Raw genomic sequence first — 70,250 nt, 5'->3', positions numbered from 1 at the left:
CGACTTCATCGTCGGCTATTTCTTGTACTAACACGGCACGCATGGGTCCCACGCTTTAAGAGGCGGCAGAAATGATTAATAGATAGAAAAGGAAATTTAAAGGATGTGAATGGGAAGGAAGCGAAGGGTTTTCCCTGGAAATATACTTTCCTCATCTTCCGATTTCAACCATCTTTGTTCCAGGAGCATACACTCTGTTCCCTACAAGGGCTCCAACGGCTACTCAAATGGCTATTCGAATGGCTACTCTAGGTATTAGAAGCCATCCGGCCAACTACTATCCTAAACTCCCGTAGATATGCGTTTTTCTTTCTCTATTGAATGCTCTAGCTACCGATCAGTTCTTCCTGATGTCCCTCCTCTATTAGAGCAATCCTTCGCGTCGATCCGACGACATGCCAAACTTGCAAGTAATGTCATGTTCGCATATGGCAAGGGAATCGCGATACTTCGTCGATTTTGGTCATCACCCTCGCCTATCACCCTCGCATCTAGTTCGTCCTGCTTCTTTGAATTTTTTCGCTTCTGCTCACCCTCCTGTATTCCGAGCCTACACCCAGACGTCAGCCACATCAGAGGAATCTTCGATTCAACCTGACACGAAGCACCGTTGCAGAATCGAGAACGATGGAAGCTATTTGGGATACAGCGATTCGACAGACAATTATAATTTCATTGAATTTCCTTTGTAATTCGACTCATTCGAACGAATAATAATATTCTTGCTAGATGTGCCAAGCGATTGACGATGTTTGAAATGTTTATGGAATTCGCTGTTTAAGATATTATTGGATACATGATATCAAATATGCAATTCGAGAACCCGCACCTCTAATGAATACAATAGTCTATATATATTAAGATACACGAATATGAAAGAAGATAGACTATGGAATATAACAAAATTATTTATTTCAGTTTAGAAAAATTATCTAAAATCTTTTTTCTCGACGTGCTCTGCTTTAAATATTTATTATCTTCAATTAGACACGTTTTAATTATCTCGATAAGAATTTTTCCACGAGCGTTTCACGAGCGTTATACAATAAAATTGCTGACAGAACAGAGTTAAGGCTTCTTATTATGCGCAACATCGATGTTTCGATTGATGGACAGATGATGAAGCTTCAAGAATAAGAAGAAGAGAAAACGATGTTTGCATATTAAATCGGTCATGCAGTTATGAAGAACCGAATCGGCAATTCATCCAGGAATCAAAACGAGCGATCTACATTCTTCCGCATTTTCACAACGCTGGATTCCACTCAGGGCTCCTCGGGCTAACGTCCTAAATTGGACTACGTAATAACCCACTAGCTCTACAAGAGCGCTGGTCGGAGGATACACTGTTCGCTTCTTCGCGTGCTACCGTGGACCACGCCCAGGCCCGAAGCGACGTCTTCCTGACCTACCACCTGGCAATCAAACCGCGGAGCTACTCGGCTTCCCCTTCAGAAAATCCATATAATTTCGCGATGGCGATACGACAGGTCACATCGCCAGGATCGCTGACACAAAATCATATCTTACGAACGTGTACGATTGTTACATATGAAGACACGATCGAACAATCTTGGGACCACGTGGGGCTATAAGGTGGGTTCGCGGTGATATCGTTGACGCAAATACCAGTCAGCTGAGATCGGTTTCCAGCGGATGAACTCTTGGCAAGATGTCTCTTCGATTCCGGCTGAGACGCGACTCATTGAAGTAGAAGAGGATCAACCGTTATTATTTCTGAGCATCGATCGTATCTTTTCTTTTCTTCCTTTTTTCTGTATCATTTAATTTTTTTTTTTTTTCTTTTATTCATATTCGTACGGATTGCGTGATAGGTAGATATGTCACTGAGAAAAATGTCTGACTAAATTAATTGGAATTTTGGTTGAAAATGGAGTCAGAATTTTCTGGTTAAATCTATTAAAATTCTATTTGAGGTAATCGGAATTCAGAATCTTGTGATTTGTTCATTTTCCTCAGTGTAGTATATTTTTCGAAACGTGGATGGAAGGGGGACATTGTACGTAATGTAGCAATTGGCACGATAATGCTCGAAGTAGGCAAATATGAAGCATTACGATATAAATGGTAATGCTGATTTCCACTTGATTCTCAAGATGCTAAATACGAGAACCAAATGGGAAATCACGTGTGGCGAGCATAAATATAACCGTTTGAAATCGGTCAACTCAGATGCAAACTGCAGGAACTTTCAGTTCTCGTAGAGCCGGTAGGAATATACACATGTAATCAAAGAAGTTTTCAAGATATGAAGTTAATTAAGATAATAATTTGATTTACGGTTTACATTTTTGATTATAATTAATGTTTTAAATTTTAAGTACATTTTTCAGTGATGTAAATCACAAATTGTATAAAACCATCACATAAATTTTTATGTATTTCTAAGGAAAGTAAAAAAATTAAATTCCTTGCATATACTTCTATCTTATATGCTATATTCCTACTTTCTCTTCTAATATCTATGTTATACTTGATGCTATTGATATATCTAGAGACATATTGTGCGCAAAGAGATGTCACCTAAATTATCATAATCAGAATAAGTTCTTACTTTTCCCATTCTAATCACCCTACGACTCGAGTATCACTCGAGTCCATCGTGATAATTGTAAAGAATGTATTTTTTTGTATTAAATTTAATATATTTTGTGGCATGCTTTTCAAACTATGTACATTAAAAAGAGAGAAAGCGTTTGAATTTGTACGTTAATGAGAGTTAAGGATTTTGCGTGACTGATTCTAATGCATCCTTGCAACGACGTTAAATATCTTTTTGCTTTGATTCGAAAATAAAATCATACAAATATTTTTAAATGGATTATGGAATGGTGTTAGTATAATATGCATATTTTTGCTACGGCATCTCGAGAATATCGAGAGCTGCCATTTAGCATAATTCGCACAAATTAATATTAGAAAAATCATATTAAAAAAAAAAACCACGATGGCTTTGGGAGCAAATAGGACTTTTTTCTAACTTTTGATTTTTTTTTTTTAGTGGAATGAAACCACAGTCGTACTTTGTACATAGCTTAAATACGTATCAATGCGCGTTTAATATTATTATATTAATTATTATTATTGATTATTATTATTAATTATTATTTTATGGATGTTATTGAAATAGCGCTTAGTCATTCTGTATTGTAGCCGCCGATAGGCCTCACGAGTGTAGAGCTGCATTTCGTTGTATGGTATCATAGGAGTGATAATAATGTTATTTTATTATTATTAAAATTATTATTATATTATATTATTATCATGATGTATCAATATTCATGCATGTATCGCTAGCTTTACACCACCGAGGCACACGGTCAGCCCGGTAGGAAGGTACATATTCTTTGTCTCTCCAAGAGAGATGAGATAACATGCGCGTGATGATTCCATGTATGCTTTCCGCAAATCGTATTGTATTAGTGTGTGTGGGAAAGTTCCACTCCAACGAACCACAAATAAATTCGCCAAGTTGTAAAATGCTACTTCGCCCTTCTTTTTTTTTATAAATCCCCTTTAGCGTATTAAACAATTGAACTATTAAAAAATCTGAGTGTTTCATGATATTAAAAATCTTTTCACTTTTGAATTTTTTTTTATCACGGAATGATTAGAGAAGCTTTTCTGGTACTTAAACTATTTTCGAATTTTGCAGCATAAAACAGTAAGTACAGTAAGTAAATTAATTAATTATAATGGATTATTTCTGATTTTATTTCATTGCAGTATTTTTTGCGTAATACATATAGAGTAATGCAATGAAAATCGTAATATAAGACAACCATTTTACAAATCGCGACTGACTTACAATTAATCTGCATCTAGTTGAGGCGAGTTGTGAGATGACTCAATCGTAGAAATTATCGGGGTAATTCATTCCTGAGGATCATTCGGATTCGTCGTCACGCAAATCATAGCCAGTTAAGCGACGGCCAGCAGCTAGGCGAAAGAGAAGAGTAGCAGTACCTGATCAAGACAGATCTCCCGCAGGCGTGAAATAGCAAGCCGCATGAAACCATCCTTCTTGTCACAATAAGTCAACCGATGATTAGTGATATGTTGTGTTCTAGTTGTTACGCGATAAATATTTTATTTAAAAAGATTTAAAATATATGGATATATATATATATATATATATATACTTCAATAAATTAAAGAACTTTATTTTTTCTTTTTTCAATAAAATTTATCATTTTTTTACTTTGCATCAATCATCAATATGCAATATGTTGCATTAGTAAGCAATGTTAAACAAGCTATTGTCTAACGTATTTTGACGTCTCGTGCACAATTCTTCCATCGTGCACTTTGTGCATTGTGCAACATACTTAAAGAGTTCGAAGTTGTATTCCATGAGCGAATAAGATTGCACGCGGTGCATCCTGTTCACTTTATGTTGTGGCTGGAAGCTGCTCTCACCTCCTGGGGCAAAAGTCGTGAGCTGAATGTCATGGTGATTGAATACAACCCACTGATGTGCTTCCCATAGATGTACAGACTATACGTGCTATTGATTTTCCGCAATTTTCTCAGTATTCCGTCTAATTGCTTTAACGATCAATGTTATAACAATATTTAATAATTAATAAATAAATGTTTGTTTATATATGTTGAATTTATGCATAAATGTATTTATAATATTTATATTAAGAAAACCTTTTTCCAAGTGTTTTTCTACTTCAGGACTTTATCTAAAATTGCGAAAAGTATGTATAATAGATAGAAAACAAAAATAATAGGAACCTATAATTTTTATTCAATTAGAGAAATATTTTAGGTATATAAAAACTAGTATTATTGTTCAGAAAATGAAACGTAGACTGTCTTCGCTAGTAATGTTAATTATTAAATAAAATTTCTGTACTCTATAAGACGGAACCTCTCTTTATGTAATTTCCTCAATAACATTTCAAAGAAATTCATTCGCACCCGCACCTTCGATCGCAATTTATTATTGCCTCCGCAAACTCGCAACCGGGCATGCAACTGATAAAGCCGCTTAGCGTACGAACGCGTTTCCACGCGCTTAGTTATGGGCGTGTGCGGAGTGTTAAGCTAGCGGGCAGAAGCTTCCCATGGAACTCTCACCTCCGCGGGCGGAAAGTGAACTTCGCGGCCGACGACGTTCAACAGTCGTGCAGTCGCGATTGCCGCCGTGGCCGCGATCCTTTTTCGGGTGAAAGGTTGGCGAAAAATGCCCGACGGCAGCTACTGCGGTAGCTCCAATGCCACGGATCGCTTTCACTGCGGAAGAGATCAATTTTTTTGCGAAATACTTGAGTTTCGACGGTTAGAGATTCATTATCTATCATATGATGAAACGTTATGTAAATTTAATTGTTCTGTGTACTCTTTAAATCTTTTAGAGTAAATCTTATTCTAAAGAATGAAATCTCACTCTTACAGATTGAAAATTAAGCTACTCTTTCTCATAATTACCTCAATTTTCATTCTTTAGTGTGAGATTCCACTCCAGAGAATTTAGAGAGTACGGAATTTCATAATTTTACATATCTTTGTCAGTGCATTTTGCAATTGTTAAAAAAAGTATTGTTTGAAAGCGGTAATATCGTGACACAAGGGTCAGGGACGCAGACGGAATGTAAAGAAAGAAGAAGAAAGGAATGCAATAGTTAAAATAACATAACTGTTATTGTATGATTGCGTATTACTGCGTGTAATTATACAGGAAGAGACAATATCAGTTTCATATATAGATGCCACTCCTCTCAAGGACCTCTTTGTTCAGCATTCAATCGTTAGCGAACATGAATCTGGATCCGAGCTCCTTTTCGCGAAAGGATCAACGGAGATCAATAAAACGAGCTTGGCGCGTAGTTAATCGATGAAAGCAATGAGACGAGGTCATAGATGAATATAGATACACGTAATGACGTTTACGTTATAAAATATTATTAACCATATAGAATCGAATTGAGAAAAGGCAATATGCGAGAAGATAATCAAAGACGGTTACGTGTGAAAGTGAGCGCGATTGTGTATAGTAGCAAAAGGTGAGTGCCTAAAGGTTAAGAAGGTTACTATCGCTAAATCATCATTTTAAAGCGGATAAAGTGCGATATATGAGATTTAAACCGCAATGTGCGTGCTATAATAAAAAGACACGAAATATGTTTCATGAAATAAACGGAAGAACATACAGTCATATCATTTAATTAATTATCCAATGATTAGACTTTGATACATAATCAATTTTATATAAATTTTTATCAATTTTGTAAAAAATGTGTTACATTTAAAACAAATGGTGTGATATTTCATGCGCCTGTAAATAAAAGGCATCATAATCAATTTATCTTCTTTTCATTAAAAAAATTATCTGAGAAATATATATGAAGAAAATTAAAAAATGAATTGGCTTTTTAAAATAGAACAATTTACTTCAAAAATACATTATGTAATAACAAAATAGAAAAATTTTTAATAGTAAGGTTTCTTTGTCGTATATATATATATATATAAATATATGTAGCTTTCATTAGGAAAAGTCAAATACCTTTATGCTAAACAATAGTGATATTAGACCAATATGAATAACTAAGTAGGAAAATGCTTTATTCGATTCGAATTTAATCTTAGTGCTTAATAATAATTCAGTGTGCATTTATATATTCAGTTTTATAAACTTTGCGCCGATTTAATTCTTAGTTTTAAAATACAATCGCAAACTGAAACTGGGATGGTAGTAACATTACAAATTAAATTGATAAGCAATTTATTGATGCTGATAAGCATCTTAAAACACTTTAAAAATTTTATTTTAATTGAAAGAGAATAATGAAGATTTGAAAGAACGAAAGTTCTTAATAAGAACAAGTAATATAAAAACAAGTTTCGTAGAAGTCAAATTATGATTTTACAGAGCAAAATACAAACGCACAGAATTGCGCCTGAATGAAAGAAACCAGTCAGTAAAACCAGGCGAAATAAAAAGAAGAGGGAAAAGGCAGATACGCGAGGCGTAAACGCGCGGGGATATCGTTGCGAGTAGTATCAGAGGACGAAGCATCTAAAGGTTACTACCGCATCATCGCCACGTCAAACTACCAGCTAGATTAATCCCCCTTGGGCGAGCACGAGGTGTGTTTTGCTCGACATGACTCCGTCTCTGTCAGACTCGCTCTCATACACGTTTTGCGACTTGGTAAGCGTCCACATTGCTAGGTGGTAGGTTGGTAGGTAGGTAGGTCGGTTGGTCGCTCAGTAGGTATATTAAATGATCCAGTCCCCCGTGCCCTCCTCCTTCATGTGCCCGATCAACTCTCTTCATCTTTCTCTCTTTCACCTTCTTTTCCTCCCATTTCTCTTTCTCTTTCTCTCTCATTCTATCTAGTACTCTTCGCCGGCGTGGCTTCTAAGATCTGTGGGAGCGCCTTTCACCTAATTGTTGGCACAATATGTGAAGACGAAGCCACCACGGTTCCCATCGACTCCTGGAGATGATACTTCGACTCGTGGCGCCTAGACACAGACACTATCCGGACTCGAGAGGTCGACCGGGATCGTTTGCGACCGAAGGGGATTAGACGATGCCACACAAGTAGGTAGAATGATAGCGCGTAAGAGGTCATCTCGAAGAACATTGCAAAGCTTACAGATATGTACGATCTTACCAACGATCTCTATCTTTGAATTGTAAATATCGTTCGCATTTATTTTGTTATGTAGTATTTAATATACACAGTAATATGTTGCATGCTTTAGCCTTTTTGTTTGCTCATTTAAGATACTTCTATTTTAGGATTAATTAAAATAAATAAGTATAATAAAACAAAGACAAAGAGTATATTTTGTTCTACGTTAAATATATTTTGATATGTATACTTTTTGAAAAGTGAGATATATTATGTTGGATAAATTCGTGCAATCAGAAGATTAAACGTATTTGTTTCAAATATTGTCTTTCAATTTTTACTATCCTTTTAGTCATCAGAAAAAAATGTGAAATGTCTTTTCGAATAGAATGGAAACTTGCTAGAATTCGTTGAAAATTATCCGAAGAGAAATTTAAATTTACATATCAAATTAAACATCAAATTAATCATAATGAAAGTTATTAATTTAATCAATGAGTAAATAATAAGTATTTTAGACCTCTATATGAATAAATGAAATAAGTAAGGAAAGAATCAATACAATCAACAGATTACATCTTGTTTAATAAACTTTTTATATAAACTTCTTGTACAGAGTAGTAGTTAAATACTCTAAAAAAATTTAAGGGATAATTCTTTACACTATAAATCAAGACGAAAACTTAATTTGATTACATCCGAAACAGTTTTCAATTAGTTTTAAAGATACAAAACATCAAAGAAGGAAAAATTTTATTTTTTCTAAAAGTTTCAAAAACCACTCGAGTTATTTTAATGAAACTTTAAAAATAAACATATACAAAGTTTCAAAAAAACGCAGTTTTTTAAATTTAAAGAAAAAAAAACGAAATTTTTCCTTCAATCTTTAAAACTAAGTCGTTCTGGCACATGATCACATATCAAATTTTCGTCTTGACTTAGTATGAGGAATCATTCCTCAAAATCTTTTAGAGTACTTAATTACCACTCTGTATAAATTTTCAATACATTGATAAAACTATTTTACGAATTATCGTTGCCTCTTTATCGATCGCCCACTAGAACTTTTATTCCTTTTTATTTTTTATTTTATTAAATATAAAACGGAATCTATCCAAATAAATATGAAACAAAAATGACAGTATTCTCACGTAAGTGTTCGTAATAAGCAAGCTGAGCGATTTCCAGCGCGGATGCAACGATGCTTCTTCAATGCTGCCCACAAGGGAGCTCGAGGAGCCGCGACGAAGCCGACGGCAGCGGCGCGTCCGCCATGAAGACGACGAGTCTCTTCCGTTGTCCCCCTTCGGCGATTCGCTACGATCTATAAATTACGAGACAAGAACACCTCTTTTTCTCTCTTTTCCTCTCTCTGTCTCTCTCTCTCTCTCTCTCTCTCTCTATCTCCGACGCGAATGAGGTCCCGTTGTGACTCACCGGTGACCGGCGCTCGCGCGCGACGTCGCGCCGCACCGCGCCGGAACGAGCGTGCAAACGGAGGAAAAGAGATTGCTCTGCTGCTGTTGCTGCTGCTGCTGCTGCGCGGGGCTTCAACAATAACGATTATTTACGCCGACGGTGCATCGACGTTGACGTTTAACGTTCCTCCCCCACCGCGAGGCGAACGATCCGATCGGTCCCTGCGCTCACAGGCAGCTCGAGCCACAGCACGCGGAGAAATTATGGCTCTTCTCGGTGTAATTAATTCCAGGTGACGAAGTGAACCTGCTTCGATCGCCTCTGTCCGCGCAAGATCGTGAGGAGCTCAGGCGATCCTGATCACCGTGTCATGTAATAAAATTCCAGTATATAAAGAATGGAAAAAGTTGAGATGACAAATGAACGCAACCGGAATAATTAATGTTCTTCATTCAACAGTTAATTTCGTTGCAAAGGAAGCAGATTTTCATCACCTCTATGAAACGTACGTATCTATCTTATTCTGTTGCTACCGAATAACAAATTATCGTATTTATATACCTATATATGGGGATTTCCTGCAATTCGTGAAGTAAACTAAAAGGTAATATTTATCTGATGGAAAGTTTACTATTAATGATATTGTATGAGTTCATCTTTGTCCGTTTTCCTTATCCTAGTCCTTTCTCTGTCCCCACCGCCCACGCGGGTATTCATATATTCAAGAAGTATGTATGGCAAAAAGCCACGCGCTACTTTCTTGCGATAGCGATTATTCGACTCACGGGATCATGAAGTTGTTGTGCCACTTATAAATTAAATGTCCTGACAATTCGTGGAAAATCTTATGTATAGGTGAACACATTATATGGTTACTCTTGATAATACTAATTAACTTCATTTTTCTATTCATTGACGAGAAACTAATAGGCGTCCAAAAGCGTGTATGACAAGATGAAAAAAAATAGGAGAAAAATTCACATCGCGTATTTATGTTAGTTGACAGAAGACTGAGGTACGTATAAAATTCTATTAAATCTAAGAATAAAGTAATTGTAGTGAATTAGTTACGTAAGTTGACAAAACACTAGAATACGTATAAAGTCAGTCTATCAAGGCTACAGTTCACTTGATACTAATGCTTCGAAACATTCTTTGTGATTAGTCAATTAGTAAAATTCTAGTTAATCAATCAAGTGTAAGCTTCATTTGTGTAATTATTAAATGACTCGCACCTTAAGTGCACCTAAGAGCAAAGTAATTATAGCAATTATAATGAGAATTATATTAAGAATGAGTTATTTTTAGACTAAATCTTTTCGATCGTCGGAAGATCGAAATAGAGTGATCTGTAAGAAATGGCATTTCAGTGAATCTGCAGTGAATGGTGCGGACAGATTCGGCCCGCGAGACAATCTATACACTGCGCTATCCGCAGCTCTAATCTGGCCTCGTCATCGGGGAATGTGGGAGTGTCGACAAAGGATCATCCGCATCTCGAGCAAGAGGAAAGATCGGTGACAGTCGGTCGGAGAGGTGTCATGAAGAGGCGTGGAGGTTCATCATGCGCTTCAGTGTCGCTCTATCTTATGCCCCTCCTCATCCGTTTGGATATAATGTCAACGTAGCATGATAATCAATTTGTTGGGCATACCTGTAGAGATCGGTTTAATTACTATTACATAATTACTGTTACAACTATATTACGCAATATGATTTCAGTTGTGTATGACAGTTCCAAAGAGAGACAGAACATTGTTGCATTTGTAGCTGGTCTTGTTAACATAACATTTGTGTCCGCTTCTATCAATATAGATTAACTTTAATCTCAGTTCAATCTACTCTTTATCTTTTTTCTTACTTCTAAGAATTATTAAGAGTTTAAAGTTAATCTATATACTGAAAACCAGCATTAGACAAGCAATCGTTTGACTAATTTTTGATCGGATTCTTAAAAATTATTCTTTTTTATTTCTTCGATGATATAAATATTCATTTCCTACAATGACGATTATTTTAGCAGAAACAGATACATGATATAGCGCTGATTTCGTATGGTTCAGAAAGAAGAAAAATTGAGGAACAAATGAAATTAAAAGAACAATCCACAAAGTGGATCTCCCCTTAGAACAAAAAAGTATCTTTCAAGTATGACTCAGAGGTATTTGAGTTTCCAGTCGAGAGCTTCAGGACGATCGTTCCCGTTTCCAGTCGTTCCGGCTCCAACTACGGTTTTGTGGCTGTTCATTGGCCCCCGCGGAGGTACCGGGCCAACCGCGTCCCATTATCCCATGCTAATTCACCGGCTACGGCTGTCATTGCCTCGAGGCGAGGACTGACAAGTAACACCTCTTGGCTCGTGTTCTCCAGGACCGTAGGAGTGTCTCCTCTCTCGCTTACCCTCCTCTCTCCCCCGCACCCGCCGTTCTTCCTCTCGTCACACGTCATTGGTCGTCCTGTTGGGGGCTTCTCTCTTTCTACATTTTCTCTCCTCCGCTCCCCCTCGCCCCTCGATTCCCGACAATCCCGACGCGACGGTGCGTCCGGTATCACTTTCTCTTTCTCAGTTTCTACGTATGGTGGTATGGTCGCTCCTTCCAACAGTTCCAACAAGAAGGGCCCCGCGGTACCCCGCTCGTGCTCGCGCGAGCATGAGCGAGCGCTATCCACACCCCGTCGGGCCCTCGTGCCTCCCCCTCAGCGCGCACACTCCCGTGGCGACCGAAAATCAACTCGTCATGCTCGCTTCATTTTCTGCCCGACGTAAAACAGCCATTTGTTAGGTCGTGTCAAGCCCGCAAGACCGTCCGCGGGGTGTCCCGTTTCTTGTCTCTCTACGAATGGCATATCGATTGGCGATTCATGCGATCGACGCCCGATAATAAATATCCGAGAGCTAGAATGGTGTAACGCCCGGAGAGTCTTTCGGTCCGCGCGATCCTGGGTCCCGGGCCCCGGGCCCCGGGCCCTGGGCCCCGGGCCCCGTGCCTTACTCCTCGTATTAATAAGCGCGGTGTGCCGTGTGTCGGGGGTATACACGACGGGACCCACGACGTTAAGCAACGAGAACATAAATTTCTCATCCAACGATCGTTCGAGTGCCGCCGCGACATTTATTTCTACTTACGTTGCCGTTATATCGTCCCCGCTGACGATCGATCGCAAATTAACGTTATGTAGCTAAATTTAATTTCACCGGCAGCCAATGGACCTGCCAAAATACACATATTCACAAATCGCTCACCTTAATATACGATAATATATCGCATCGCTCTCGAGAATTTCGCGAGAAAATGAAAGTAAATCTACAAATTATAATTTATATATTCGCATTCCTTTTTGTTTTCTTTTTAATAGAGTTATTATTAAAATAACATGTATCAATATTTAATAAATAGATACATAGGTATGTCGTATACTTGATATTTTCTCACAGTGAACAGACTTTAGAAATACTTAGAAGTCTAATTGTATTTAATTCAAGCATTGCATGACTGCACAGGAAAGAACTTTTGTTGAAGTAAAAATTCAGTTAGATACAGATCTGAAAATAATTTTATTTAGACTATCAAAATAATTAAGTTTAAACGTTTAAACTGATTTTATCAATGTTTAAACGTTCTACATAATTATTTTTGATGGTCTAAGCAAATTATTTTCAGATTAGTATCTAGTTAAATTTTTAGATGTTTCAACAAAATCATTCTTTTCATGTGTCGTGTGTGTGTGTGTGTGTGTGTGTGTGTGTGTGTGTGTGTGTGTGTGTGTGTGTGTGTGTGTGTGTGTGTGCAAGCAACGCGTTCATTAGTGGGCCTCAATTAATTAGTTATATACAAAAATATGTAAAGGAGGCCATATTCGGTCAAAGCGAATTTTAATAATATTTTTGTGCGAATCTTACGATTTCCAGTAATTTACTTATTAAGCACCGCTTTAAGCAAATACGATCTTCTCCACTTATTTATGTTGATCATTCCTCGGTCAATTCCTCGTTAATTAGTTATACTTATAATTTCTATTAATAAAACATGTCTTTTAACTCTCTTACTTTTATTCAGTTATTATTCAGATTTTTGTAATTGATATAATTTCCACTCTCCTTTAATTATCTTGCAATATTTAATGGAAGTCGCGTCTTAAATTTTGTCTTAACGACTGAAGAACTATTCCCACTCTGATGATCAGAGTGCGATCATTCCGCGCTCGATGTATAATCCAATTCTGCGAGAGAGCCATGACTCCTCCTTCCCCCTCTCATTAGGAGGGCGCGCTCTTCCGTATGGGAATCATCAGCGGGTCCATCGGGATGACAGCGACTATCTCGCCGGGCTCGTATTTGTTTCGCGAAATTTCACTATGTGTCCAGAACAGATTGGTGTCGCGCCGCTTAGCCGTTCGTTGGCCTCGCGGACGCTCGTTATACCGCGGAGCTGTCTCGTAAATAACTGCCTTATATTCTCCCCTCCCACCCTCCTTAGCGCCCTCCCGCCCGTTCCCTCTTACGTGCTCATTCACTCGTTCACCTCGCGCTGTTTAGAGATCCCGGGCCCCGGCGGGCTCGGGGTTTATGAAAGGCTTAAAAACCGTAGTAACTGTGCTCATGTTGCGACGATAAACGCAACGCGCGGGCTCCTCGCAGAAGGAAGTGGCGGGAATTATTGTCGAAATAGATGAAACGATGACACACGAGTAATGATGCCGGCGTTTTCCGTCTCTTCTAACCCGTCGGAAATCTTGCGGCGCGGCGTACGATTATTACGATTTTATTACAGGGAGATGCGTTAATCGTCTATATTTTTCTGACGATAAACGGCGGGCTTTAAAAAACGATGAGATGTCTGTTGGCGCCGGTCAAATTTAATAGACTTGTTACTTTATTGTAACAACTCTTTAAACGTAAACGGCATCGTTTACGTTTTATTCTTAAAGAATACGAACGATGTAGGAGATATTACGAAAACACAGACATTGTACACACTTAAATATTAAATCACATAAATCAAGTCCTTAAATTAAACAATAAAATGATTATTTTAATACAAAATATGTACTTAAAAATACAATCACATCAAATCTATCTATTTCTATAACTAATTGTTTAGTTTCAAGATGAATAAACGTTGAGATTAACGTGTGCAATTAATAAATAATAAACTATATATTTAAGTCGAATTAATATATTTCTTAACTTCAACTTTTTAACTCTATTGTTTTGATTAAATTAATAACATATTAAGTAAGAGCAGCAGCAATTTACAGGAGTAATTAAAAATAATTCAAATTGGATATAATTTGACATTATGAATTTAACAATGTAATACCGTTCATAATAATATATTGTAAAAATATAATTATGTAATATAAATATTTGTCACATTATTTAAATAATTATTCATTTAAAAAATGCGTGACTATCCGAGACTAAATTTTACATCAATGTCGAGTCTAATTCAATCGATGTGATCGACGAGATCTTCAACGATTGTCGACGAAGGCTATCTTAGGCATTTCAAACTATAGATCGACTCGGCTGGTTGAAAATGCAATTCCATGATGTACGTTTCTAGATTACAAAGGACAAGGATGAGGGTGCGGGACAAGGATGTCGCGGAGATCCACTTTGTTATCCACGGCGAACATGGAACAGCCTCGCGGTTTTAGTATGCGCACCGTCGCTGTCTTCACACCGACTTGAACCAAATTTATGTGGCATCGGGAGCCGAGGGTGTGCATTTGAATCCGGGATGAGACACATCCATATTTTTTTTCTTTACGACCGCGTGTTCGACCGCTTGTGGAACCGCATGCCGGATATAGCGCGCGAAGCGACACTTTTGCAACGACGATGGTTATGACCTCGGGCACGAACGTAGAGGACGTTTGTACTTCGGATTGCGAAACAACCGTCGCGTACACTCTCGGTGCGGCATAATGCATGAAGCAAATTCTAGAGAATATTCGAAGTAGAAGACTGACTTTTCTTAAAACGTTTTCTCTGAGAGAATTTTCGCAGAGAATTCTGACGATATCACGTATTCATGCGCTTTGTTACTATGCGTATTTAACAAACTATTTTGTTTGATTGGAGTATGTTGTATAACAGAAGAATTGTCTCCTTGTAAATTTTTTTTGAATATTTATATAACACGCTTATGTAATAACCACCAAATGTGATTCATGCACTGTTGCAAAAATTTATTTTATAAACCTTATTTTATGAATTATTAATATCTTTCTATACATATATATATATATATATACAGGGTTGGCCATATTCGACGGAAAGATGTTTTTTTTTTCAATCATGGGAAACGTCGTTACTCGATCTAACATCTCTGTCAAAAGTTACAGTGTTTGCCAGATCTTTCCGTCGAATATGGCCAACCCTGTATATATATATATATATAATATATATATATATATATGTATATGTATATAGAAGGATATTAATAATTTATAAAATAAACAAGATTTCGGCATGCGATTTTGCACAAGAAAGGAGAGGAACCTATAATATAAATTAAAATATGTAGGTGTATAAATTGACCGAAATATATTTTAGCTTTGATCAAAAATAGATTTATTTCTCTTAATTAATTTATTCTCGTCGGTTTAATACAAATTGTAATCGTTTGTAAATCTTATTATAAATCTCGCTTGCTAATTGACTTTTTACTCCAACAATAAAACGCGTGTTTTTGTTTAATTCAATGTATTGAAAAACCTAAGACTATTTTACCTCTGTTACTAATACTTTAAGTTTCACTTGTATTATTTACTTATCGATTCATTTTCCGCTTATTATTATTTAAAAGTTTCGTCACAATTGTTTATTAATTTTGAAGCAGTAGGCATACACGAATTAATCTTCTTTTTTTTTTCGTTATAAAATAAAGATTTATCGAGAGGTATATAAAAAAATTTCTTGAGCCTTTTTACAAATGCAACTTAAATAGCTGTAGAAGAATAACCGCAGAGAAGAAAAACCGCTTCGTGGGTAGCTACGCGGCATCATTCGACGAAACCCTTCGTAGTCGTTGACAGAACCACAGACGGCCGCTATCAACAGGCCGGTTATATTGTCGCTACGTTGTTCGCAGGCGGTTGTGCCCGTGAAGATATATACGAGTCGCTGTCACAATCTTTCGCCAGATTCGGGAACACTCGCGAGGCTGCCGAGGATCAAGGAATATACCCGACCTCCCTGCGAACGTTTAAATCGATCTTTGCTCCCACCCCAGCGACGGTGAGGCCCGGGGGCCCCAGTGTGTCGAGGGGACCACTCGAATCTCGTTACCGGGCCCAGCAGGATTCCGATTACCATTTCTCGGACAAATCGTCGCCTCGGAGCCCGTCGCCGCATCGCGGCGTATAAGCGCTTTAAGCGATGGTAGATGGTCATTGATGTTGGTAGGTGGATGAGCGAATAACGAGCCGATCGCCTCGTGCGCGCGAATCATTAGAAAATATTCTTGCAAGTAGTACAATGATGCTATCGAACGAATGCAACGAAGATGGGAAATATGCGAATGACGTTAGCCAGGCGAACAAGTGGGAATGCATGGGGAATGCAACACCTGTATGAATGATGATAATAAATGATAACAATAATAATGAGGTAGAGCAATATCGATGGCGACTAGAATGATGCAAGTAGAAAGTGAAAATACTGTCCACTGATTTATCTCTGATTAATTAGTAATTAATTACTTAATGAAGATCGCAGTTGTTGCGATAATACCAGCAACAAGCAATTAGTAGATAGTAAATCGGTTACGAGTAACCGTCCTGTTAATAAACGCCTCTCCTTACTTCGTAAGCATAATCTTCTTCTCGATAATAACTTGGCGTGCATATAATCTTTCTCTCCTCTTTTCTGTCTTTCTTTCCGTCTCGTCCATAAGAGTGACGAGTTATCTTTGCTTAATAAGTCTTGTGCGAATTGGCACCTAACATGACCTAACCACGCGGGTCTCCGCTTGTCGCTTATGTCGCGAGGCGAGCCTTGTTACGAGACTCACACGCGACACCGATGATGAGCGGCCGCCAAATCGGCGCGAGCAGACGAATAGGAGGCAGTGGTAGGATGTAGGCCGTATATCAATCGGTTTATCTACTTGTCGACGCGTGTGGTCGACGGCGGGTTATGTCGCGGTTGGGCGACGCGTACGACGAGGTCGAGAAAACGGTAGAAGAGAAGGAAGGACAAAGATGGCCCTCACCGACGCGGGCGCACGCTTCTCCCGATATGCTATTCCCTCCGTTTTATCCCGCTTGCCCTTTCCATTCTTCCGTGTCTTCTTCGTACGTAGATAACGCGTTAAGAACAAAAGACACATGGAACCAAGACTCGCCATCTTAACTCGTTGGGTTTTTTTTACTCTGCGAGCCCATTCCGTTTCGAATACTTGCAATTTTCTTGATTTGCGTTTCTTTATCCTGAAAAGATCCTGTTATCCTCAGGAATAATTGGTAATTATAACATGCGCTAGAGAAAAATTCTTGAATAAAAAACTTTTGTAACCACCAAATAATGCAGCGAAAAATTTATAATTATAATTTAAAGAACTTCGAACGTTAAAGTTGACTTTGACCTTTCAACCCCTCAATGATTTAACTCATATTTTGTCTCAGTGAAGATCCTTGAGTTTCTGCATTGAAAAAAAATTTACGAAGTTTGAATAAATAGTTTGTTTAGATAATATTATTTACTTACAGTAAAGAAATATTTGTTCGATTAAAAAAAATTATACTTAATTTAAATATCATTTTTTGAAACCGAATATTTATTTTCTGTAAGCAAATGGTCTCATTGGTGTACTATCTAAACAAATATTTATTTAAATTTTTTTTCAGTGTATTGTCGAAAACAAAATTTGAAAAAGTTAAGCCATTTCTGAGAAATCTTACAGACGGACAATCAGAGATGAATGAACAAACGAACGGACAAATGGATCAACATATCATAAAATTATAAAGTAAATTAGTACGTAGTTTACTGCGCTGCACTACTTAAATATAATAACTTTAATATAAGTTGCAAAATTGAGTAAAAAATATTTTTCTAATAAATACTACAAAGATAACCATTATTAAACATATCGTACAACAAATGTTTCAATATTACGCATTAATAATAAATTTTATTTATTTATCTCTTAGCTTTTTTATCAAATCCTGCGATTATCGTCTGCGCTTCTTCCTACGCTGCATGTTTTACCCTTTCTCTGGCTTCTTCCAGTCCGCCTTCCGTTCTTCATCATCGTCCTCTTCTTTGTCGCCACTCTCACGGTCGTAAAACTATTCGCGGGCTCTCTTCGCCGGCGCACTCGCGGCAAACGGCGATGATTCATCGGCCATCGCGTTTCTCAATTAGGTAACACGGGGCACGGTCTCTCTCGCAGATGGTCGATGGTTAACGTAATTTCGAATAAATCAAGCCTCTTTTTACCGGCCTCCCGACGGGAGGGCCTTACGGGTCTTCTCGCGGCCTTGAGGACGGCGCCGCGCGGCCAAAGTCGACCACTCATAAAACCATCCTCATCGTCCGTTGGACTCGACGGAGAATCGCGAACGATTATTCCCCGTTTCATTGTCGTGTAAAGATCTGGTTACAAACGTGAATGCACGCCGTCGCGTCGTAACGAATGCAATCGAAACCCGGCGTTTTGTTGGATTTTATTGTCGGACGTTGGATTTGCGTCGCGTCGATAAAGAAATTCCAGGAAAGTGATTTAAAGCCGACTGAATGATAATGGAGACATAGACGGGGCAAAAAATTTCAGGCCCTATTTTATGATTAATAAATAATCACTTATACACAGGCACGTATACATACATAAATTGTTTGTAAATGCATGTAAATTCGTGCAGCTTACGAGATATGATTTTTTTGAATGCGGAAACGATTGCTTCGCGCGAATCGAGAACGAGATATGACTAAAACTGTTGAGAGAGATGAGGACATTAGGTACAGAAGCGCAGAGCAACGTCAGCGATCCATAATTTACCGCTCAAGATGTTTCCTCGTGCAGCTATTTGCGCTTAATTTATGTGTTTTTAAGGAGCAGCCTAGCAGCTTCTACGGATTTCAATTTTCGAGGGATTACTGTCATGGTAATCTTATTGATTCTCTCATCACGGAATCCCATTTTATTCCTGTCGTAAACACGAAATTTATTTCCAGTAAAACATACAAAGATTTTGTTAATGTTAATACGGTCAATATGTTTGAATAAATGTATTATTACATGATTTGTTAATGAATTATTATATTTTATAAAATAAATAAATTCTTCAGAGTTTTATACATAAGTATTACATTACATTATTTCATTATAAAAGTAGTCTTGATTCTTTATTATATAAAATTCTTTATTATATAAAAACAAATATATTAATTGTTTAAATTAAACGTTAATTGGTAACATATTAAATTATATGTATTTATTATTCTATAATCTATCGAAAAGTATCGGCAATAATGCTTTGCGAGTGTTTTTGACTTTTGAGATGATTTTCCATTAGCTGTTGAGGTAGCGTATCGAATACGTATAGCACGTAAATATTACATATGCGTATCCACAGGATTGTGAGTGACTTACATTTAAATAAATTATTGCGGCCACATTTGCATGGCAAGGCGAACCGCACGTCGTCGCTTCCCGACGGAACACCTGGTGCATATTGTATGCATATTCGACGATTACTCAGAACAACGTCAAAACAATGCGTGACTGTCGACGCCTTGGATCATCATCGAATATTCGTCAAATATGTAGCTTTTGCTGCGTATAGAACATCAACAACTTCATAATTACGTTGAATAGTTTCTTTTTTACGATACATATTTCTATCTTATATTTATAATTTACGTTTATATGTATATCTTCTTCTAATATACGAGTATATCATAGAATTTTGTGTATCAAACAGTTAAGGAAAATGTATAATAATAAATAATAATAAAAATCCATCAATATGTGAATAATCCAAATGAGCGAGAAGAATCTTATTTGGTGTCGACTAGATAATAATATTTTTACGTGAAATTATATATGTATTTTTTAATTCATGCAAATTACGCGCAGATTATTATCGGTTTTGAATATATTTCCTCAACTAAAGCTGGAATATTATGAATTAAATTGATATACTTTAATAATGATGAGGCTAATACGCATCTTAAATTATTGCAAAGAATTTATTGCGAAAAATATTATTCAGTCAAAGTTTGAATACGGAATGTATATACGCAAAAATATTATTAAGCATCAAGATGTGCTTTGATTAAAGAAGATTTTCGCTTATAATAATTTGCTTATAATAATATTATGTAATGTTAATATCAAATTAAGTATAAAATCATAAAAATTACATTAATATTTTTTGTTTATAAAGTTCCATTGTGATATTAAATAAATCAGATTTATGATAAATCTATTATATCAATGATATGGATTATTTCGACCCCAATAAATATAAAACGCCTCGAAAGATTTCGTATCACATAGGCATTGATTATCTCCATCGACTTCTCTCTTGCAGATTGCCCTCTAAACACTACTGTCTATTAAAAGTTCGTTTTCCTGGAGAACATACGAGGGAGGATGTTACGGATACCCTTTAATTAAAGAGACCTTCTTTGACAGGAATTTCCTTGAAAGGGCGCGGTTTGACTTAAGCGGTATTTAATAACGTAACAATTATATGGTAGGCACTAGGCTTTCGAAACCGCATTGGGGACCAATAGACTTCATCAGTCTAACCTTTTCCCCTCTGTCCCTTGAATCTAGCCGTCTGCTTCCTCGTCTCGCATCTCCATCTGCCGACGATTCTTCCTTCGTGTCGTTTTCTTTCACCAGACTTGTAATCGGGAAAAATCTCACTGGTAAAAATCTGGTAAACTGGGCCACGAGGCTCAATTTCAAGAATCACAGGCTCATCGTGAACGCGTACATAATTGATCGTCAATCGACCCCACTCTTAGTTCACTAGCCATAAACGCTGAACAGTGAGTTCTGAATGGCGGCATAAAACGAAGGATGATGTCGGACTCGCCGGATTTCGATCTAAAATATGATATTAATTATATATATCAAATAATGGTTTTTTTCGTATACCTTATAGTCAATTCATAAAAAATATTAGGTGTTGGAATTAATTCGTAGCGTTTTACAAGTGATGGGAAGTACTTTCATTAATGTATTTTTTAATGCTCATGTGAAATAAATAACATTCTTTCATTAAAAAACGCTACGAATTAATTCCAACACCTAATAAAAAAATTTAATAAAAAAATGCAAATTAATTGATTTTAAATATAATATTTATAAAATGTTGTATTATAAAATACTTTATATTTATATATGTGTGTAGAAAATATAATGTAAATTTTCTTTTTCTTTTATTAATTACATATTACTGTAACTGATTTCTATGCTATTGTCTTTGATGATAAGATACAATTCTGCAATAAATAAATATATTTGAAATAATGTAATGTTTCTCTTGCGATAATCTCTTACAAATTTAGATAAAAAGATCGTAATTTTCAATAAGAAAAATATATTACATAAAGATTACATGTTTTCTTTTTTTTTTTTTTTTATATAAATGATGTATCTTGTAATCCTTTGTTGGATATTTATTGACTTACAGTTTTATTTTTTTGCAGAACCAATTTTTTGTCTCAATACGCAACATTGCAATTTATTCTTGCTACGCACACACGTCGTTAAAATGTCTTAAAATGTTCGTGAAATCACGATCGATATTCTTAAACTTTGTGTTACCCGTCGCACTTTTCGACTTCTCTCGTCACGCCCATCGACTTCCCCGATCGTCGGATAAATTTATGTAAAACACATCGGACACAGTGGACTCAGTTATAAAATTCGCCGGGCTTCTATTAACGCGTGTATAATTGGCCATCGATTGAACCCGCCCAGTTTAGCGGTCGTAAACACGTGGGTCTCGATTTCGATTGTGGTTCATGTGTGTGTGTGTGTGTGTGTGTGTGTGTGTGTGTGTGTGTGTGTGTGTGTGTGTGTGTGTGTGTGTGTGCGCGTACATGTGTGTACATGCAGGGCCATCTCCCTATCTTGGCCACCAGAATTTTTTCTCTAAATTTCAGCCAACTTCCAGCGGACCATTTACAACGGAATACAACGTAAGCCTTAACAACCGGCCGAAAATCATCGGTGTATAGCCAATTAAAACCAAGAACGACCAATTACCCCCAACTTACGAAGGGAGCTACGACTATACCTTCGAAAGCTTTACGCGGTTTGATATTTTTTTTCTCTTGTTCTGGGCGTGCGTGCGTGAACTTACTTTGTTTCCACTTTATGGCATTTACAGAAGTGCATTTAATGGCAAAAAAATCTTACAACTGCTTTGCGATAATTGAAATTAATTTTAATGATAAAATTGATTCTATTTCGTAATACTTAGAATCTTTGTGTATTTTAAAGTATTTGCTTTTTCCTCTTTCATTAAAATATAGTTTAAAAAATCCCAAAGTTTAAATATCCAAAAGAACGATATAATGTGAATAAAAATGTCATTATTCACAAACAATTTTTAAAATTCAATTATTCGTTTCCCCCTTGAAATGTCGCAGTTGAATGCGTGACATATAATACAATAGAGAATAGAGCATTACGTGTGCTCGAGAAATGTAATTTCTTGAGAAATTTGTATTGACTTCGTATTTATTCGTTGCCAATAATGACACGCACGCATACATACGCATACGTAATGTAGGTAATAATAAAAAGGTAATAAAAGCAATTCTCTTACCTTTCGTGCACTTCGAAGGCCACCGTCGGCGATTACAATTTCGTGCGTGCTTTTTATATACTTTCCGGCGAATCCTTCTCACGTCTTAAACGACGTAGTACCGGGCATTGAGCCTTCGAGCGAAAAGAGTTCTACAGTGCAGTGAAAATGGGGCTGCTGCAGACCGGTGGAATTGTTGGGCGTACCTGGTTTTCAGAGACGTTGCTCCCGTCGGGTCGTAAACACAGGGCGCCGGGTTACGAGCGGCCCCGGGTCGTTTTTTGAGAACGATACGTTTTCGACCGCGGAAGCTACCCGAAGATTTTCGGCTTGAGGACTACCCTCCCTTCCCCTACTTCTCCCCCTTGTCTCCGCGTTGTGCCTTCTTACTAAATCGATCCAGCTCTACGAATTTGGTAGACGAATGGACTCGTTCTCAGAAGCTGCGGGGCTGCCGTAAATCATGCAGCGAAGCCAATGGTGTGCTTCTTTAATTTAATATATCTCTTGCAACTTAATTTAGTTTAATACAGTAAAGTTTTTTTATGCCACCTTTCACGGGTTAAGAAATTTTAAATTTTATTCGAAGATTTTGCCATTTCGGATGAGAAATGAGAAATTCAAGTTGCTCTGTGTTACACTTTTTGACGAGAAGTATAAAAATAATAATCATGAAAATAAAAATAATATTTAATATATTTTCTATGAGTGAATAAAAAATATTGTAAAAAAGAATTTTATATTTTATTATAATATTCACTAACGACTATTAACGACTATTCTCTTGTAAAATAACAGTGTTGCGGATTAGCGCTCCTAAGACTTAACGATTACTAAGAATCAGAGATTTATGAGATATTATAATTGATTCTCTATGTTTTTTCTCACTCCTTTCACAACCCAAGAAGCTATTGCACAAATTTCTCTAGAGGATGAAAAACGGACGGCACGAATGACGCGTCCATAAATCGCGCGTAATCTCCGCTTGATTCGAAGGTCTCGACTCGTACGATATATCGCGTCGAATTCCAATTCGCTGTCGAAATTGCCTTCAATTTAGCAATTAACGAGGGGCGGTGAGGGCTAATAGGAGGGTAGCTAGACACATCGGGTCGCTTGAGTGACAGCTCTGACCTCTCCCACCAGTCTATACACGTCTCACCCCGAGTCGACGGTCGAGTTCACCCACACGATTCCGCTCTTCGACTCGGGGTATTTTTAGAACGATTGGCATTACGGACAGGTCGCGGTAATGTTGTTTTCCCATACGCACTACAAATTGCAAAGCGCTTACCTTGAGATCATGTTGCCTGCATGAGAATCAAATGAGCCGGTTTCTCGAACAAAGTGTCTAGACCTAATATTCTTCAAAGTATATCTTTCGGAAATAATTAAGTAAATGTAATCGCGCCTATCCTGATAAAACACATTCAAGTTTTTATAAAATCATTAAAAGTATTGTAAAATATATTTACGAAGTGATGATCATAAAAAATATCATAAATATCATAAATTTTCATTTCAGTTTATTATCAGGCTTTAATAAGAAAAAGTTCTATAGGAAGAATATATCGAGAAAAATATACGAATAATCTGCGAACGATACAAAAGCGACTGCAAGAAATTCCAACGCGGGATGAAGATGCCAAACGCGAAGGGCGCCGTTCCATCATGGCGCGAAGTGACGGTTGACGTTCCGGATTCTCCCGCGGGAGCAAGGATGTGTCTCGAGGATGATCGTTTTCGTTAGTAACAGAAAAGGGCAGGAGACAGGAGCAAGTCCCTTTTTCACGCTGGATGCTCTTATACTCGCGCGAAGGCAGAGCTCAATTTCGACGACAGGTAGACGGGTAGGTAGCGAGCATCCACTTGTTGCAACAATGGTCCGTTCGAGGATATTCCTTCAGAAATCTCTAGGATCCTCATCCGTGGATTTCGACACTTAAAAGCAATAAATGGTCGTTGAAAATACTCGACTGTAGAAGCACTTACTTATGCCTATTATCACACATCTATATAGAAAAATAAACACTCGCTCATCAACCAATTAAATTATTGACATGAAAACGATTTAAGAAGTATTAACGTTGCCAAAATAATACAAAGATATTACACAGAAATTCCATCGGTATATCATAATATTAACATTGTTCAAAATAAATTCAACAATTTATAATCACGTTTATAAAGATGTTATAAACGTGATATTATAACTATCTGTAATTTAGAACTTAAAATATTTATAATAAAAGTGTAACATTAAAAAGATTAAAAATCTATTTTTGTGACTGAACTAATATAATAATAATAATATAGTAATAATAATAATAATTATATACTTGTTGCACTAATGAAATATATATAATATTTGGTGTGTGAAATTTGCAAAAAAGCGGGATAGAAATTTGCAGTCCAACGTTTCAGAATAATATATAAAGAGTATATATCTCAAGTATTTATACTTATTAGAAACTCGTAAGTGAAATGTGGGCATAAGTAATTAAATAGATAATGATAGACATTTATTGACTTGTATACCTATACTTTGTATACAGTATGTATCATAAGTATTATATACATTATATGTATGGCAAATAAGAATGCAATAAAATGCCAATTCCTAACCTTTTTTCGTTCAGGCGAATTTGAGGAACACTGATACCTTGGAAATTTTTCTTTCCGCCTCCTACAATTTAAGCATTCTTCCCACGGCTATTCGCGCGCGCGCGCGCGCGCGCAGAATAAATCTCACAAAGAAAAAAAGAACGTCAACGGTGGTCCGAAAGCGGAGACACCTCTCTGAGGCTACCGGTGGTTCCACAGGGGGCCTTGTCGTTTCATCTTCTATCTTGGGCGCCGCTTTTGATCGCAGGTTTTGGGAAGAATTCTACCACAAAAGAGGCCGTTAACAGCGACAATATTCCAGTTGAAAGTATCGTGGTTGGCTACTACATTTGTAACCGTGACAAATTTAAAAAATGAAACACGCGTAACAAAAACGACGGTTAGTTTCAAATGTTTGTTGTATTTCAGTGCTAACACAAATATAATTACCAATAAGCATTGTAGGCATATCCTGCAGAGAATCAGTGTTATGGTAACCGATACTTTTCATCCTACCATATAAGGTAATATAACGAATACGAATATAACTTTGAAGAATATTTTATAATATTTCATCTGATTTAAATATTTGTGAAACTTAATTATACTTGATCCTCGTAATAACTTCAAAATGTATAGATATAATGTATATATATATATATATATATATATATATATATATATATATATATGATATAAAAATATGTATGATGCATAAGGATTAAAATAAAACCAACAAGATTATAAGTTTTTTCGGAATTTTCATCATTTGTTCGTTATAATAAGATATCGCATAAAAAGGAAATCTACTTCCAATTCTTGCCCACGTTTTAAAGAGTTAATTAGGATCGCATGAGCAGTGAGCACATAACGTGCGACAAGGCAAACTTTCGTCAATGTAGAGCGATTTAAGAGCCCCCGCGGCGTTGAATATCCTATCTGTATTATGAATTCCCTGTGCGGCATCCCGACGGCCACCACCCCCGACGTTGTCGACTTCATCCGCGTGCATCCCTGTGTGCATTCGAAGGCGGAAAAGATTGTACGAGCGCGACAAAGCCACGAGTGTCTCTCGATTCGACGGCAATTCAAAGAGAGTCGATGAAATAAACTCAGAGCCCTTCACACATACACGCATACACAGGTCGTTGGCAGAAAAAGGAAGATAAGCCCGCCTCCTCGAGGACCCTCGTGAACCCTCCGTGGACATGCCGGCATAATAGGCGGCGTCTTTACGATTAGCATTGTGAGTTTCTCGATGAATGTGATTGTTGTCTAAGCGGGGCCCTCTCCGTCCCGTGTATCGCCGGCCGCTGTGACGACGGGGCCCCGTGAGGCCCATGAGACCCGCTATATAGGGTCCCGTATGGCCTCGTGCTGGGCCCACAATGCGCGCAGCTATGCGAAGCACGCGTCCCTTGTGTTGCGTGAGCGTGCGCGTCCTGCGTGCCTATATTTATAATGCATTATTTACAACTGCGAAACCTCCAAAGATTCGTCTCTCCCCCTCCTCTACTTCGACGATGGGCCTCCTTCCATACTTCTTGCCCCGTACCTCTCGCTCTTCCCTTTTCCTCGACTCTTTCTCTCCCGGCGTCACGGTTTCTTTTATACGAGCGTCGCAGTTGACCGACACAGCATTGTGCCCCTTCGTCTCACTCCTTATTCCTTTTATCCCTTTTATTTCGAGCCCTTCTTCGCACCTCCGTGTTCTCGCATTAACCTTGCGCTTCTCTTTTGTTCCTGTAATCGATACATGGGTAAACGAGCGAGATGATTGAGTTCTGAAAAAGATTCGTTCAATGTCACTTATTTTTATTCCAATTGCGTTAATTCGTGCATTTTAGTGTTATTCTATTTATTTACGAATAAATAAAGGGAAGTAGATATATTCTCTTTGCCCACATTTGAGCGTTTAACGAAAATTTATTTATTTATAAGAAAAACATTTAGAGAAACGTTATGAAACATTATCATCCCCCATCTCTCTAATGCTGTATGAAAAGAATAAAAGAATACCGAGATATCTTAATACAAAGATGATTTATAATAATTACACGTTGTCCAACGCGAAGTGTTGTCATTATTTAAGTTAACTCTTAACATTTGTCTTATTTTCTCTGGTCTTTCAACCCTTCTCTTTCAAAGGGCAGCCCTATCGCCCTACTCTGCTTTGTGGCTCAAACCGTTCTCACTGTTCCTCTTCTGTTCCTCTCCTCATCTATCGTCACACGTCTACACGTGCCCGATTTAACATGGTGCTTCGCCCATGCATCGCGTATCCCTTGAGACTCGCCTTTAAATTCTCTTGCACGGTTGATGCAGATCGCGTCCCTCGATTCGATTAAGACAATTTGTGTTGAGACACGCTATATTAAGGAACACGATGCCGCGAAGTGACCGATCAATCTTCAGGAAAATCTTATCTCGTGGCCGATCCGACCACCAACACCTTTTCGCCTTTCCTGCTACATCAAACTGCGGAAACTTCGGAAAATATTGTATTACTTAAAGCTAAATCGCTTGGCAGTAGATTAAGACAGATAGCTGTAATAGGCTTTTAAAGCGTTTATGCTTATCTGAACTTCTGCAATCGCTTCTCTAATAATCGCGGAAATCTTTCATGTCTTCCCACGTCAAAAGTCGACCAAGCTACTATGAATGAAACACGCATGTATAAATTTCTATTCATAGATAAGCTGAGAACGTCGTGTCAATAAAGTTATCGTATTCGTATATTATGTTTAATCAATTGTTATAAACATCAAAAAAATAAGTTTGTAATTCAAGTCTCAATTATCGTAATTATTGCAATTTCATTTATTATTTCGGACAATAAGCTTATATTTAATAATCTTGACTTTCCTTTCTCGTATTGCAAAGAAAAGTTCTATTAATTTTGCAAGAATATAATTATAAGTTCTTTAATTTAATCTGAAAAATGAAGATAATCATCTAGGGCATTTTTATATTTCAGCAACAGGAAAATGGGAATTCTTGTAAAATTGTTCAACATATGATATTTTTTCTGTTTTAGTTACTATTCTTTACAAACCTTTAAATGTGCAATTCTATTGTTAAATTCTAGCAACAAAAATATATTAATTAAAATCTTTATTTTTTAAAAATATTACCATAATAAACTACTTAACATGCTTATTCCATTTGTTTAATATTTATTTGATTTCAACTTACTTTTTCCGAAAATTGTTAATAAATCCATAATGTTCTAAAATATTAATAAATTGAAAAACAATAAATAACATATTAATAATAGTGATTTTTTATTAGAGAGTGAAAAAATCCTAATCCCATTTCTATCAATAGTAGATTAACTTTAATCTCAATTCAACTTACTCTTCATTTTTTTTCTTTAATTCTTTAATGAAGTGAACCGAGATCAAAATTAAACTACATTGATAAAAACGGGCATAAGTGACTGTTTACGTAAAGAAAAGGTTAACCTAAGTTTAGTCACCTAAAATTAGGTGACTATTCCCAAGTTAATGACATTTTTGAATAGATTTAATGATTTTCCGAGAAAAACGATTCTTATATTTCTATTCACTCGAGTACTGCATGTGATCCCAGCGGGAAAGAAAATAAATAAGATTCTAGATTCTTTTACGGTTAATTGTCGCTACGCAAAGACGGCAGTTTAACGTGTCCGACAGACCCGGGAATGCTCCAGAACAAGGAAAAGAGAGATGGAGTTCAGGATAAGAGGAGGCGGAAGAAAAGGAGCGAAAATGAGCGAACTCGGAGTGGGTGGCCGTCGTCTCAGATCCTAATCTTCTGGTTTACGAGATCTTGGCCTTCCTTCCTTCCCAAGAGACCTCGTCGCGTATGAATCTCTCGCGACGTTGCACTTCACTGATTTTCGGTCTTCTTTCGAATGTTACTTCTCCCTATGCGTCTTTATCCTACCTGGCAAAGGATTACTCTTTCCGTTTTTACTCCTTATTCCCTTCTAAGCAATTTAACAAATGCCCATTCTATTTTATATTACGAATTTCTGTTTATTACGAATTCCGTCACTAAATTGTATATTAATACTCCTCTCAAAAAAAAAAAAAAATATTCTTCAACTGTTAAGTATACTCGTAGAATGTTCGTACTAAAAGCTACTTATTGTATCTCTTTGCGAACACATTAATCCCTGTCGCTTTCTGCGCATATTTTGCTTATCCTTTTTCGCGTTACTCTCGCGAAGTAACGAGCCGGGAAAAGATGGCCTGTTATGTGCATCGTCGAAAGAAAGTAAAAAGCGTGAGGAGGTAGGACCCAGTACATCCTCGGAGGATATTTGTGCCGAAAGCAGTATGAGCAGCAGATTGACGGAGGACCACCCGGGCCCAGAATGGCGCTCTCGCCAGTGGATCTCGAACGGCGACAATCCTCTTCCTCGTCTCGCCCTTTCTTCGTTCCCTCTCGTTCCCCTTCACCCTCGCGTCTCTATAGGGTGTCTCGAGGGAAATAACACTTCATTGTGGATTCCACACAGCGAATTCTATAGTTAATTTAATGCGAAACATGTCACGTCAACGCGGATTTGATTTTCAATGGTTATCGAAATACAATCTCTTTAATATCACAACAATGATAAATCTTGTTTTATACTTTACAATTTAAAAATATCAACATCTTGTAAAATTTTTATATTAGAACAATAATTGATAAGTAATCACAGTTATATTTATTTATTATATCATATTTTCATTCCTAAATATAATCAAATGATAAAAATATTTTAATTATTATTAAAAGTTATAAATCTGTATTAATAGTTTTCGTAACTAATATTATGGAATTATTTTTTTTTTCAGTTGATTACTTGGTTTGAAATCTTATCTTTTAGTAATTAATATTGAAGTTTATTTTTTGAAATTTTTTAAATTATTTTTTATTACTCATTTTTTTTCTTATCTTGTAAATTTTACTAATTCTATTCTATTATAATTCAAAAACTATAAAAAGTGGCTTTCTACGATAAGCCATTACCTAAGCTTTAAGTCATAAGGTGTAAGAAATCGACCAATCATAATTGATTATGAAAAGATATAATCGACTATGATCAGTTAATTACTTAAAACTTAAAACTTAGGTAATGGCTTATTGTAGAAAGCCTTCAAGTGTCTCAATATTTTTGCTCGAAGACTAAATCTACTTCAAATTAATTCTAAAATTTATGTAAAAAAAGAAAATTCAGAAAACTCTGAACACCCTATATACACACGGGTTTTTTTTCTCTCCAACGCCGTCATTGTCGATGCAGAAACGTGCTCTTTGTTAACGCGCCGATGCGACAGAGTCAACGGCTGTCTCTCTACTCATGCCATCAGTAGATCTGGTTTTCGCATAAACGCCTCTTTTGTGCAGGTCGCGATCTGGTTGTGGCATAAACCGACGTCACGCTACCTCATCGTTATTCGCGGGCGTACCGACTGCTAAAATATCAACAAAATCGCCTTACGAATATTAATCCTCGCGTGGTTGTTCACGCGCATATTCCGTTCTTATCTTGTCATCATGTACCATCTTTTATATGTATATATGCACCCACACACTATATATATCATTCCCTTATTTCAAAATAAGTGACGCAGCATAAAAAATTAAGCTTCCCAGGGAAGGAGAAAAATTATTTTTCAACTTGACAGAAATTATTTCTAATCAAATAATTACTAATCAAATAATACTAACAAAAAAGTGTATTTTTCACGTAATCAAATGTCATTTTTGTTATCAATTACGTTTCACAACGTTTAAAAATCCATCCTTTTTGAGTTATGATGATACAACAATTTTTAATGAAGTTGTAAGTTAGTTCACTTTTGATAACTGGTAGGATAATGTTTATCCGGTTTATAATTAATTCATTCACGGTACAATAACTCGAAAATCGTTCTTCGAGTTGTGTCACTTTTGAAATAAGGGAGCAATACATTCGATATATTCTATATATATTAGTTTTATCGTTAGCGTCTCATCTCGTCGCATTAAGTGAGCTGTCCGATTGCGTATCCCGCCGCGGAACGCGTCCCGAACTGCGATGAAGGAAAGAAACATGTCAAGCGGGAAGCGAGGGATGGAAGACGGTAAGACGGCCGGAACCAGTTCGTCAAATTTTCAGCCCAATCAACTGGATAACGATAAAACGTCAAGGACGTCATCGGTGGTCCGTTCTCGGTTCTCCCGTCTCTCACCCTTTTTACCATCCTCCTCTTACCTCCCTCAGTCCATTGATCCACCTCTCGTTCAGGATCGATCCTCATTCTCCTCTCCTCTTGATCGCGGGGATCATCGAGAGAGAAAATGAAAAAAAAAAAAGAAGAACAGACGGCAGCGCCGTCCGTGATCCTTCGGATATTCCTTATGCCTCGTTGCAGCGAGATATCTACAGCCTCCGGAACGACCAAAAATTGTCCCGGGTACCCAGAAAACATACTCTTGTATCCGTTCTCGTCTCCTCGCTGTCGTCGTCTTCGTCGTCGTCGTCGTCGTTCTCGTCGTCGTCGTCGTCGTCGTCGTCGTCGTCGTCGTCGTCGTCGCACGTGTGGTCCCACCAGCATAGATCTAGTCTCTTGTCACGGATACACACTTTCCTCTTCCTCCTCCTCCTCCTCCTCCGTCTCCTCCCTTCATCCATCCCTTCTTTCTTCGACCTCTCTTTCTCTCACCGCTCTCTTCTCTCACCGTCTCCTCTCGTTTTCTCTCCTCCTCGTCCGCGCCCATGTTATCTCGTATTCTTCCGATGTTCCTACCCCGTGTTTCGTCCTGACGCTCGGGTTAGCTTCGAGAAATCGCGTGGGCAGGTAATCGAGTAGGGCCCTCGCGAGAATTTAAGATCATCGTATCCACGTTCCGTGCGTTTAGGGTCCCTTTCGCCGCGAGATTAAGCCTCGATTTCTCGCCGCCCTCGGAGAGGGTAGACACATCGTTCCCTGCCGCTATGGCGGCGATACGTTACTTTCCTTAATTCGCCGTTGGTGCCCACCGCGGAAACTGTCGCACAATAAAAGGCACGCGTGTGGAACGATAATGGAAGCGACGACGTCATCGCTTATTTCGGTAAAATACTATGACGTCGTGCTGTTTTGCTGAGAAATCTAAGTCCGATGCATTTGCATTTAATCCTAGAGTTTTTACTATGCGTATCGAACTGATATCAGAACTGATTGTTTTCTCTTCACGGTGACGCCACGATATCTTTATAAACCCTTTCATTTCTATCGCGTCATTGGAAATGTAAAAAATATATAACTTGAAATAATAATGTTATGTACATCTCAGTTGACAACAACTGAAAGTAACATGAAATTTATGATTTTTTGCACTCAACAATATAAATATAACATATGATATTATATAATAATTATATTAGTGCAAAATTAAAGAAAAATAATTTAGATGTTACTTTTAGTTGGTGTGTTGACTAGAATGAATGTGCCATTTTATGTTTTATTGAGATCAAAAATACTTAAAAAAGATACTATCGATATATTATCGGATCATTGTAATAATCAACGTAAAAAATATTTATGGAAAATTTTATTATATTTTCTACATTCATTCTTTGTATGAAATCATGTTATGTTATGTTACTTTTGATTGGTCAACGTAAAATGAATTTTATATAATAATCCAGTTCAAAGATACTAGATAATGTTATAGTATCATATCAGATCATTGTAATAATCGACGTGAAAAATATTTATAGAGAATTTTATTACATTCTCTACATTCCTTGTACAAAATTATTCACATTTTACTTCCGTTCAACTTTTATACTCTCGTCATATTTGGTGATCCCAAAAGGAAAGGCAGCAGACACGAGGAAGAAAGGGAATCCCGTCTCGAAGTTGGAGCCCTCTCTTTTCTTTTCAGGAGGATTACAGGTTTGCGGAGAGATCAACATCTGATTTTTTGGTTCTGATCGGATGGACGGACGGATGAGACCGGACCGGACGGTTCCCACACGCCGCTTAATTGATCGATTCGAAAATCTTGGTGATCACCTCGAGGATCTGCTGGAGCATTTACCGTAGATCGTGTCCAGATCTCTTCCCCCGTCAGTCTTTACCTCAAATTCTCGGGAGTATAATAAATTCCTTCTTCGTCTAACTGTTCCTTTCTCGCTCGTACACTCATTCGGTCCTCGCACGCCGTCTTGTATCCTTTTCTCTTTCTTGCTCGCGTCACTTTTCTCGCTCTCCTCCCGCGCAGCATCAACTTCGATCCTCAATCTGTAATCGTGGGCGGAAGGGAGAAGAGGAAGACGGGTGGAGAATGAAGCGAGAACGCGGGGCGGTAGAGTTAGTCGCCCGAATATTTCTTCAGATTATGACGTCAGGCTGCCAGTTAGTCCAGACTTACCGGTGTAATCCCTCGTAATGCTTCCCAGTCCATCGTGATTTCTTTCGTTGGTCCAAGCTTCTTTTTTTATTTTAACAGCCGGCGCTAAATACCCGTGAATACGGTTATCCTCACATTTGCATCGCGAAACGACTTTATTGTAAAACAAATTTGTCAATATAAAATATATGTCATTTATCATTCTGCGAATTAAACACTTCACACTTTTAATACTATACTTCTTTATGTCACAAATTAACGATTGAATGGTGTCGTAATTTATAATATGTTAATGTACTCTCTAAATTCTTTGGAGTGGAATCTCTAAAGACTGAAAATTGAATCTAGAAAAAGAATGGCTCAATTTTCAATCTTTAAGAGTGAGATTTTAGAGTGACAATTCACTTTAAAAGTTTCACAAAATATCAACTACAAAATAAATAAATGCCAAATTAACATCACATATAAACTTTATAACAAAAATTACATAAGAAGTTTGATATTAGTTTGCTTTTACCTGTTTAAAAATTATTAAAAAAAAATATTTCAAGATTAAAAAAAAATTGCTCCAACGTATAATTTCCGATGTACGTGTTTTTTATCCGAAGTGCAGAGGATATTTTACCGAGTTCACGGATATTTCGTGCGTAATCGAGAGGAACTCGAACCGCGGAATTTGCCTCTCGCGAGGGAAGCGGTGCAAGTCGTCTTCGCGACACGAAGAGAAATGTCTTGATCGTGGAAGGCTCGCGTTAATAACGTTTCTTCAATGCGCTATAAACGCCGAGCGTCGTACGGCACGATTGACCGGTTGGTCCGTCCCAGTCGCGGACGAGCAGATAATCGAATTCAGAAAGATAGATGAGGAAAGGAGAGGAGAGGAACGAGCGTTTCGCCATCATCCGTAAGCGTTTCACGCTGCGTACAAAGGAAGAGCTTCACGATCCATTGAAGTAGTCGTAAACGGAAAGTTTAGCGTCCGCGGAAGACTTTACCCCGACCGGTTAAACCGGAGACTCGATAAATTACGAATCTTTTGTCACCGCTAACGACCGCGCGACAGTTAACTGCGCGCCGGAAAAATATTAGCGATAAATTTTGCCTGTTGATTTAGTGCCGCCGTTTCTAGCTCGTCACTGCGCCGGTTACGCGAACACATCGCGCGTCTCGTAACGCGAACGCTCATCCTCGGTTCATCATTCGCGCGTATCGTCTCGATTTACGGCATGAATAAGTGACTGTCCGTGGGACTCCTGCGAAACTATTCTGTTACTTAACGCATGCATTATAACTGTAAATAACATTGATAACTTGCAACGTGATGTCTTGACAGTTATAGAAAAATTTGTTTATAACACACGCATTCATGATGGACAAGTAGTAATAGTGACAGCTTTTGATTTTGTTTTCGAATTGAAATTTCCCAATGCAATTCTTTGTGTGATAAATATTACAATAATATCTTTTATTTAATTATAAAGTAATATGAATATTAATATTATTCAATTCATGTTTTAATTCTAAAATAATAGTAGCATTATTTAATTCTTTAAAGCCTTAATAAAAGCTAAATTTCATGATTTGTGAAAAAATTAATTTATAATATATTATTTCTTTACATATTACTCCGCTACTTCGTATTTTTTGAAAAAGAAAGGTCAGTATCTATTATTATTAACAATCAGAATTAAATACAACTTTTCTGTAACAATTTTTTATCGTACTTTTTAGATGAAAAGCTTCCTCCGCTTTTCCGACTCACCTGGACGAAACGTCCTGCGTGCGAGCGTACGATTATTTGATGCGAAGGCAAAAAACGTGCCGAAGTGTTCCTGTTGATATGCCAAAAATTCGGTATCGGTATATATGTAATGTACAGTCCGGCTCAAAAAAAGAAAGCGTGGGTCCTCGCGCGCAGTCGGCGCGTTTCGTGGACGCGAGCGGAAAGAAGCGAAAGAAGCGAAAGAAGCGCGCGAGCAAGGGGAGAGAAGTTCGGGCAGAAGAAAGGAAGGGAACGCGCGGAGGAGGAGAAGAAGAAGAAGGAAGAAGGTGAAGAAGACGAGGGCTTCGTGGAGAAGAAGGCTTTTCGCGTGGGTGTCGCTCGGTGGGCGTCGCGTCTGCCTCGTCGAGAGTGCGGCTGACCTCTGACCTCCTCCTCAAGCGCTTCCACTCCTTTCCCCTGCCCCCTCCCCTCTCCCTTCCCCGCTTCCCCATTCCCAGCCGCCCCTGCCGCCCCGCGCGAGACCAAGATCTCCTTACGCTCGGGCTTCTTTCGCATGCAGATGCTAACTCGCGTGTACATACGTCTTCGGTATGTACGTATCGTACGTACGTACGTACAGTATGTACGCATAAGCGTGAGGTAGAAAACACTCGCAAGAGAGCAAGGAAAGATAGGGAAAGAAAAGGAGAACCGGCACACCAAGGGAGAATCACGCGTGCAATTATCCTACGCGTGCGTGGGCGACCCCTTCCCACCTCCCTCTCCCTCCGCCTCTCCCCTCGCCATCTTCCATCCACCTCCTCTCCCTCGTCACCCCCGCCGCCCCCGTCGGCATCCACCTTCTAGTCTCTTGTCTCGCACGATTTTCATCTATCTTCCTCCCTCGAAGGCGACGTACCAGCCGGAACGTCGTACGAGCAGCCCCCTTTCTCTCTCTTTCTCTCTCTCTCTCTCTCTCTCTCTCTCTCTCTCTCTCTCAGCCGCCTCCCCCTTCGCCGTGTGTTGCGTAATCAGAATTTTCTTCGCTCAAATGACCCCTGATCTCCCTTCGACTTCGAAAGATCCCACAGATGACGACCGTGCCGCGAATGCCTTTCCATCATCACCGTCGCAAAATAGTAGCGTGCAAAAAATAGTAACCCCGATATTTGGCCGTACGCCGCGCCGCGCGCGTCGTATAATTTAATCTCCAAGATTTTATAACAGTTAATGTTCAGTCTCGTGCTTCGTAAAACGTATGTGGTCCAGACTATCGTGTCGAAGTAACGGGAAAGGAGGAATATACATATGCAATAAGATGAGACATCGAATTAATTATACAATGTGCAGCGGATCGAAGATGTCGCATTTAAATTGACTTTATATTTAGCCTGCTATCTTCGTTACTACCAAAACTTTGACTATCAAAGAACTTTTAAATGTTGTTAAATATTAATAGGTGCATATATTTTAATTTTAAATCATAGCAAAATTATTTTCATTGAAATCGAGAGTTTTAAAGTAGTTTCCTTCGAATTTTATTTAAATCTCATTATCTCGATTAATTGTCACTTAATTTTATCTGATACGCTCGGACAGTGATGTACGCTCGGCTATAAAAAAAAAAACACCGCGTTCGTGTTCTATTACTGATGGTCGACAACACACCGAGGAACGCGCGTCGCCCAAGGCGGTTCCGTGCAACGTGCGCGATGTCAGTCGTACCTATGGAGTCCTCCCCATAATTAACGTATCGACCACGTGTAGGATACGTGCGAGTAATCGTAATGACGGCTACGCTCGATCCTCGCTCGTCGTTCGCACCGCGCCGCGTCGGTTCATGATGGTTCCCATCTCAAGATGGTGACCCACTTTTTGGCAGCTTGAATCAGGCGTGCAATTTCACCGATGTAAAAAACAATCGTGCACGGCGCGGGCATGATTAATGGCGAAGCTATCGTAGCCCGTGCACCGAGCAAAACGAACGGTAATTGATTCCGCGAACCGTTGCTGTTGTATTTTTACGTCGCACCATGGGAAATGCTATTTTTTATTTCGGAATGGCTCGTAGAATGAAAGGAAGACGATCGTTTATGAATTCTAAAAATAGGATCAATTGCTGTTAGGAAACATTCTGTACGATCACAAATGTTATATTTATTGTAGTTCATAATATCGCTAGTGAAAAGATTAATATGAGTTTGATACTAAATTTACTTCTACAAGAGGAAGTTACGTGAAACAATTTAGCAATACTGTAGCAATATTGCTGCAATATTGTTGGAACGTTCTATATTACCTAGGATTGGCTTTGAGACAATATCATATTTTTTGAGACGAGGAATATAATAAAAAATAATAAATGTTAACAAACTTATTGAAGAAGAGAGAGAGAGAGAGAGAGAGAGAAGATGTATTATTTAAAAAATAAATCCTTGCCTCTAAAGATAATATAATAAAATAATTTATATAATATTTCTATAATAAGATTAATATGATACAATAATAAATAAGATAATCTGAAGAAACACATTTATCAAACACGAATTTATTAACAAGATTTTCTATAAATTCCTGAAATAGTTTTTATTTCAACAAAGATTTAATTCAAGACTCATTTGACGAAGCGGTTTAGCACCAAAGAAATGAACCGTAAGCAAGAATAGCAACTAATTATTATTTGTCGCTCAGGAAATTGCCTCCAAAAGGAGTTTTAATTCATATGGTGCGTAATGCCGGCATGCTCTTCAGCCTGGAAATTATTCATGCGTATCCTCCCGAGCTCTTCATTATCGGAATTGGCCGAGCGATTTCCAAGGCGATACGAACAAAGCGCGCATTCTTCTTACCTGTAGACCATACGCCACGGAATCCCAAAAGAAGTTGGAGGTGTCAAGACGAATTGGATACACGGGTGGAGCCGTGCGCAAGGCTCGTCGGGTCAATTAACCGAGTCGTGAGATATATTAGCCACCCTGCGGTCCGTTCGGCGCGCATCCCGACACTTTATTTACGAGGGGTTGCCCCGCCGCGCCACGCCGCTTCTAGCGCAGAACGACAGGGAAGAGGCGGGGGGGGGGGAGGAGGGGAAGGGGAGTACGCTGCTGCAATCTCGGCCAATCTTGGATCTCCACGCTTCCGGAAGCTGTCCGTATCCCACGGATCTCGACAGCACGTTCCACGGGCCAGTGAAAGACAACGGCAACATGCTATCCCAAGTGGTCTCGAATGGATCCTGATTTCCGTGGTTGACAGGCGTGTCCGTTCCCCGAGGATACACATACACGATGGCCGGAGCAAAATGCATCAATGAGAGATCTCGTTCCGAGATACGAATCGCAGACTGCGGTTGTCGAATGATTGATCAATTCTTTCGAAGCCGTCGGGAGACGTTCGCGTTTCCCGGCTAATTGACAAATCTTTGTACCTGAAGTATATATAGTAATTATAACTTAATTTTATCAATGTAAAGTTAAACTTAATCTCGGTTTAACTTACTGTTTATCTTTTTCTCATTTTTGGAATTATAAAAAGTTAAACGGTGAATTAAATCAAAGTTAAAGTTAATCTTATATATTGGGCCTTAATTACTATGTAGATTTCTGGTACAAAGATTTACCAGTCAACCAGGAAACGCAGACTTTTCCGAAGGTTTGTTGTATTATAGATACAGTATTTATAAAATAAAATAAAATTTTTTTTTTAGAATTTTAGAATACTGAGATTATAATAATATTAATAGTCGTAATATCTAATATTGATAATAAATGATTTTTCATATTTAAGAATAAAGCTTCTCATTTATCCACAATAAAAAGGAAAGAGCTTATTATTCTTGTTTTCAATACAAAAAGTAAAATATGTAATCTGAGTTAAAATTAATTAAAAAATTAAGAAAGTAAAATTGTTTAAAATAAAACAAGACAGGAGAAATTTTACGACAATTTTATATCAAATATCAATTTCAATTTAATAACAACGCGATTGTCAGTGTTATTATGATACAAGTGCCAAACAAAAAATAAAACGTACAATTCGAGTTAAAAGTCAAACTCTAATTAAGAAATTGGAAAGTAATATTTGTTCAATAAAAAGAAATGCAATAAAAAAGGAAAATATTTCTGCGATCATTCTCCAATAATTATATATCATTAGATATTACCTCAATCGCGAGCGTTATTAACGGCAACGTTAATCGTAATATCGGCGCTAAACGGATGCCACTGTGGTACGCGCCGTCGTGTAAACGTGGAATACGGTATTACTTTGTCGTCGATCGAAACAACCGACGGAGATACCGATAGAGATAAGATACCCCCGATGCCTCTCGGATGCTTTACTCATCCTCCTCATCTCTATGGAGTCTCACTCGATGCCAGCTCGTGCCGGAGAGAAGCCTCTTAAGAAGGGTGAGAAGTGTCACCAGGTTTTATGCCGCATAGAGGACCGCGGTTCGGGAAGGGGGGAAAGAAGACCTAACGCCGATGAAAGAAGGAAGACGAAATGATCGTGAGAGGATAAGAGGAAAGGGAAGGGGTGGTTACAAGAGTGAAAGAGAGAGAGAGAGAGGGAAGGAGGGAGATCTCTCAATGGAGATAGGCCTACGACGATCCCGACGGAGCTTTTGGCTGTCGTGCGAAGGTTTCGTGAGAGTAATTTGTCGTGCGACCACCTCCGGGAATGTTTAAATGAATTACTCGGGGTGGGCCCCGAGACCACGAGCCTTCGGGAACTTTTATCGGCGCGACATCTTGTATGAGAATGCGGGCCCAACAGGAATAAGAGGCGAACCAAAACCACGGCGAGGAGGAGAGAAAGGAAGGACCTCTTTCTCGGGAGGAGGCGAGACGGCCGGAGTGGACTTACCTCCCAGTTGGTTTATTGCTCAATCCGCGTTCACGGCTAATGGATTCGTCTTCGGGGCCGATGCATGCGTACCTACGACACGAATCGACCAGCACCTGCATCGTTCCACAGTCTCATTCTTTCTCCTCTCCATCTCTTTCACACTCGATCTTTCCTAACACTCCGCGTTTATGCGTCTTGCGATATTTCTACAGTGGTATCGCTCGTAACATTTTATAGCATTTGTGATCTAATTATGTTACAGGAATTTAATCGTAGAAATGGAAATAAAGCAATGATGATTACAGTGCCTACCTAAATTAAGATATTTACAAGCAATACTTGCAATTTTTGCAATTATTTTGCCTACCAATTTAAATTTAATCGTTTTATTCTTTAGTCACGTCTTTTGCAAGCATTCCTTCCACAAGCATTCCTATCGTATTAACACCTTTTAACTACCATGTAAAACTCTGAAGCAATAATCGTTTAAAGCTGCTATTAGGGAAAACAAATGTTCGCAAACCTTGTACAAAATTACATTTAATTCAAACATATGCAGCTACGTTACATATGTTGATTTCTCTTGTACCGTCAAGGAAAATATTTGCCATTAACCGAATCATTAACGATTCAAGACGACGCGATTTATTTGACTTTGCATATGGAATTATCCAAGTTCTTCAACTTTTTTTGTTATTCATAAGGTAAAATAAAATAGAGAAAAGAAAAAAAAATATATGCATGATAAGAAAAAAATAAAACAAAATATCAAAAAAGTTTCTGCGAAATGTTTCTCAAAGTCACTGAATATCGCGATGATAGTCTTCCGCTCTCTCCGCGGAATCGAATATTCTTGTCTGCTAAATTTACATTATCGTCGACATGAATTTTTAGGGATTCAACCCGAACACACAACGAATCGCGGCGGGTCGGCTCGCAATACCGGTGGATGGTTTCTCAAGGTGCGGATGTCGCGAATCATCATTGCGATAACGGATGGCCATCGTGCCGTTTACAACGCGTGGCCAAGGATCGCGTACCTACCTGTACGTGTTACCTATATGCAGTAAAGTTTATCTCGCGACTCGGCCACCGACCACCATGAGTTTTATCTGCAGTTCTATACCTGCCCGTGTTTATATGCGCCTAACACCCGGGGACGACCGGAAAGACAGAGCGAGTGAGAAAGAGAGAGAAAGGGGAGGAGATGGAGCACGAGCCGGTACCACACCTTCTTCCTCGAGCGAGTAGAATTTAGCTCGCGGTTAGCATCAGCGAGGACCGGCCAATGATTTACCCAATTTTATGATTCCCGAGCGGTTAGTTCGGACCGAGTCACCGTGATTTTGGTCTAAGAGTCGTCTTTAAACGGAAATGTTCCTGGCGCGGGACAAAAAAGTAAAAGAGAATAAATTTCCTCGGCTCGACGGCGATTAATGTCTACGGTAGCTATTGATATTTCTACCAATGCGGAGGAAAGAAATAAAGGACGTGAGTATACACGTCGCGTCTGCATTCCTGCATTGGACGGAAGCCAATGCAGATGTGATTTATGCGAGATCCATCTAGACAAAATACACGGCGATAAAATTCCGAGCATTTCGTTATTATAAGAAAAGGCAAATCGGGAATTGGATAAAAATAGAAAATTCGATAAAAACAAATTTTAAAAAATTTATCACCGTTGTAAAATAAAATGGTTATAATAGAGCATATACGTACAATAATTTTATGTAACATCCGCTTTCCAATTCTACGCACGCGACTTTGCTAATTACCATATCTTGTAACAATGGCATACAGATAAGAAGAATAATATATTAATTTCTCGATAATCACTGTATACTCTAAATGTTTTCGCAATTAAACAATTGCAAATAAACGGGACTGTAAGTTAGTTTTTTTGAGTAAAATTCAGTTGCAAAATGTTTTTCTGACTAATAATTTTCTAGCTAAATTGGTTAAATATATACTATTGCGTGTTTGTCAACCTTTCACCATCTATCAACGAGTTTCGTTAGCTATCCCTCTTTTTTAGGATTGATATCAGTGATAAACATCTTCAAGATCCATTTCTCCTGAACAAACATCTTTTCACACGTGTTCGATTACGACATCCTTTCCGTGGTAGATATCTTATTTTGACTTTGCATCGCATTCTTGCCTTTACGGAAATAAAAAAGTACTGTGTATACCGAGGAAACACATTATTCCTATTCGTTTTCAAACCATTTTTTGTCAAATTACTAATTATTGCCAAATGTTGTGCATTGAAATCACCTTTCATGAAATATAAGATAACTATACTCAATATGGCCTAAGCGTTATGATTTTTGTTGAGTCTATTGTAAACTGGTTAGATTCATAGAAAACATTTCTAAGCATCAATTAAAAATATGAGACGCTTTCAATATTTACATGAGTGTAATGAAAATTTAATTATCCATATAACTATCCTACAAACAACAAGTGAGCTAAGTACTAGATCATATTAGACACGGTTACCTTATATGACATTTCATATGCTTGAAAATAATTATAGTGATTAAAAAAACATTTGACAGTGATCAAGTCAAACGAACTTATGGTCCCACCCAATACGTCCGTTCTATGCTTTTTATGATCGCCCATCGTAAAGAGGAAGCCGTTTATGTGGCTTTCGTACGGTTGTCCACCGCGTGTACGCGATATTGCTGACGAACGGAGGAAGAAACGTATCGAACCGGTTCGTAACTAAAATAGAGGATGATTTCTCCTCCTCTCTGTCCTCTTCTCCTTCCTCTCTCCCCCTCCCCCCCCCTCTCCCCTCCTCTTCTCTCCTTCTCTTGCAGACCGATTTCTTCTCGTTCCTCTGCAATGTATGTAACGGTGGTGGTACGTTCGCTGCGCGGTGTTGTGACGACGCGACTGGTACCTATATGGTAATAATGTGACATGGATGTCGGTCGCGCGTCGTCGGCTCGCACCAGGAGGCCTTATCTTATGGTGAAGGGGGCCCCCATCCACAGGGGCCCCCTGTGAAGCTTATGCAGAGAGGGCCTCGGGTCTGGCACGCGGCACACCCCCGTATGTACGGCGCTCGACTCCGCGGGATTCCTGCGGGATTCTTCCACCGTTCCCTTTCGCCTGTCCTCATCTTCCTACGGCGCCGTCTCCGCACTTCGATCTCCACTTCTTTTCACCGATTGAGACTGACCAGCAATCAGAAATTGAACAGATCGGCGCAATAGTAATTTTGTCCCAGAAAATGTGTAAAAGTAAATTTGTAAATTGCGAGAATCGGATTTAGATTCACTTCTTCAAGTTTCAAAACTTTTCCTTAAACGATTGTGTTAAATCTTTTCATTAATGCACCTTATTATACCGTTTTAGATATAAATAATAAATTTACTTATGAATTCTAATCTGTATTACATATTCGGCAATAGAAAAATGACAATTGTTGCAAGATGAACCTTGTTTTATATAAAAAGTATAAAATTCTTCAATTAATTCTTATTAATTTTATTTAGGTATAAGTAAAATCTTTAGGAGTGATAAAACGAAAATTACTACAAGATAAATTTTATTTATATAAAAAGTTTTAGTTAATAAACAAATAAGATTTCAAAGTTTAGTTTAAAGATATTAAAGAAGGTGCAACAAAAAAATTCAGTTCTTTAAGAATTATTTTATGCTTACTGTTCTCTTTTCCTTTCTGATAATTATTATTATTATTTCTTTAATAAACAAAGGTTATAAATTAACAAAGATATTTGCAAAGGATTTTCTTCTTTGTATCTTCTTCCAATAATAATTATCAATCACTACATTCTTATTCACAATTATTCTTTCTGAATTATTATAATTATTCCCTAATTATTATTTCTCAATTTAATATACAATAATAGAAACATATAAGTGGCATTTGAATAGATTACGTTCCAATTCGGTAAGATCAGAAGATCGGTAAGTTCACAAGCGCATAGCTACACCCGTTTGCGCTCCAAGGGAGGCTCGCACCCCTTTTACTCTGCTATACACTCGAGACGATCCGAGGCCGCCATTAAGAGACACGGATATTTCATCTGCGCAGTCATCGCATATTTCGATTTCTTCCCTGTCATCCAGCCGGCTCGTACGCGTATCTTTCAAAGGGCTCCGAGCTCAGGCCTGTACATTGTGCGTATATGTAGACGTCGGTATCTCGCCATTCTCCCACTTGAGTATTGAGCTCGACGTTTTTCTTCGGCGCCTTGTTTCGAAACCCTTTTCGTAGCTCCAGTACAGCTGGCATTGTGGCGTTGATTAACGTTTCCATAAATGTGTCGCGATTTATAACATATCCAACATTACATAATTCATCGATGTGAATCGTGCGTTTGCGCTCGTGTAATTTGTGTAGAAATAGTTTATAGCTATAACTAAAGCTAAGGTTGTATAATAGATATTGTTATTTCCGAACAATATAATTAAAAGAGAATTTTTCATGTATTGGGAATTCAAACACGAGTAATTCGGATTTATTGAAAGTTGATCTAACAATTGCGATACGATACGAGAGACATGTTTAGTAAATAACATTTGTATTTATCTCATAGAATAGATGTTATCTTAGGAAAGTAATAGATGATATTTTAATCATATGAGAGAAAAGATTGACCATTCCGAAACAATAAAATAATTAATAGAGTAGTATTGTACTTTTTCCTCTTTGTACTCGCCGATCGTTAACATTCTCCGGTCTCGATAAACCTATCTTCCTTAAAATTCTTCGGTGAATTTGATCGTGACAAGTTTTGGAATCTGTAAAAACGACAATCTCGGATGTAAGAAATAAAGGGAGAAGAGGGATCAAGTTTCACGAGGTTCTTAAGTCGATCCGAGCGCTATTCTAGACACTGGTATTTTCGAGAAACGATACTAGCCGTACGAGCTTACTATGTCACCTTCACGTTTTATGTTTCTTATTCTCTTCACACTTCAACCTCTATTATAATCCAGATATCATAGCAAATGAAAGCAGCAATTGTTTTTAATATATTTCATAATAAAGAATTCTTAAGCCAATCTTATAATCTTAACTTAAGATTCAAATGTAATTTTTAAAAACCGATTTAATATCAAAAGTAACATGAATTCTTTCGAAAATATACATTGAATTACTTAAATTCTAAGAATCCAGAAGAAACGAGATACAAACGTCTGTATGGAATCATTTTTTTAGAAAAGAAGCAATTTAAAAAAATTTAATATTTCGCGTGCGATTAGAATTTCAATTTTTCAATTTGTTCTCTTTGGCATTTAAATTTCGAAATCAAGATTAATTTAACAAATGATTCTAAGAAAACTGAGGATAGCTCAGTCACTCTTCCCTTAAGCTCGTACGATCTACCAAAGACATACGCGATGAAGACGTGGTTTTCATGTACTACATACGTTGCTTGAAATGATCTATATAATTGAAGCATATACGTATCTCAGAAATGTACTCTAGACATGCTTGCGGAGCTGCTCGGCGGCGACGATGTTGAAGGCGGCTTCGACTAAGTCGTCGATCTGACATCTAACGAGTAAAGTCGCCTCGCTTACGACAGGCCAGGAAGAGGGGCGCCAACGCGGAATTTATTCAACAGGTTTACGAAGTGACGATGCGGTGAAACATCCATAATAGTGGCTCGTGGTCTCTCTTTCTTGGGCCAGTTGGCTTCTCGCCGGTCGATTATAATATAAATAAGAATTTATCGGTGCCTCGCGGGCGTTAGGTTAAAAGGTTTACGTTTATTAATTTCGCTAATCCTCCCCTGAATGCGCAGCTGCGCGTACGAAAAGGAGGGAAAAAAAAAGGAAGAAGAAGAAGAAGTAAACGCCACGTAAAATGCGGCGTTGGCTCGTGCGCCGTGCTCTCACCGTCTCCTTCCTTCGCGGATAACTTCTTCCCCAGTTCCTCGCGTCTATATTCATTCTCCTCTTGCTCTTTTCTCTATCTTCATTATTCACTGTTTATGGGATATTAGTGCCGCCCAGTAACGCAATGAAAAATAAAATAGGAGTGTTCGACGACATGACTTGAGCCGTTGTGCGTTTAAAAGAGTGAACGGGAAGCGACATTTCGAGGAGCAACGATCTTGTTATATATTTATCCATATAATATATAGTATAGCTTTATAAAACCTTGTACAATTGTTAAATTTGATTGTAAAATATTATCAAAGACTATGCCGCTTAGCATGGCTTTGAACAATTAATTTATAAGCATAATTATTCCTGAAATATAGAATAAATATGACTTATACGTGGAAAAGAGGGGTTTCTCCTTTCAGCAAAAAGAACAATTTCTTTTCTTGAAAGGAAATTATTATTTTTGCTGAAATATATATCTAAAAAAATGAACTAGACAAATATTTAGCCGGATTTAAAAGTATAAATTTGAAAATATAATTTTATCGAACACAAAGTTGATTGCTAGAATATAAAAAATTTTTATAGTATTACTGATTGTGCTAGAGTTTCCTACATAATTATTTTAATAATTTAATAAAATTATTTTTATATATATATAAATCTGTACCTAACTAAATTTTTTAATATTTTAGTAAAACCGTTCTTTTAATCTACTGTTTTATCCAAAGACTCAATTTATCAAGTGCACTAGCAGGCTATCACAGGATATGAGTCAATAGTTAACATCGGAGATTCTTAAGCAGTCACAAATTTTCGGAAAACGTGGGTGTTGCGCGCTTTAATTAATAAAGGCATATACTCCCGGCTGCGAGATAGAGTCCCGAGATGAATCAGACCTGTAAATTATTGACCGGCGTTATCTGAACGCTCTATTGGGTACTCAGGTACCTGCTCTCATCCACACGCCCCGAAGCATTCACACGTAAAATTACGTTATCTCCAAGTTTCTTGGGAGGTGAAAGATACGTCCCGAGTAGTACTCGGGTACAGGTAGATAGATCGTCGTACGTAGACGCGCGCGTAAAACGATCGAGGGAACCGGCAGGATCGCATAAACTCTCGAGATTTAAACGCCGCGAGGGCTCTCCGACGAGGAACCCATCTTCCACTTCGACCACCACGAACATGCTCTTAGCCGCTTTGGCTTATGTTTAACAATGTTTCACTCAAAGGTGAATCAAACGCCACGTTCTAGCTTAATGGCGTGCGGATGAGGTCGAGAATAAAACTCTTCTGCAAATTAATATCTGTAGATTATTAGGAGAATGTATAAGAGTAAAAGCTCGTTTCATCGTTATCTTAAAAAAAAAATGTACAACGTATGTGCTTAGAAATTGAAAAAAATTTGATGGCTTTAAATTTCGCATTTCTTGTAATAAGTACGTTTAGTGAGTCGATTAAGATACTTAAAATATTAGTAAAAAGAAGGAATTCATGCAAAAAAGAATTTAAAAAATTATATTGTTATCCAAAATATAAATATTTAAGTACTAAAGTAATATAAATATATAAGTAATATAAATATTTTTTTATATATTAAAAAATCAATTACATTTTGCGCTCTAGATAAATTACAATAGACTAAAAAATATGTATCAATTTATAATAATTATAAATAAAATTTATAACATTTATATGTAAAAAATTTGTAATTTATAAAATTTAAGTTAAAATTGTTAAGAGAGATTAATTTTTATTTTTTATGTAAAAAAAATTATTTATATATTATTTTCTCTTTCTCTTTTTCAGTTTTGTATAATATAAATATGTGTGTGCCAAAAGATATAACGATAGACTCATTTGTATAAAAGTGATACGACAATCCCTATATCTTATCTTTTATGCGAAAAGGTACAAAGATTTTAACGCCTGTTAATTCGTAAAAAGGTTCCAAATCAGAAAAGATTACAGTCCAATCCTGTTAAAATCCCTTTTATCCTGCGGTAAACATTAGCTTTACGTATCTTCAGCGTTTTCATTTTATGATCTTCCTAACTTCAAAGTATCTACAAAGTACTTATAAATCCACAACTAGCGATTCGGTCTCGCTTCGTCATGGTTTATGCGGATCTTGGCAAAAGGCGACAAACAAAGGCCGAGAGAAGTCGAGAGCAACCGCAAGCTGTAACGTATTGCGAGAGATCGCATATACGAGCAACCATGATCTGCCATGCTTTGGACGTAATTTCTGAATACATCTAGACGAACCTCTTGACGGTTGCGCGTGCCATCCTTGCGGCCAGCCGCAAGAATAAAGTTTCGAGCGATAGTCTAATCGAGGACGAGAATTTTGAAACGGACATGATGTAGCAATTTTAATAAATAGTATTCTCATCGATTTCTATTAGTTTGATCGAGAAAATATAATCGTTTATTGTCTAAATTCTATATGAACCGATTGTTTCGTGCAACAGTGATGAAGAGATAGGAAAGCTCGAATTGAATGTAATATTAAAATTTACAATAAAATATTCAGAGAAAATTTTCAGTTTTTAAGCATAAAGAATTATTTTATTGAAAAAACTAGAGACATACAACCAGTTTGAACGTTACCTAATTATTCTGATGAGCCAGCAAAATTACTTTTAAATCCGTATTTAGTTAAATTTTTAGACACTTCAACAAAACTGTCTTTCCATATAAAACTTGTCTAACAATAAAATAAATATAATTGCATTTATATATTGTGTATTCCTCCTATTTCAGTTTAATAAAGAAAAAATTATTTTAGAAACATCAGAAGATAACAATTTTCAAATTCAGTACAAAAGTAGGGAAAAATATTCTTTACAATTTGACGCAATTGTTATTTCATAACTCGTATTTCATACTAGCATCATATTTTTAACTGCATTGCACTGTAATTATCACTCTCTTTTCTCTCCTTAATTTTTAATCACATAGAAAAAAATGTACGATTTTTAAAACATCTCACTCTGATGTCTTCTAATCGGTTCAATGTATACATAAAAGAATTAGATGTGCCGAAGATCGATCGTAGAAAGAAAAGGATCCATGCATACGAGTCCATCGTGCGTGCGAACGCGCACGGTACATCGGCAGGGACGAAGGACAAGGGTAGAAGAGGAGACGAGGAGGAACCCGGCCGATATATGTAAGAAGAAGAGAAGAGAGAAAGAGAGAAGGTTGAGCCTGAAATGCGTGGGCGAGTGTGAGCTTGTGTCGCGCGAGTCACCACTCTCGGTTGCCCCGGGCGTCCCGCCGTCCGTCATCCTGTCCGCCCGTCCGTATTTCGTAGTGCACGCACACGCACCATCGATCGCGTGCACGCACGTCGGTACACGCGTGCGAGCGCGCGCGAGCGCATCGCGCATCAGCGTTCCGCCAATCATGCCCGACCGCGCAAATGAGCCGCGTTTTTTGACCAGTCAAAGTGTCACACGTAGCCGACGAGTCGTATATCGCGATTTACGTGTTTGTTTCCCGTGCGTTGATTTATTTTATAATCAAAAGGCTTCAGGTACGGATGCCCAGAATGTTGTGTTTTTCGAAAAGCAGTAATTATGACGTTGCTATTGAAAGTCATGTACAGCCATAAGCTTCATTCATGATTACTCAGATAATGTTATGATATTAACCTTTAAGTGGATAGGTGGGATGACTACAGTTTCTCAGATATAATTTCAGCTTAAAACTATACATAGGATTCTGGAAAAGTATTGCTCAGAATTCTTAAAATTTATTATTTTTATATTCTTCTTTTTTTATAAAGTTTATATATTAACTGTAACATTAAAATGATATTAAAGTAAAAGATATAATTGTAACGTAAAAATTGTTTGGGGGAAAGTACTGTGAAGCATTCCATCCATCAAGTTGTCTTTCCCGATTACATCAACGTTACTTTGACTTTAAGCAAGGATTAAAATTCTTTTTCTTTCTTTTTAAAACCGTGAGAGGGGGGGGGGGGGGAATTTTAAATTTTGCTTAAAATAACGTTGGTGCAATCGAGTCTAAATTACCTATCTACTCATTAAAGATTAAACAGGCTTGTCATGATTAAATTAAAAATAAATCTAAGTAAAGGAGATGTAAAGGGTCAAAAAATCAATAAAACTTGAATAAAAACATATAACTATATAATAATACAGATTCTCGATATCATTCCTCTAAAAATCTTGATGGTATAATATATAAAATATCTCTCAGAACAATAAAATATCTCGATGATCTAAGCAAAACAATAATTACATGTTTCGATCGAGCCATCTTCAGATTTATTGTAATAATAATCGCAATCCGCAGTAGAGTGAAACTCGTCTACGATAATACTAAGTAAAGATAAGTTAAGTTAACGATCTGTATAGCGAGAATCTGTATTATTATAGTTATATGTTTTTATTCAAGTTTTATTGATTTTTTTTACTCTTATATACCTTTACTTAGATTTATTTTTATTTGATAACAAGAATCTTTATATAATTTTATGATTAAATTAGTCTGTGCTACGTTGCGTTTTATAATTGACACATATTTAAACATATTATTATTTTTTATTCATACTATTATACTATTTAATTATACTATTTAATTTTTGTATAATACTACTTATACAATATATTCACATCTATAATAAATTACATTTGATATTATTTACATTCCGAGAAAAACATAATGATAACAATTATATAGGTGACAACTGTGCAAGTTACACATCAGAAGTAATACAGTCAAGTAAAAATATTATTTTATTGTTGTAACAACTAGCAGAATAAATATTTTATTCAACTATGTATACATTAATTCTAGATAACGTACAATTTTTACAATTGTCACCCGCATAGTCACTACTATATATCTTTTTCTCAGAGTGTAGAATTTACACTGTAGATCGCGAAATAATTTACATTTTATACTTATCATCTCGCCGAGATGATTTTATTCTAATGTCGGTTATACTCCAATAATGGAAGAAAGAAACGAGAAATTCTAGTCACGTTGAGAGCCAAGAGCGATAACCGTCGCGACGCGACGCAGCGGAGGCCGCGCGCGAGTCGGTGTGTTTCATTGCTGCACGTTATAAATGCTCGTGGCGCGGCTGTTAAGCGATACATGCCTACAGTATCGCGGGTGGCCCCCGCCTTTCGCGCGACCATCCGCCGATCGTATATCGGTAAGTACAACTTCGTTCTCTCCCGCGTATGGAGATGTTATATCCCAGTGCGTACGAGCTCTTCTTGCGCAAAAAGCGCACGCATACCGGCGCACGTGCCAGCCGGCGCGATTATTCCGCTCGGCTCCCTCAGCTCGCTTTCGTGCCCGGCGCGTCGGATCTCGATTCTCGTGGCGCGATCCTCTTTCGATGCATGCAATCGCCAATCGCGCGGCGCGGGTTGATGACGACGATATCTCTCGCCAAGCGTGAGAAGGGGGCGGGAATAAATTTACGATTTACGCGGGACACTCAATTTCAATTTGCATAAGTAGTAAATACCGCCGGGATTGAGTTACGTAATGAGAAGCGCGAGCTCCGTTTCGGCTGTGCGTGAAACGCCTGAAAATGTTCTCGGGAGGAAGACGAGAATATCACATTGTGCAACCCGGGATTAATAACCATGGTGGAGGATCAGCGGTTCTTTTTATGATAATCGCGGATGAAACCGATATAACTGGTACTACGCGGTCGTAATAATGTAATCGTTTTACTGCTGGATCGTTTTTCGGAAAAATCATCGAAACCAACATCGACGGTGGGAGAATCGCTTTTTGTTGCCGTGGAAAATATTCTCATGTTATTGCGTTATAATACCTTAATTTCTTTAATTTAGTAAGCTTATGATATCGTTATGGCATTTGGAGACTTAATCGCACAGTCGAAGAATGAAAAATATCAATAAAACATTATGATAATTTAATTGTTATGTAACGAAAATTTAATTTTTAACAAATTAATAAATAGTAACCCAGGTCAACAATTAAACGAGCTATAATTAGATGTGTGTGGCAATGCGAAATTTATTATTTCACAATATAATTTTCCAATACATTTCAACTATATTTAGCCCTCATCAGTCACAGAAATATAATTATCTCACATAACAAAAATTAAATTAACATATTTAAAGGATCATCTCAACTTAGATTTTCAATAATCAGTATAAACGCAACCATATTATATTTAATATTATATTTAATAAATTTATCGAACAATAAAACATAACAGTGATGAGTTATAATCCAACCAATTCGGTTAACAGCGAGAAAGGGCAATCAGTGTAAGTAAAAAAAAGTTTTTAGTAAAATTACAGATTGATATCAAATTATATAAAATGTGCGTCCTTAATACTATTGATAAGTAAAATATTCATGAGGCAAATACACATAATATATCTTAATGAGTTAGCAGCTGTCTATATATTACGATTGCAAAGTAAAAAACTTAGAGTCAGATACTGTTCACATGATACAAGATCTTGATTGCAAGGGAATCTAAACGCGACTAAAATAATTTAGTTTTTAATTTAACACTAAAAAGATTTAAAGACGAATCGTAAAAACGATTAAATAATTAATCATTTATAAGAAATGATTAATCAATTTGTGAGAAAAATTGCAAATAAAAGAAATACAATAAATAATTTAGTGTTTTACAGTTATATAAAACGTCTGTTCTTTTCAGTGTAAGAAATTCAATTGAAAAAGAGACGGATCAAGAATCAGAAATCGCAAGCTGTGCGACTTTTTCGGTCGCGACACATACAAACCGGCACAGTAAACGACGGATCAATCACGACATACAAATTGCCAGCAGCGCGTAACATTGCGAGACCTAATCTCCACGATCAAATTTATCCACAAGATGGAAAGCAACAGGGCACAACGTGTGAGGGGAAAGAAAAAGAAATAGCAGCGAGCACGATCGCGTTATCGACGCTTCGTCGACTCCTTAAATCAGCGAAGGTAGGTAGGCAAGACCGAGGGATGAAGCGTATAAGTGAGAATGGATGGGAGAATATTCCTTTCCTTTCCTTCTCCCCTTAGTTCTTTCTTTTTTTTTCCTGCTCTCCGTGACGAAGAGGGGACACGCGCATGCAGATCACGTCGGTTGTAGCCAAGTGATAGCGTATCTGTGGGCGGCGCGTGCGTGTGGTCCTTCTATGTCCCCTCAGTTCCCCGCCTTACTCGGGTCTTTCCTCGCTTCCACCATGCTTGAAGATATACCCTTTTTCTCCATTCCGAATCATCGTGAGCGCTACGTACACTTTACAAACACCCTCTCTCCCCCACTTCTAATTTTGCACGTCAACTTTGTTGATATAATACATAATTGGCCGAGAAAGTCCAACGTATTGCTTCCATACTCATTACGATACGATCGTTTTAATTAGAAATGTGTGCCGTCTAACGCTGACAGTTGGTATCTGTAAGGTGATCATACACTCGCCCACGTAGCCCACTCTATATCGTATCGTATAACCGTTAAATTCTGTAATCTTCTCTGGCGCGATATTTTTTCTTGGATAATGAAAGAAGGTATGATGATATATCATCTGTGCGCAAATTATTATGCGAACGCTTTTCAAATAATTTCTGTTAATCGTTTACGGATGCGTAATAATTGGCCTGAAGCAAAAGAGTAATTTTCGATAATGTAACTTGAATTTTATAAAATCACATGCAGATGTTTTTAAAACATATGAAAATATACCTATAATTTATTTGAACGTGACATCGATATTACGAAATTTATTCTTTGAGAACATTTGGATTCTAATAAAATATTGCATGTGAAGTTTCCTCCATTTTGCTTCGAGTTAAATATTTTCGGTTAATATTGACTTATTTATCTCTTCAATTATCATTTTCAAGGCGTCAAACATATCCTTTGGACGGTCACAAATTAAAAGAGGCCTACACAGAGTTAAGCGCGATGGTTACTATCAAGAATTCCGCAGGCGCGACGCAGAAGTCTCCGCAGAAGCGGGACAAATAAGCGATACTTTGAACGAACGTGACACAAAGACTCTCATCGAGAAGTCATTCTGGTCGCTTTCAGCGAGAGTTCAGGACTCGCCGTTCCCTGGCGACGTCTCCCGCGCTTCTCCTCTTCGTCTTCGTAACTCCCATATGTATATCCTGACGCCGTAAACACGATTTTGCCAACACGGGGTTTTGCGGTAAAACGACGGGTCGTAATTCGCGGTAAAACGTCCGCCGGTAAGAATTTATGAAAGCTCGCCCGGGAGTCCGGGTTTACGTGCGCGGGCAAGCATATACACGGGCAAGCTGCAGCCGCCGTATGCTCCATTCGAGACGATGAGCGGCAGTCGACCGGTTGCACAGGATTCTTCTTATCGACGCGAGAAGGCCCGTCTTTGGATATACCTTCGGGATCCGAAATAGCGTCGTTGGGGCCCACCGGGCCCACCTCCACCTCCACCTCCACCTCCACCTCTTCCCGGCACCTTCGAGAAAAGAAACGTAACTCTAGACGTATCGCGGTGTCATGTCCTGCGCACCTGGCGGCCCCGTTCTTTGTAACACAATACACACGTTTCGTCCTCCTGCTCCTCCTCCTCCCCCTCCCCCACCTTCTCCTCTTTAACTTCTCCTCCAAGCTTACCGCTGCCCTTTTGTCTCTTCTTCTCTCCGGCCCGTCATCAGCTTATACCTAGCCTGGATATGTGGATAAAAAAGGAGGAGGCAAAAATCCTGGTTTAATACCAGGGGGATTGGAATTTTCGGTCGGGCTGACGTACTCGCTCGAAAAAACCTGTTTAAGTGAACACACCGTAACGTCTGATATATCTAAGAGTCGCACAGATGAAGATTTAGACAGTTAAAATATTTCGCGACTATATATAGCAAAGAGGTCTGTTTTGCGTGTGATAAATTAAACGTGTGCCGCACACTGTGTTTTTCTGAGAAATAAAAAGATTTTGAAGGAAATAAATAAAATCGATGGCATTAATAATAAATGTGACGATATTTTTCGCTCAAATTGATCCTTTCTAACATTTTTTCTATTAAAATTTTTATTCAAAAGCCTCGAATAATATTAATTTTACCTATAGAAATCCAATTTCCTATAATAGTAACTCTAATTAAATCCGATTTGATTTAGCTATCATTTTGCTGCGCAAGAGGCGAGGAAGATTAAATGAGGATACAGACGACTGTGAGTTAAAAAATAATAATAAATGTTTATTTTACACACGTGAACGACAGAACACAATGGACACGTACAGTAGGTACCGTTTAAAAATGGAGACGACTATACGTTATTCAAGAGATAGAAGGTACCTACTACGTATCGCATACATAGAATTACAAACCTAAATATACACGAATTCGTATATCATTATCGTGATGTACATAACAATGATTACGCTCTAAACGTTAACGATGATAGATAGTGCAGGCGGATAGATACGATGTGAGTCAGAGGCTCGAATACGTGCAAGAGATCGAAATCCTGACCGTACTGGACCATGGACCGTGGCTCAAATACGACCGAATCGACCGTCGGAATCGATCGCACGTCGAAGTCAAGATCACTGCGGCGTTATAATAAATGGATGTCGATCCGTATCGTTGGCAGAAAGCTCAGGCAAGATTTTGTCCCGATGAACCGAAGAAAAATCGATATCCATGTATTAAGACGTCTCCTGAAGGACAATGGTGCTTGAACCGGAAACAGGTATTCCCGATGGTGGTGGCGACGACGGTACTCCCAAATTGTGGGTCAATGAGTGTCTCCTCAGATCACAATTCCTACGGAAGACCTTGCCGCAGGAGGCGCAATGATAAGGCTTAATATCCGTGTGTGTGAGAAGATGAGTCTTCAAATTGCTCCTCTGATTAAAACTCCTGGCACAGACGGGACATTTGTGCGGCGATTCCTCCATATGCAGAATTTTATGAACAGCTAGTGTCCTGCTCTGGCAGAATCCTTTGCCGCATTCAGCGCATTTAAACGGTTTCTCTTTGCTGTGTATATACCTGAAATACAGGAGGAAACTTTCCGGTTTAAATCTCTTACGTTTAAATTTCTCTTTAAGTTATCTAACTATGTTTCTTAAAGTCAGAATAACTCAAAACTGTAATTTGTAAAATTATAAAAGCGCGATAATATATATATATATATATATATATATATATATATATATATATATGTTTAATACTAGAAATTAAAAAGAAATAATAAAATCATCGAGTAATATATTATTAGCTTAATTAACATTATTATTACAGGTAAGGACTACAATTATTGCAACGGCAAAGATATGAATGAATGAATGTATCATGACACCTTGACCATTAAATATAATGTACACGTCATTCAATCATCGTTGTAATTACGCGAGGTGGAAAAGGCGTACCATGAATTTGTCCGTTCGTAAATCGTACGACGCTTGTAATTAATGGCGACGCGATAAAGAGATAAATACGCGCGGTCTCTAAATCTTCCCTCATGAAGGGAATAAATTTGGTAAATAATCCTATACCGTCATCAAAGCTTTTATGCGCTTAACGTTTAATTCAATTTTCCTTGACGTAATATATTATTACAATATTTACTTCTCTCGCATATACTGGAGGTTATAAATAAATTCTACTAAAATGATTATTTTAATCGTGTGCGATCGAAAATATTACAATGACATAACTTGAAATTAATTTATTGTTCGAAGCATAAATTACACTCATAAACACGTGTGCATTTAATAATAAACATGATGCAAATATTTATGTATATAATAAAAAATCCGATATAAAAAATTTTATTAATTAAAATATAATTTCCAAAAAATTTATAACTTTGCTTTTTATTATTCATTAATTATAATTATGTTACAATTATTGTTTCATCAGCATTGAATTATTTTAAACGAAAAATTTATAATTTAAATAATTAATTCAATTAACGTTATCCATTTAATTCAATTCAGTTATTTCAGACATTTAACAGTAAAAAAAGAATCTGCGTGCGCGATCGTATGTTTTCACAAAGAAAGATCTAATCGGAAGATTAACGTCTCCCAGGTGAACAGAATCTATTTACCTGTGATCTCTGAGATGATCCTGCCGTCGGAAAGCTTTGCCACATATGTCGCACGAATACGGCCGCTCGTCGGTATGCGTCCTCTCGTGGATCAACAGATTATAGCTCTTCGTGAACTGTCTGCTGCAGAACTTACAAATAAACTGTTTCTTGGGTCTGGACGTACGGCAAGTCCTTGGTACACTCGAGTCCACCGTGATCGAAGCGTGTTGCGCGGACGAAGAGGAGGAAGACGAAGTGGACGAGGAGGTCGAGGAGCAACCCGAGGAAGTTGATGACGCGAAAGATGTTGGGACGGTCAAGGATCGTGAGACCGTCGTCACTGACGTGCTTGCGCGATTCCCTTCGGATATTCGTCGCAGGAGCAGTTCGTGATTCGCCGAGGAGGAGCTCGTTCCGGACGTCTCGCACAGCAGGACCTCGTCATCTTCCGCGAGAAGAGCCAGATCCTCCTCGGTGTCGGTCACAAAGTCCAGCCGTGCCTCGTCGTCCTCGCTGATTGCCGAAGCGGCCGATCGAAGCAGCTGATCAGCCGTCAGGTGGTCATTCTTGACAGCTGTCGGGCTCAGGGCCACGTCAACATTCGCGTTCAATGACGAACACCTCTGATTACCAACGACGGTTGCGGTGGCGCTCGCGGTTTGCGCGACGCCGGAAGTCGCGCCACTTGCATGAAGACGATGAAGCGTCAAGTACGTCTCCAGTGCCTGGAGATTGAAAGCCGCAGCGGCGGCGTGTCCCGGCGGCAGGAGCGCCGCTCGCTGCAGAGCCGAGAGGAGGGCACCCTGAAGCCGCAGGGCGACACTCTGGAGCGCTAGATTAGGTAATTCGGTGCCCGCAGTGAGACCGGTGACATCGGTCTCTTGTGAGTCTGCTGTAACCGTGACCGATGAAGTCGACGGCGAGGATGAAGTGGACGGCACCATTACGAGGGCCCGTTGCTCCTGCTCCGGTTCCTGATGTTCCTCCTCCTGCTGCTGTTGCTGCTGCTGCTGCTGCTGCTGCTGTTGCATCCTCCACCGTCGTTCAAATCGTCCCGGATTAGCCTCTGGAACGCGCGCCTGCCGTATTTCGCCGATATCATTGGCAAGGCGATCGGAAATTCCTAATTTGTCCTAACTTGATCCAGATAAGTAATGCAACGTGGATACGTGCCGGTGTTCCTCCGGTATCCTGATAAGTTCTCCGTGTTGATTTCACCCTTGCACGACGTTACCGAACCCAGCCACGCGTTTACATATTTTTCGTCGACTGATTGTCAGTTCCCGAAACGATTGTTCCTATTGGTACGATGCTCGAACGCGAAAACGGGAAAGAGGATACACACACACGATGCTGGCGGTGCGAAGGCGCCCCGAAGACTGCTCCTACCTGCCGCTGCTGGGTACTGCTGGTGGAGCCACCTGGTGGCAGGTATCCGAGTCAAAATGGGCCTGTCCGCGGGGAACGGGCCCCGGATTCAGGAGAGAGTGCCGTGCCACAGCTGGTCCGCGCGATCGCCGGCCCGCCGGTTTCGACGATACGAGACCGGCCACATGATCTTAACGTGGGCCGCTGCGAGTTGCGACTTGCGTGCCGCAACTCGCAACGGCGAGCATACATTCGGGGACGCACGCGCGCGCGCGCGCGCGCGCGTGTGCGAGGGATATCCGGAAACGTGAATCGCGATCGCGATCACGATCGCTTTCGCGGGTCAACAGCTGTTTAACCCGCGTGTGTTCCCTTCGCGAAACGTGCGTCTCTCTTTGCATTAGAAGGACAAATATGCAACGAACATTTTTATTTATGCAGTCACACGGAAAAACCATTATGTTAAAATATCTAAAAGTCTTTAGCTGAATACAGAATTGAAAATATTCTGTTGAACCTTCAAAATAATTATGTAGAACAATGCTTAAGCTTTGATGAATGAGATGTAAAAGGTTTTAACGATCAATTCGAGCGATCCACATAATCATTTTGATAGTTCAAACAAAATATTTTTGGATCTGCATAGATTTTTCAGCAAAATTGTTCTCCATGAATTAGAGATGAAATTGTGATTACAAGGAAGAATAAAGAAGAATATATATTAAAAATAAATTAAACTCATGTAATAAAAGGTCATTGATTCACTAATACGTCCAATACAGATATTAAATTTATAACTTTTGTCATATATAATGCTTGTAGGCATTACGATTTTGAAAACTACATATTTTTATATTGTATGTTATACTTCTTGTAATCCTTCAAATATGTGCTTTTATATTATTAATTTACATATTCCAAATAAAATCCGAAATCAGTTCTAAATAAAACTTTAATCATTTCTAAACAATTATGTCCTAAGTAAATTATATTGCTTGTAATGACATATGTATGTAAAACAATTTAAAAATAATATATTTTCTCGGAAAATAATTTTCTTTTAACAAATGATCAATGTATGTTTTATGTAAAAACTGATTTATATATAATTATAATTTATATTTGTGTCGATCTAATATTTATAAATATCAATCAGATCAATATAATATTAACAACGCGTTTTTTACATATAAGAATAACGTTTATGAATTCCAAGAATATTATTAAATGTTTATGAAGGAAACCTGATAGACTGCTTCGTGCATTTCGAAGATTTTGAACTCACTAAGGGCGGACAGTTTATATATATATATATATATATATATATATACTTGAGTTTTTAATATCTCAATAGATGTCGTGTGAAAATGAAGTAAAACTGGATGAATAGTGATGCCGCGATGAAAAAAAAAAGCATCTCTCCCGCGATACTGCGCCCGTGTGCCGCAGCTTCGTACCAACTCGACTTAACTCGGACTCTCGGCAAAGCCGCAATAATTTACGACGGCAATTAATGCGCGCGAGTAAGCCGTGTATAGCGCCTATAGTTAGCTGCCTCTTCAGTGTCGGAGCGCACCGAAAGCAAGGGAGAAAGAGAGACATTCCGTACACGCGCTCTCGTGCGCGCACATGAGACAAAAAAAGGGCGAGTAACCTGGCAAGAAGAAGAGAGAAAGAGAGAAAGGATGAAAGAGAAGGGGAGGGAGAGTACTATGGAGTACGATATAGAAGGAGAGGAGATCTCTCAAGGAAAGGCGAAAGAGAGACGATTGAAGTGGAAAAGGGTGCGGTAAAGAAAGGCGAGAGAAAAGAGAGGAAATGAGAGAGAAGGAGAGAGAGAGAGAGAGAGAGAGAGAGAGAGAGAGAGAAAGGAGCGCGGGCAGGAGAGAAGAGAGGCGAACCGAGGCATCGGGCAGACTAAATAATATTATAGGTGGTGTTCTCACGGTCTCGGGACGCCCGCGGGCCAACTCGTCACCCCTCTCCCCGTACGGCCCCTCTTCCTCGCCTTATTCTCTCCTCCCGCTCTCCCTGGCCGCCTCTTACTCCCCCGCGCGTAAGCTTCGCCCACGCTGGGTCCTCACGGAGGGCCTCACGGAGTCGTTTGAGTCCCGCCGGTGAGACGGAGAGGCTCCGACCGAACGATGCCGGATGCAGACGAAGACGCACGAAAGGGTCAGAGGTCACCTCGCGCTCGCTGACCGTCACCGTGGACGCGGTTCCTTCTCTCCTCTTCTCTCTCTCTCTCTCTCTCTCTCTCTCTCTCTCTCTCTCTCTCTCTTTCTCACACACACTCTCTCCGCTCCTCCCCCTTCTCTTTTTTCTTCCTCGACGTAGAGACGCCGAGGAGGGCCCTCGCACTCCTTCCTCCCTTTCCCCCTCCCCCTTCCCTCCCCCCCGCGCGTTCGTCTTTTACTCTCCTTTCGTAACTTCGATGCCCTCGCGAGTCCAACTTTCCCCCCTTCCCTCCCCTCCTCCTCCGCGTCTTCACGTCTTTTCGCTCTTCTCTCTTCTCGGTGAAGTCCTCCTCCGCGAAAGTTGACAGGCTCTACCCAGTTAATCAAGTAGCGAGTTAATTGCCCGGCTAGAACATAATACGCGCCCGCGATATACGCGGCACTTTATTTGGACACGCTGACATGTAACGCGCTGCTTTCCGAACGAAGTTCTATGTCAGATGAAGCGGGACGTGTCACAACGATCCGCGCTCATATCTTACGTCGTTTCATTGTGTTTCCCCGTGTCATAACGTATTAACATGCGCGAGTCACAACGTAGTAATGTCAACGCACTCGTACGTGCCTTCGATACGACGGGTATCAAGTGAAATTTTCACACGGCAAGTATAATATATTGTGTAAAACGACGAATATTTCATGCTTTGTCTCATTATTGCTATGAAACTTTATGTTCAAAATTTTGATCCTTGACGTTGTAATTTCTTCATATATATAATTGTCTTTTCACTTAATTATCAAGAGTCTTATGACAGACATATTTATTATAAAAATAATAAGGCTAAAAAATTAGTAAAATTAAGATGTACATTATTTTTAAATGTACCTTAATTTTGCTCGTTTTTGTTTATTGTCTTGATATTACTTTACAAATATGAGTCGTTCTTTTTATTAAAGATATTATTATGGAGTTATTTCTATATTTATAATATCAAAAGTTACGTTTTTATAGAGGTTGAAAATCTATCTGAAGAAATTTTATTTTATAAATGCGCTTTTATTTTTTATTAAAAAAAAAATACCTTTTTTAAAACAGTTATTTATGCATTGTTAGAGAAGAATAGTGTACATAGTTATTACATCCGCAGTCAAGTGTATTATTGCGAATAATTCGACAATGCTTAGAAACCATCAATCGATTTTATATGTCAGGAAATTTTCTCGTCTGTGCTCTTTAACTCCAGGAGGCAAAAGGTTATAAGTGGCGTTCAACATCGATAAATAAAGTAACGCGGCGTGACATGAGAAATTCCTTGCGATCGGCGACCTGCGCTGAATCGAAAAGAAAGGGTCCGAATCACTGTCCTCCGGTCGATTCTAACATGCTTAACACACTTAACGATGACACGAGCGAGGCACGTGTATGTAAGTATTATAGAAAGTATTGTACTTTGAAAGAACGAGGCGAAACTTATGAAACTGACAGTAGTGTATTTAATAATAATATTATCCCTTCTTGAAATTACTCTTAACACTTTTTTTAAAGCAATATTATTATACAATTGTATTTGTATATTCGCACATAAATAAAAATATTACTAACAATAAAGCATTAAAGTGCACCAGCAAAGATCCGCTTTGGCCAAAAATGGCAGTATTCTCTCTTATTCGTGTATTTAAATACTTTTCAATCTATTTCACTTAATATTCAATACTATTACATTCGTAACTTGAAATAAAACGTTTTAAATTCATTTTATTAAGCGTAATGTAAATTAATTGTATTTAATATTTTGTGGGAAATTCACGAAATAGCAATTGGTCGTTTATAACTCTTTTCTGAGATATTTCATACTTGAATGACGTAACAATGAAGAAAGCAGTTTCAAATGTACCGTCCTAGAGGTTCTCTTCGGTTAGCAAGCACCATCCACTGCCATTCAATTTGCTCTTGTTTCCTCAATGCGGTGAAGCGCAGAGGGAGGCCGCGACATCCCGCCGCGTAGATAATTAGATCGCTACTAAGCACCTCCACTTTCACGCATCTTCACCTCCGCGGTTGCGTACGGGCACTTGTTTCTCTCCTTGTTTTCCGCCTCCTATCCCCCTTGGATACGAGTTCTCGCCCCGTTTGTTTCTCTTTGACTACATGCCCGTTCACGGCGTGATACAACCAGTCCCCCTCGACGTGATAAAGGAAAGCACGCATCGTTTCGTTTGACCACGTGATTGCAATGATTACCCCTTTCCCCATCTAGCGTCTTCTCACCCGTTTTAATTTCTCTTAAAAATACGTACAATACTTGAAAGTACCTCTCTCTCTCTCTCTCTCTCTTTCTCTCTCTCTCTCTGCATAATATTTATATAATTTTGTTTGTCAATACAATTACTCGCGTTTATGTAATTATGCATTGAAACCATCGGAGCAATTTTTCAACCGGCACGATAAAAAGAAGCGAAAAAATTTAAAAATAATTAAAAAAGCGCGTAAGGAATGAGGTAATACTTTCAAAATTGTGAAAATTAAAACAATAAATTATAAACAATATTAAGAATTTTTATTTTAGACCGCATATGTGAGAAACACAATCAATACTAGAAAAATGCCTATTACGGTCAAAGCTGTAGATCTTCATTGCTTTAAAATAATTCAATCTGGAATTACTAATATACACTATATATGTACTTGCATATTGTATCATATTATAGTACTTTTAGAACCGCGCCAAATTGTTTTCCGGATTATAAACGCAATTAAAACTACTCCAGTAATCGCGAATTAAATTTAGCAATTTAATAATTTGATGCTACCTAAATTATATTGTGTTCACTAACATTTTAAACAAAGTGATATCGTCATTAATTATTTTTAAAACAATAAAATGCAAATTAAAACTTTACTGTTTATTTCTCTGAATATTTATTTTTCTGAATATCGTATTAATGATCTGATATCTGATAATAAACCTATGCTGAACATTGAAGCGCATGCACTTAATAATGTATCTTAATAAATTTTATCGTTATTTAATGTATCGTGAATTAAAAAACGCTCATTAAACTGTTATAATATTGCTTAATATATCAACATCGTTGAATAATAGAAAATTAATATAATACAACGTGATGAAGAAGACTTATCAGATGACAAATAGACAATATCTAAGTCCGTGCCTATTTTTTCTAGTTAGCCTAAATGTTCTTAGTTTTTTCACCTTGCTTTATTTCACTTGTAATTTATTTCATTTAAAATACACATTATACACAAAAAGTTTAGTAATAAAGTTACTTTTTTTTATTAACATTGAAATTTCTATGTATAATTGTTGAACTTGTTATGGAATGTTTTATATAATAATCGCCTCTCTCTCTCTCTCTCTCTCACATTATTTTTATAAGTGTCATCTTAGAGTACGATGATAAATCCAGACAAAGAAAAGGAACAACGTCTTCACTTTCACACATTGTCACCTATGAAGTTTCGCCTAAATCTTTGCTGCATCTTTTTTCTTCCTTTTTCTTCTTAGTCTCTTTTGTTGTTCTTTTTTTCCCTTTGGTCGATTCTTTCTTCCTCTAACCGATTATACGCTCGTTGGTGCCGCGGTATCGCGAGACAGCCAGGACACAAAGAAGTGGAATGAACGAGAGGTTCGGGACGATGAAGAGAGAACAGAGTGCACGGACGTCCGTGGACCCCCCGTCCGGGATCGCGAGATTGATTTGTCCAATTACGTTAAACAATCCCCGGGATAATTCGATCGCCTGGTATCCTGGGACCGTTCGCGAGGTCGCCCAGCTCTCAGCCAACTTTCTGCAATTTGTGAATGTAAATTCCCGTTCCCCCGATATACACGCATTACACGTCTCACGACGCGAAATTAGCGGATTCGTTGGCCAAACGAGCCCACGAATTTATCGTGTTCACAGGCGCAGATCGTTAGCTATGCTTTTGACTAATGAGCACGTCGTGCCTTTCTTGAAGCAGAAAAAAAAAGAAGAAACTCGCCACTCAATAAGATAAATGTGTCACCTACGCTACGCGAATTCTACTTCTTTCCACATTAGACGTTAGACTCACGAATCTTGCGCCGGAAATCAGGTTATATAATTAACGAGAAGATATCGAGGAAGCGATGATTGAATAGATTGATTTCATGATATATGATCGCTCATTTATTTAATTGAAGCCTTACTTCTTGACAGGCTTATGAGCGATTGTTAGATATTTATTTCGCACGGATCAGTTTGCCAGCAGACTAACATAAGTAAGAATGCGAGAATTATTTTTCTATTGCAAATAATATCAATATTTATATAAAATAATGCTAAAAAATAATTACTATAATATTATTTATATATTTTTTTTTCATGATGTTTTAAAACAATTTATTAACCCTCGATTGCAGCAACGGATCATTTGGATCGCAAGCGGAAAATTTTCGACAATTGTACAATCTGTATGATTAGTGAAGTCCAATGAAGTACTATAAGATTTTCAATTGTAAGAAAAAAATTGTGAGAATTGTTATTTATCGATAGGCGGAGATTCATTTATATTCTATACTTCAAACAAAACGTTTTAAAACTTAGGTGTAATTTTTACGGATATAGTTGAGAGTTAGAAAACATAATTAAACGATATTAAAATAATTCTATTTATACTTATGTCCTATAGTTGCAAAAAAATGATACATAACATGAGAAAAGAATTATATTGTTTACAAGATAAATTACTTTAATCAGCTGATCTAGTTACAAATTAGGTATTTCATTAACATTTTACATTGATGTATATTTTCTCCTTTCATATGCCTACAATCGTAATAGATGCAGCAGTTTTCGTTTTTGAAGATTAATATGTTTTTATAAAAAAATGTGCATATCTAACTATACGACGAGAGTTATTCAGAGGGAACAGATGATTTCGGAAATTAAAAATGAAGTGAAAAATGATTTACTCACGCTCGCGCCGAGTCGGCGATGTGACTCCCGCTCTTTTCCAAAGAGTGTGCTCCCTGTCGTGCACCCGCTATATTATTCTACCTCGTGCCTTCGCACTGGCCGACGAAATAAATGTGATACTTTCAGCACTGCCGCCTTGTGAGCTCAGAAAGTCTGTCTCGTTTCTCGCGCATAAATAACATATAACTCCATCTCGACGAAGGGACCCTTTTCTCGAAGACGAGAAGGTGGCTAGAAAAGGTTTATTCCCTGGGTCTCTTCCATGACTTCGATGAAAAAGAGACAGAGACACCAGCCCGAGGAAAGGGTCCTTCGAGGGAACGTATCACCAGGAGGCAAAGCGTGATTCCATTAGTCAGGACCTCACCACAACGCATGTTTTAAAGCACCGTTTACACATTCGGACTGCTCTCTTTACAACGTTTGTAAGACACGCGATCCCATTACCATGTGAGTGTCACGATTAATTTCTATCGCAAAAAAATTTTTCTGAAAGAGACTCATCAATTTCATAGTATATTACGTTGGAATAAAAATTACATTAATAAGCCTTTGCGCGTATAATATACATAAATTTTCGCATATTTTGACGTAATGTCTTTTAGTATTATTTACGTCTTGACAAATCAATTTTTATGAGATTGCTCACGATTGATTAAAATCAAAGACATAAGGCATGATTTTTTACAACAATTGATACAATAATAATTGACCTATAATTTTTGACACATCTGTCAGAATTATAGCAATTGTAGCATTGATAATTGAGCCGTTTTTTTAATAACAAAGTTCAATGATTTTGATTAAATTAACATCTTCGACATTATTATTCTGGCAATAGTTGACAATAAGAGTTAACTTATTGTGACGATCATTTCGAAAAATGATGTCGCTTTGATGCAGCATCGATCATGGCAACATTTTCCAATCCAGCAGAGAAACGGGTTGTCCATGCTACCCTCGGGCGATAATCACAATCTTTACAAACGACAGAAGGAAGATACGGGTGTCGTGCCCGCAAGGCAGCAGCCGAAAGATGCATCAACAGGCGTTGACCGCATACGGTGTAAACTCGCCTTCAGGAGAGCCGGGGTTACCCCCGAAACCCCTGACGGGGGGTCCGTACACCGGCTTCTCCTTCCTCTTTTTTAAAAGTAAGGATGCCTGTCGCCGATAGTGATTTGTTGAGTGTATTTGCATTTTAGATTTAGGCTGCTGCGCCTGTACCGCATCTCTCTGTCTCTCTCCTTCTCTCTCTCTCCCTCTCTCAACCCTTTTTCTTCGTATCAACTCCCTATCTCCCGGCCAGGACACATCCTGTCTCTTGTATATGTCTGAGATTTCTCACTCGTTGCCTCCCTCGCTTTCGATTTCTGGTTTCTGGTCAACGCCGCGCGTCAAGAGAAATAGGGAGGAATGGAAAAGGAGGAGGCAAGAGATGAGAAAGGGGGAAGGGGGAATTTGGTCGACTCAGGAATGACATTAGTCATATACTATCCCCTTGACTGCTAGCGAGGAGACTTGTTTATGCACGTTTAAAGAATGATTAGGCGACGGCGTCGCGACGGGGGGCGTCTCGCCATCCCTCTTCCTTTCTCTCTATTCACTGTAGCCTCTTCATCCCGCTTTTATAGTTATAATTCTTCCCTCCATTTGCCCCGCGGCCAGTCGCCGGTTCGAGCTGTTGAGGAGGTGGCCGAAAATGACCGCACGATTTTGCCTTCTGAACTCGGTTTATGTTGCACGAACTATGGGAGAATAAAGCCGTAAAGAAGATATTTCATTTTAAAATAACAATGAGAGGAACATCGTGGGAAAGTAATTATCCAATTTAAGATTTATCTTTTACATCCTATTATTTTGATTAAATCAATATTAAAATAAAACGTTAAATTTTCTTACGTTCTGTAAAAAAAAAATAGAATAGAGTAGAAATTTAATTGTCAATTGTATCTGTCAATGTACAACTCTTGATAATTCAGTTCTAGATATTTTTTATAAAAAATATTTAAATAATTCACAATAAATTATATTTTTTGTAACGCAATCATAAAACGGTAAGTGGATTTTGAACGCTGAAAAATTCGTGCAATTATTCTCAAACTGGCGAGTTAAAGTCGGCCCTCTGAAATCCTCGTTTTCTTGGACGGACTTACTCAGCCTCCGGGAAGCTCCAGTTAGGCAGCGCCTTTTTATTATGTAATCTGCCGTTATTAATTTTAGATTTTTTTTTACAGTCGGCTGTAGTTACTTGTCGGTTTACTGCTGTGAGAAAGATCTCGGGGAGTTATTTATACTTAGGATCGTACCTAGCGAATGTTATCACCCTTACAAAAAATTCCCATCAAATTTGCGGTTTCTCATCGCATTTTTTGTCAATTGTGATCTTTAACAAACACGAAGATATCGAACGATAACAAAAACATCATTCATCTTTTATAATAATCAACAAATGTTATTATTCTTATCTTACTTTTAATTACACTTTTCAAATCAGGTGTACGTGTCGTTTTCCTAGAAACTTTATTTTTAGTGGCAATAGTTCTTACCGATCAGTACAAGAAAACGACTAGATGCGTAAGATTACAAATATATAATTCAACTTATTTATGCTATACGCGTACAAGAACTACGATCGAACTCGAAGAGAGAAAGAAATCGAAAAGGAAACTCGATTCGTCGTGCATTCCACGGGCGCAGCCGTTGAATGACAGATCAATAATTGATCATTATTATCGTATGACCGGGACCTATTGTCGAAGAGGTTCTGTGTCTCCTCCTCCGTCTTATTTTAGACTTGTACCACCAGCCCGGTAACATCCAGAGCCGCGCCCTCCTGCGGGGTCAAATGTCAGTCGCGAGTGTCGCGTTGCATTCCTATGTAAAGCTTCTCTTGCACGATAGACGAAGGTTCATTTATTTGCGCAATTCTAATTTCACTGGTTCCAAGATTCTCGATTCACCTCTTCTTGTGATCGAACAACATCTATCGGAAGTAATTGCTAATTGGCAAGAGTCACCTGATTATTTAATATGTTGATTTAGATACATCAGTTCTAACCAAAAACAGAGGTGAGCTGATACCTCATATTTAAGATTTGATCTTGGATTTCCCAAATTTATATGTCTATCCACAAATATTTTCCTTATTATTTATTTGAGATATTAGAACTTTTGAAGTGTCTATATTAAATCGTGTATTCTACTGCAGTCCGGAATTTTTTGGTCTCGTTTAAAGATGTTCACAAATGTTTGGGGTCGCCAACGCGGGTACCGTAACACGCAAGTCTCATCGAGGAACCAGGAAACGTGGAAGAAAGGTGGTCAAGTTAGGAAGAACGAAACCCGCGGCTGGTTTATGATCATTCAGGACGAAACGAGCTTCCCGGAATGCCCGAACCGTGTAAGCGGATCTAACCGAGCGATGGATCCAACGAGGAACGGAGGAACGAGTGCTCGCCCACCTGCTCGTGCGACCGCGAGTCCGCTCGCTTGGTCGCCAAGCCGGGAACATCGAAATGCAGGACGTATTGCTCTGTCACCCGCGGACCGCCGATCTATTAGTTATGAATATTGTTGCCCATGGCGATACATGACCGGCGACCGCGTGGTGTTCTCCCAAAAATATGTACCGGACACCCGCATACGCCGGGGCCTCCTCCTCGCACTGGGAGTCATTCCAAAATGTCGCGCCATCCTTGGGGGTCAAACTAGTGCTAGAGGTTTGTAATGATGAGTTAGCAAGTTTTGAGGAATGCTGAGAATTTTACTACTTACATTATAATAGTTGTTACTTTGAGCAAGAATTTATTCATAGTATTATATTTGTATTGTACTAAAATATCCAATAGATAATCAGATTGTAATGTTTAAATGTAATGTATTATACTAAAAAAGAGTTTAAAAATATTGTTTAATTGTTAAGATAATGATCATATTTATCGTCATGTAAACATTGCAATTAATTTGGAAATCTTAGGATTCATTTTGACATATAATTAAAAAATTATCTTATTAAATAATACCATCTTACAATTATATTATAATAAATATATGTCAGGTAATATGAATGAACTGTTAATTAATCGAGATATAAGGTTTACATTTAGCTAATTTATTTATACATCATTATTCTCATTCCGATTAATTACTTTTCAATACGTAAAAAAACTCGGTGTTAAGTGGCTAACAAATGCGTATAGTTAAGTCGTAACTGAAGTCGTTATTAACTACCGTTCACCACGTATCGGGTAACAAGCAACTTCATGGATCTCTCATCGAGTCGTAACCGAGAACATCTCGAGGATGATCGATATTTTTCGTGTCACCGGTATCCGTCAGTCTCCGTAGCGAGGTAAGAGAGGTGAGCCAGTGTGTAGTGGAACGTGTGGTGGGTGTATACGTCATAAAAAAGAAGATACGAGTAGAGAATACCGCGTTGGCGGCGTCGAAGGATACCGAAGAAT

At 38.1% G+C, this 70,250-nt stretch overlaps 2 protein-coding genes across 3 annotated transcripts in view; one reads left to right on the top strand and one right to left on the bottom strand.

Annotated features, from left to right (window-relative positions):
- Positions 1-3,506, top strand: part of drm (odd-skipped family member drumstick) — a 14,129-nt gene extending 10,623 nt beyond the window's left edge. Inside the window, exon 3 of one of the 2 annotated variants that reach the window (XM_011056412.2) lies at positions 184-3,506. In XM_011056412.2, the coding sequence (XP_011054714.1) occupies positions 184-259 (76 nt within the window). In that variant the 3' untranslated portion in view covers positions 260-3,506. The other variant, XM_011056413.2, reaches the window with a different exon arrangement.
- Positions 3,507-55,407: 51,901 nt separating this feature from the next.
- Positions 55,408-58,781, bottom strand: LOC105146259 (sister of odd and bowl). The gene is made up of 2 exons (XM_011056414.2): positions 57,296-58,781; positions 55,408-56,232 (listed from the first exon to the last, which is right to left on the bottom strand). The coding sequence occupies exons 1-2, from the start codon at positions 58,306-58,308 to the stop codon at positions 55,887-55,889; spliced, it is 1,359 nt and encodes a 452-aa protein (XP_011054716.1). The 5' UTR covers positions 58,309-58,781; the 3' UTR covers positions 55,408-55,886.
- Positions 58,782-70,250: the final 11,469 nt, after the last annotated feature.

Source organism: Acromyrmex echinatior, chromosome 3, assembly GCF_024713525.1.
Source record: "Acromyrmex echinatior isolate Ae372 chromosome 3, ASM2471352v2, whole genome shotgun sequence".
Taxonomy (NCBI): domain Eukaryota; kingdom Metazoa; phylum Arthropoda; class Insecta; order Hymenoptera; family Formicidae; genus Acromyrmex; species Acromyrmex echinatior.
This window is presented reverse-complemented; position numbering and strand designations above follow the sequence as displayed.

Excerpts from the sequence above, each read along its gene's own strand:
- LOC105146259 (XM_011056414.2), bottom strand. The coding sequence starts at position 58,308 with ATGCAACAGCAGCAGCAGCAGCAGCAGCAGCAACAGCAGCAGGAGGAG. Across the intron at positions 56,233-57,295 it reads GATCATCTCAGAGATCACAG|GTATATACACAGCAAAGAGA; the intron begins GTAAATAGATTC and ends CCTGTATTTCAG.